This window comes from Gossypium hirsutum, chromosome D05, assembly GCF_007990345.1.
Source record: "Gossypium hirsutum isolate 1008001.06 chromosome D05, Gossypium_hirsutum_v2.1, whole genome shotgun sequence".
NCBI lineage: Eukaryota > Viridiplantae > Streptophyta > Magnoliopsida > Malvales > Malvaceae > Gossypium > Gossypium hirsutum.
Window position 1 is genome coordinate 33,578,575 of NC_053441.1, and position 72,089 is coordinate 33,650,663.

A 72,089-nucleotide genomic window follows, 5' to 3' on the forward strand; every position below is an offset into this window, starting at 1 on the left:
TATCATTCCGACACACGTAGTAGCCTACACATAGTACTACACACGAGACCATCGCTTTCACTTTTACATAGTGGCCTACACACAATCCGTGCCACACATGTGATCATTTTTGTCACTTCATTCGTATCCCTTTTTATTCCAAAGGTTCATTCGAGAATTTTTCATTTTTTCTCACTTTTCTTTTTATCGATCAATTTCAATTTCTCGTCTTTCTTGATTTATAACAATACATTTAACTTATATAACCTTCACACTATTCATTCCAGTCGAAAAATCATATTTTGGAAAAATTATATTTTTTCCCCTAAAGTTTCACAAAATTATGATTTTTCCCATTGGCTCGTAAAATAATATTTATTCAATTTCCTTGCATTTTAGGCCTAGATGAACCATTTTAATAACTATAGCAGTCCACAATACTCACTTATTCATACGCTTGTGACATATTTTATAACTTTTACAAATTAATTCTTTTAGGCATTTTCATCGAAAATTACTTAGTACAAATCATTTATCAAACTCAAAACATTCATATTCTTCCATAAAACATCAAAATACATGCATATCATTCATGGGTAAATTTTTAAACACAAACGAGGATTTCAAAAACGTAAAAATCATTAAAAACGGGGATAGAATGAACTTGCAATCGAGCTTGGCAGCTTGAAAAACCCTAGCCATGGTTTCTCCATGCAATTTTCGACCTAGGGGTTGAAGATGGACAAAAATTGTCTTTTAATTTTGTGTTTAATTCATTTTAATAACTAAATGACCAAAATGCCCTTAATGAAAAGCTTTGGAAACATGCCTAACCATAACCATTTTTGTCAACCAACTTAACCAATGGTCTAAGTAAAATATAAAGACCTCCAATTTAAAATTTCATAACAATTGGACACCTCTAACATATAGAACTCAACTTTTTCACTTTTTACAATTTAGTCCTTTTGACTAAATTGAGTGCCCAAACGTCAAAATTTTCGAACGAATTTTTCACGAAATCATTTTGTGAAATCGTAGACCATAAAAATATAATGAAAATAAATTTTTTTCTCGTCGAATTTGTGGTCTCGAAATCACTATTTCGACTAGCCCCAAATTCGGGTTGTTACTCCCATGATCCAAATCCTATACAAAATAAAGAAAAATAGCTTAGGGACTTAGGGTTTTGAAGCTTTTTTCTCACTTTATAAATGGTGGATGGTAGTTTAAGGTTGAAGATGAAGTGCCTTCATCTTTTTTTCCACTAACTTTATCTTATATAGGTTAGTTAAATTTTCATTAACATGTTTAATCATACTTTATTTAATTAGTTTATCATTAATTTAAACTAATTACTCATCATCATCATTATTCACTAAAACATGTTAAATTTTGGTTTATTTACCAATTTGATCCTTTAGATACTACTATCCAAGTCCCCAGGTCCTTTCCTAATTAAAAATCTATAACGATTAAAATTTTACAATTTATTCCCTAGGTCTCAATTAACTATAATTTTGGCTAAATTACTTATATATATTTCAATTGATCTATACACTAACTCTGTATATATCCCTATTTAATATTTACGAACTCGATTTATAAAAACGAGGTTTTAAATCATATTTTTCAACACCACTGGAAATCGGGTCATTACAATTCTCCCCCTTTAAGAAATTTTGTCCCCGAAATTTCCCTAGAAAGAGGTGGGGATACTGGAATTTCATTGTATCTTTCGGCTCTTAGGTTGCTTCTTCTATGCTATGATTGCACCAGAAGACTTTCACCAATGGCACACACTTATTTCTCAACTCTTTCACTTGTCAAGGTAATATCTCGACCGATTTTTCTTCATACGACAGATCAAATCGAACTTCAATTACCTCAACCAGTATAACATGAGATAGACCAAACATATATTGTTAGAGCATAGATATATGGAATAAATCGTGAATCTTTTGTAATTTTGACAGGAGAGATAGACGATATGCAACCAGTTCAATTCTTTTAATGATCTCATATGGCTCGATATACCTAGGACTCAATTTCTCTTGCAGCCAAAGCGCTGGATCATTTTCCACGGAGGAACCTTCAAGAATGCCTTATCAACCAAAGAATACTCGATATCTTTTCGTTTCATATCCGTATACCACTTTTACCTATCAGAAGTCACTTTTATTCTATCTTGGATCAAATTTAATGTATCTTCTACCTCCTGAATTAATTATGGCTTAATTAACTTCTTTTCACTCAATTCTGACCAGCATAGGGCGCTTTACACCGCCGACCATATAATGCTTCATATGGAGCCATTTGAATACTTGACTGGAAAATGTTGTTATACACAAATTCAACTGACGGTATATAACATTCCCAGCTAGATTCGAGATCAACAACATAGGCTTGCAACATATCTTTCAGCACCTAAATAACTCGATCTGATTGGCTATCAAACTAAGGATGGAAAGCTGTGTTGAAATTTAATCTCGTACCTAAAGATTCATGCAACTACTTCTAGAATCTCGAGGTAAAGTGAGGGTCTCAATTGGAGATAATAGATTGAGGCATGTCGTGAAGTCTAACTATCTCGAGAATATATACTTCAGCTAGCTTCTAGAGTGGCCAATTAGTCCTCACCATAAGAAAATGAGTAGACTTCATCAGTTGATGAACTATCACCCAAATACATTTCTTTTGCTCAGTGATATCAGTAGACCAACTACAAAATCCATTGCGATGTGTTCCCATTTTCATTCTGGGATAGAGATAGGTTGTAACAACCCAGTGTGAACTTGGTATTTGGCCTTTACCCACTAGCAGGTCAAACATTTTTTGATATATTAAATAATATGTATTTTAATTCTACGCCACAAATATGATTCTTGCAAGTCACGATACATTTTCGCACCACCAGGATGCATAACAAAGGAACAATCGTGAGCCACACACAGAATCAATTCTTTCATTTTGACATCATTAGGAAAACAAATTCGATTGTGAAACTGAAGGCAATCATCCTTACCAATAATAAAATTATCAATATCACCTAGCTAAACAAGCTTAAATTTCTCTACCAATTTAGCATCGATGAATTGTGCCTTATTAATCTGATCAAGCAATACAGGTTTAACTTTCAACACAGCTATCAAGCTGGCATCTTCAAAAATATTGAGCTAAGCAAACATTGCTCGCAATTCAATTGTTGTTTTTCTACTCAAAGCATAAACTACAACATTTGCTTTCCTAGTAAGGTAATTTATCATACATTCATAATCTTTCAGAAGCACGATCCAATAATGTTGTCTTAGATTCAAATCCTTTTGGCATACTAGGTATTTGAGAATATTTTTAATCTGTATAGATATGACATTTATTACCATAAAATAATGCCTCTAGATCTTTAAAGCAAACACCATAGCAGCCAACTCTAAATCGTGCGCTGGATAATTGCATTTATGCTTCTTAATTGACGGGACATATATGCAATTACTTAACAATCCTACATTAGGACACAACCTAATCCATTCAATGACACATCATTATATACCACGAATTCTTTCCCCAATTCGGGTAAGGTTAAGATCTGCGCTTCTGTCAGCATTTATTTCAGCTTCTCAAAACTTTCTTGACACAGACTATTCCACTTATATGGCATGTTCTTTTGCAGAAGCTTCGCCATAGGTAATGCTATTTTAGAAAACCCCATTCACGAATCTCCTGTAATAAATGACCAAACCAGGGAAGCATCGACTCTCTGACACATTTTTCAGTGCTTTCTATAGAAGGATAGCTTCAAACTATTTAGGATCAACCCGGACTCCTTTGACCGAAATAACGTGCCTCAAAAATACGACTTCAGATAACCAAAACTCACACTTACTGAGCTTCCTAAATAGTTTCTTCGCATACAACACTTGCAATACGATTCTCAAATGATTATCATGCTCCTCCTCTAATCTCGAGTATATCATGATAATATCAATAAACACAACTAGGAACTGATCTAGATAGGGCTGGAACATGTGATTCATGAGATCCACGAATGTCGCAGATGCATTCATCATCCAGAATGACATCACAAGACGTTTTTAGTGATCGTACTGTGTACAAAATATCTTTTTTGGTACGTCACTATCCTTCACCTTTAGTTGATAATATCCCGATCTCAAATCAATTTTGGAGAAAACTGACACCTTTCAATTGATCAAACAAATCTTTGATACATGGAAAAGGATATGGTTCTTGATTTTTAGTTTGTTCAACCACCAATAATAAATGTAGAGACGTGTTGATCCATCTTTCTTTTTAACGAACAATATCGATGCTCCCTAGGGCGATATAGTAAGGCGTATAAAGCCTTGGTCTATGAGATCTTGAAACTAAATGTTTAGCTCTTTTAACTCCATTGACGCCATATGATACGAATAAATTGACACAAGAGCTGTATCAGGGTAAACTTCAATTGCAAATTCAACCTTAGAATTAGGAGGTAATCTTGGCAATACCTCTAGAAAAACATCTGGGAACTTTTCCACTGTTTGAATCTTTCTTATCTATCTTTCATTAGAGTTCCAGTTAATAATATAGGCTAGATATGTTTCACAGCCTTGATTTAAGAGCTTATTTGCTCAAACCGATGAAATGATACAAGTCAAACCACTCGATTTGTTGCCTTTCATTTCCACAACATCACCTTTCAGACTTTGGACAGAAAACTTCTTTTTAAGATAATCCAAAAACCACATCATGCTCGATTAACCAATCCATTCCCAAAATCACACTAAAATCCCCAAACGGCATGCTAAATGGATCTACAAGGAATGATCTGTTTTGGATTTCTAATGGAAAATGTCTACAAACTTGGTTAATGAGCATGGTTTATACCAAAGGACTCTATACAACCATTGCTACTTTTGAAAATTCAGATTTCAAATTCCCTGATTTCATACGCCTAGAATTTATCTAGGAATGGGAAGAATCAAAGTCAATCAAAGCATATACTAGTGCTAAACATAGAAGGAATATACTTGCTACGACATCGATAGTATCACCCTTTTCTCAGGTAAGTATAACATAAGCTCGCACTAGGGCTCTAGCCTCGAATTGTTGAACTACTAACTCAACCCGTTTTCTCAGGTCAACCCTCTCTATAGAACCACCATGAGGATTTCCTCAACCCCTAACAACAAGAGCGAACCTCTAGGTGGTAGCAAGAGAAACATCATCTTTCTTCGGATAATCCCAAGCAAAATAGTCCAATGACCCACATCGAAAGCACACTTCGATCTTCTTCCAACACTCACTCCTATGCCTTTTTCGCATAGATCTCAAATTGAAATATCAACATCTCTAACATTACCTACTGACACTAACGGTTGTTGGTCCTGACCTCTATCTGATTTGGCAGTCCTCAGAGCTGACCTTTAGGTTTCCTGAGACTCTCTAGCCCACTTAGGCAACAGATGCGAGCTAGAGGTCCCAACTCACTTTCTGAAAGCTCGAGAGATTAAATAGATGAAATATTGTATTTGTCTCTCACAACAAAAATATGAAGGGAATTTAGTAAAGAATTATTATGTCGAAAGTTGTAAGCCTTGTAAGTTATATTGATATTGACTAGGTGAGGAAGATTGATGGTCAAAAGATTACATTAGGTGGACACTTATACTTGGGCTCATATCTAGTACCGTGGTACAACAAGAAGCAGGTCTCGGTTTCACTTTCAACAACAAAGGCAGAGTACATAGTTGCTAGAAGTTTTTTTGCACATTTACTTTGGATGAAGCAAATGATGGAGGATTTTAGAGTGAAAATGCTAGTGGGCACTGCATACTATGATAACACGAGTACTATCAACATCTTAAAGAATCCAATGATGCACTTGTGAACTAAACACAATGAAATTAGGCATAATTTCATTAGAGAATTTGTTGAGAATGGTTCAATAGAATTGAAGTTTGTGGCTACTCACAATCAATTGGTTGGCTTATTTATCAATGCTTTAGACTTAACCAAGTTCAAAAACTTGAAAACTCAATTCGGTTGTGTCAAGCTTAAAGACTCGACAATGGAGTGAAGGGAACCAAACCCCCACACCTAATATTGTTTTGGTTAATTTTGGTAATTAAAAATTTTAACACCAAATCGATTTATTTTTGGCAAGTAAAATTTCAATATTTTCTCTCCATATCTTAAAGGGAAAGTGGTTATGGAGATGGTTACTTTTTTTGGCATAAATACCCATGGTGAATCAAGATTTGATACATCTTTAAAGCATTCTCAAAAGCCCTAAAGTAGGAAATTTTGTAGCAAAAGCTTAGTTTATTTCTTCCAAACCTTTCAATCTTTCAAAAATTTTCTTTCTTAGATTCTTAATGGCCAAAGTCAAGATCACATATCAAGAAGAGCATGAGAACACTCAACAAGAGCAACTATCTCATGGTGCTCTTATACTTCTAGTTATGGTGATCTGGTTAACCCTCTCGCAGAGGCAACAGAGGTATAAGAGAAAAAGCGAGAATCAATTATAGAGCCCTCTATTCAACAAGTTGTGGCAAAAATTGATGACTTGTTGGAGAATCCACCTATGCCAGAACATCAATCAATTTTATCAAATAAGATCAATGCCCTAATCCAAATAGTTACTAATCAAAGTGATGTTGTTCATTCTATCAATGAAAATTTGGTAACCTTGCTACCAATCTTTACCTCTAAAAGTATTGTTGGTAAATCTGAGTTTATAACCAACATTACTGAGACTATTGTTAATGTTCTTAAGTCTAAGATAGTTTCCAGTCAAAAGGCTATAGGAGAATAAGATGCAGAATTGGAATGATCTAAATATGAAATGGAGGGGACCACAGTGGCATCTGTAGTGCCCACTTCTACTGCCACTACGACAATCGAGTATAGGAGAACATGCTCTGTTGTCAATAAAGAACTCAAAGCTTTAGCCATATCCAACAAAGTTGCTAAAAGGAAGGCACCTATTCAATCAATGGCTTCTTAGTAAAGAAGAATTATAAAATAAATTTTGAAGCCTCATCTAATTTATCTAATGAATCAAAGATAGATTACGATCCAAAATTTACAGATAATGTTCCTCCTATAAAGGAGATCATTAATGTCAAAGCTTGTTTCAAAAGTCCAAATGTCCCTATGATTGCTCAACATAAGAGGTTAAAGCCAACATGTATACCCTCAATGTTTGCTAAAGTTGCTACCAAGGCAAGGGAAGAAGAGGCAACTCTACTGGAGAAGTAAGAACAAACATTCCTCTCCTTTACTTGCTCCAAGAGGTACCTTGCCTTGTTGAAAAAAAAAAGCTTCATTAAGGAGCAAAACATTGATTAAGCCAACTTTACAAAAACATGTAATTAACACATTTCTCCATGATAATGGGTCTGATGGGCATAGTTAGCTTTGTTAAGCCCTATGACAGGCAACTAGTACTCAAATTCCATGTTAATCTCTTGAGGAGCATCACTGATGATCAAATCAAGCTGTATAATAAGGTGTTTTTTTGGGAAGCAGGTACGATTTTAACCCTACTATAATCAAGAAGGTGATGAATTGCTATTGCTAAAACATGGTTGATCTGGAGAAGTATAGGAATACATCTATTTCAATCATCACAAAAATGTTCATATTACTTGGCCAAAGAAAGATAATATCCAAGTCCCATCTCTTTCAAAAATATATGCAGCTTTGTTTGGAATTGCAACAAGGAACTGATTGCCGAATAGTGTTCCGATATTCGAATGACCTGCAAGTGTACACAGTCATAAATAAGTAATAAAATAGTAAGTATAGAGTTATCGTTTCCACAAGGACTGCATATGTAAGTCAATAATTGCTAATTTAGTTATCAAAAATTTGGTAAGTAATAAAGAATTAGATGTAAGGGTTTAATTAAGGACTTAAACTAAATTAAACTAAGTATGCAAGTAAACAAAATAGCAATACAAAATAGAATAGCAGTGGAAAAGTTTAATACTAAGAACAATGAGATGAAAGGCTAGAATAATTATTTTTCCTTATCATGCAATCATTAAAAACAATGCTATTAAAAGTTACGACAAATTTGTGGCAATATGATGATTTACTAATCTAACTTTTGCAAGTTGTAAGCTTATCTTGAATTCCTATATCAATCTTTTAGTTACCTAACAAATATCTATGCCAAATTAACACAAAGATCACCTTCTCAGGCATCATTCATAAGGACTATGCATGTAACAATTATCTCCTGATATTGTCTCAACATGCACTATTCAAGTTGTGTCTCCATCAATTATTACCTCTTCTCAGATTAAATAATTAATTTAATTACTTATCAATGTTAGTCGTGCATTTGTAAGTTTAACATGGAAATTACTTGAATGAATAAACAATCATATGCAAACACATTAATAGCAAAGAATCAACAACAGCATATCAAAGATCCATAATCATTCTAGCAAAACAACATTAAGCCATGATCAACAAAATGAAAGCAAGAAGACAATTTTCAATCATGTTCATCAAAATAACAACACAAAAAAAATAAGATAAAGGAAAGATGAGCCAATGGTGGTTCTCCGCGACTAAACATTTAAGAAGTTATGATAGGTGAATGTAGTGGTTCTCTATGACTAACTTTTTCTTTCTCTTTCGCAGTGGCTCTCCTCCTCTCCTAGGTGTCATTCTCACCTTAATGCTGTCAAGTTAATGTTTTTCTTTTCTGCTCTCAAATTCTGAGTTGAATGCTTTCAATTGTGGTGTGTGGTGGTACATTTTCTCTCAACCATTTTCCCCTATTTATACTAGTTTGAGCCCTATTTAATCCCTCTCCATAGTGGACAGTTTCCATGATTTGGGGTATAGGTTGCTTAATTTTCTCCATGGTTGATTTGGGGGTTGCTTGATTTTCTCAAATCTGGTTGGTGGTTGCTTTCAAATTTGGTTGGTTGTTGCATGATTTTCTCAATGTGGTTAAGGTAGGTAAAGACCAAGTCCCTTGGACGATTTTGGGCATGTAAGTGGATGGTTTTGGCTCTCCATGCTTGATGGACGGTTTGGGTTGTCTATGTTAGTTTTTCCACTACGTCATTGGGTTAAAAAGAGGTTTTAAGTTCAACAATGTTGAAATGAGGCATCCAAAGATGTGCATTTCTAAGCTTGACCTCGTCGGTCCAAGGCTGCAACAATGTTGCAACATTCAACACCAGCATGTGAATTTCAATTCCTTCTTTCCTATGAGTCCACCAGTCACATTCATGGATGAAAGCTTCATGTTTTGGCATATAAATTGATCAAAGTGCATTATTCTAATAACAATTTACAATTAACCGAAATTAGAATAATTACAAAAAAATCGTTATCAATCACCCTTGACTTGAATGAAACTGTAAGCTAAAATGTATTAAAATAACTCTATAGTTTAGAGTTATCAAATAGTTAGAGGGATGCACTGAGCAAAAAGATAGTTGTGCTAATCAAGAAAGTGGTGAAGATGGTAGAGTTTGACCCTGGCTGAATGATTTATGAAGAAGTGGTGAAACGTGGAGAAAAGGTTCATGTTAGATACCTACTACCTTCTCCCTCTCTAATTTTTCAAGTACTTATTAATCAAAATCCAAGAGTTTTTAGAGCTACTGAACAACCTAAGAGAGTTGTTCTTGAGCTAAATTCTTTCTCAAGTGGCTTCTGGTAAAGCATATCTCTACTGATCCTGCTGATGAATAAGAACCTACTACTGAAGCAACTGAAAAGCTCCTAAGGTGACCACTGTCATAGACACTTCAAGCGATCCAATAAGGTTCAACAAGAGAATGATTGATCATTTTTTCTGCTTCATTCAATTATCATAGTCGAATCATTGCCAAGTTGTGAACAGATACATGAAGCATCTAGAAATTTTGACAGAAGGAGATTTCCTTGCGCAATGATTTGCTAGATGATTAGTTGGTTGTTGTTGCTTCACTATTTCACATCTACTTGCACCCGTGCACAGAAAATAAGCAATTTATAGAACAATTTAAAAGTGATTTTTAACTGCAAGCATTTAGTGTCGAGTTGTAATGTAGAAAATTTTTCAATGAAGTACAAAATTATATTGAGGATCAAACCCAAGGGAATGTCAAATTGGTAAATGCATTTGTCAAACTAATTATAAGCCAGAAATTACTAATCTAATTGAGTTTGAAATTATTAGTTAAAACCAAATATAAAAATATATTGAGACTAATCCTAAATTATTAATTGAACTATTTAAACTAAACTTTCTTTCTATTGCCTTCAACTATGCAAATGACAAAACATGATGGTCGATTGATTAACCAATTGCTAACTCAGCCAATAACATATCCCGATTGGATTGCTTACGACTCCTAACTAGGAATTTTCTCTCGGTCTCATCCTAATTGGGAATTACCACTTAAGTTCTCCTCTCAACCTCACTACCCTGTCCAATTATATCAAACTATCCAAGATATACTCATCTCTCGATCTCATTTATCTAAATATTCCACTAAAGGCGACAATTCTAGCGTATTCAACAATTAAATATAATTGAAAAAACAAATTAATCAATAATAGATATCAACTTCATCTAACAAATAAGTAATAAATCAACCAACAATTAATTTAGCACACAATCAAATTCAATAACAATAAGAATTTTATCAAACACATGGTATGCAATATACAAAAGTAAAAAGGTTTAAGAAAATGCTCCATTAATTTATAGAAATCCAATAAAGCCCAAGAGTTTGATCATCTTTCTTTTGTAAAGTCTTCAACAAGAAAAGAAGAAATAGAAAAAGAAATCTATTCTAATAATGAGAGGAAAAGAAAAGAAAAATTATCTAATGTCTAATGTCTAACCTAATTTTCTACTCTCCTAAAAAGACCTATAAAGTGATATTTATAGACTTTTCTAATTTAACCTACGCCAGACAAGTATGGTCTCACTTAATACCTAATTTAAGACTTATTTCACTACAAAATGTCGTTAAGCAATTTTCCTTGTTAAGGGTCATTATCGCAACACCCTCAATAGTTGACTCAATTGGGTGCTTTTGGGATTCAGTGTTGCAACCATCATTCTTTGGTGTCGCAACATGCTATTGAGACAATTTGACTTCTTCATCTTTAAAAGTTGTGATTGGTGTTACGAAATCATTAGTCCAATGTTGCGACCAGGAGTACTTGTGTCACGAAATCAGTTCATAGGTGTCATGACCTTGGAAACAGTGTACTCGATCGTCCCATTTAATGAAGTCCAACTCCATAGTCGATGGAAAAGGCATTAGAGTTGCTAGATTGACTATTCAATGTCGCGACCTCGGCTCAAAATTGAAATCTTATTTTCATTTTTGCATAAAAAAGTACTTGAAACAAGTTCAACTCAAATATTAAGTCCTTAATGGCATATGCTTTCCATTTTATTCAAAAAAGCATTAAAATGCGATAAAAACTAAAACTAAACATGAAATCCATAAAGTGTAGAAAAAGTAATAAAATACAGTACAAAATACTCAAGAATAATTTATTTAAGTGTTTAGAGAGCTTAACTTGTTGTATGTAAATATGATAGATCATTTCATCACTTCACTATTATTTTGGTCTTTTTGGTGCATTTACATTTTTGTGAAAATGAACTTTTGAATATTATTAAGTGGTTGTATGATAATACATTGGTGCACATTTTCTTATTCGCATCTTAGTTAGAATTAGAGTATTTTGATTATTGGTGAAAATTCTAGATAAAAATTTGATAGCTAATTTGTTTAATTATGTTCTAAGTTGTATTGAGGGAGCGTTATAAGTAATATGTTGATTAGCCACTTGGCTTGGTTGGTTTTCCTCAAAAAAATTCTAAAGGGAGAGATTGATAAGGCAAATTGTTGAAGTGGCTGGCTAAGTGCCAAGTAAAAGTGGCCACTTCTATTAACACTACAACAAGCAAATACTTTCCAGATTTTGAGTTGGAAATTTATTAAATCAAATTCTTTGAGCTTTTAATGGTTATGATATTCTTAATGTATGCAAGCCCAAAGTTCAAGACTAATCCATTTAAAGCAACTTTCCTTGAAGCTTGGATTGTCTTGATCAAGAAATCAGATACAATACCTAATGGATAATGAATTGGGATAACATTGAAGATACCATTGAAAATTGAATCTCTAGCAGACCCATTTGTATTGGTCTTTATTAATATAGTATATTTATTTTATAGCTTTTATTATTAAGATATTGGATTGTAATTGATCTCTAGTATGTTAGCAAGCCTCAAAAACTTTTTTATACTAAGAGACCTGTAGAGGTTAATGTATAAAGAATTGAGAGCGGTAATATGTTCATTGAAGAACAAACCTTTGAGTGCATATAAGAGTTCACAATTTTTGTTTACAACCTAAGTTCTTAGGGGGAGAACTTAGAGGTGAGTGATCTAGGCTTTTAAGATACAAAAGTGAGGTTGCTATACTAGGAGAGTGATAGAACTTGAACCACTTGTTGTATTAAGGATTAAAGATAATGGATTTACTCTATCGGCTACGCCCCATAGATATAAGGAAATCGAACTTCATAAACAATCTCTTATATAATTTGTTTACTCTATTTTTAGTTTGTTTAACAAAGTGGAACCTAAAGTGGCCACTGCAGTCAAGCACTTCCATTCAAACAATAAGCATTCTAAGTAATTAGTGATTGTTTGATTCAACTTGATATATTCATGAAGGAATATATTAACGAATCTGGTCATGATATAATATCTTAAGTAGAAACAAGAGTTAGTGAACTAAATTTGATTTATTTCCAAACTTGGTTTCCAAAAGTCTCATCGCGTTGAATCGAATGGTTTCTTAAAAAAAATCTGGAGTCACTAGAAAGAAGTGGTGCCAATAAATGTGAAACATAGTCATTCACTTTTATTTCTTGCCAAAATATCCTGCCCCAATCTTCCCTAGTCATTTTCAATGACTTTTTTTTTATGGAAATCCACTTGTTTCAAAATGGAGGACTTTAATACGATCTTGAGTGAATATAAGAAGAAAGGGGGAGTAACAAGATCTAGTAAAGTTGCTAGCTCTTTTAACAATTTATCTTTGACAATAATTTTCAATATGGGTTTCAAAGGCTCATTGACGCATTTTTTAATGTTTAAATATGGTAATTTGTAATATTGAATGCGATTTGTATGCCTCTAGACTTTGGATCTCTTTCATGTATGAAAAAGTTTTTAAATTCTGTAGGAATAATGGACACATTGTTCTCACTTTTCCTTATTGTATTTTGGATATGGATCTACTAAAAATGCCATTAATAATCAAATTATAAAAATTAAACACATGTTGGGTTATGAATATGTTGTGGAATTAGATTATATTCGATTTTCCTATGAAATTAAGACATTATTGAATAAAAACAATAGAAGAACTACTAGTATTATCTACAATGAGATTGGTGACTGTGATATCTTCCTTGAGCCTTTACAATGTTATGTTTGAATATATTCGTGAGGGAGTACCATCTATTTCAAACATGTAGGATTTTGACCAGGTTTTAGTGTGCCCTCTATTAGAGCAAATAGTCATGACTTTTCTTTTGGTCTTCAAAACCAAATCTATGATAAGAATCATCAAGTCATAAAGACTTTGAAGAAAAAATAGGGGCAGATTACCCAATTGATGATGAAGATAACTCTCTTAATGAAGCTCTAGATTAGGGGAGAGGATGATGCACATTATGTTGGATCTGGTATCTTAAGTGTAGTATATTCATTTGTAAACTTGTAATTTTTTCGAACAAATTGGTTAATAAAATAATTCAAGGATTACATTAATATACTTTATATAATGTCCTCATATGGTTTTTGTGCGCAAAGCAAAATAGAACCAAATATTGGCTCACTGGTTATGTAATGTTTAAATTAATACTAAGCATATTACATGGCCGGATCGTAATACGGAAAGATAGCTTATATTAGTAGACAAACCTAAGCATGTCTTTAGTCTAATTGAAATTGAGCAAACCAATTGAAAGACTAATATCGTCTATCAAGTCCAACTAGGGAGACGCCTTGTCTTGGGCATCGAAGTGGATGAATCCCAAAAGATAGAGGCATAGATGTGACTGACTTGACTAACAGTAGATTAGACTGAACCCAAAAAGAATAGATCCTAAATCCGTTTATCGATTAATTCACTTGTGACATTTAAAGTGCATCATACCTTAATCCTGAATGGATTATGGACTCAAAAGCTTGTCCAAGGACTTTGTAGGCTTTTGGGTTGCAAATAACCTTAGGAGCAAGAATCTAACGCTTACACAACTCATGAAAGAATTACAATCCTATGAGTTAATGTTGAATGACAGTCAATCGGTCCAAAAAGCAAAAGCAAACTTAGTTGTTACTTCATCCTCTAAAGGGAAGGGAAAACACACTAAAAGAAACAAGGCTAAGTTCTCTAGGCCACCTAAAACGGAAAGGAAGAGAACCAATAAGCTTAAAGACATATCGAAGTCTAAATGTTTCTTTTACATCAAGAAAGGGCACTTCAAGAAAACTACAAAGATTACCTAGCCATTTAGGGAAAATTTCTAGAACTCTTTATGGTAGAAGCTTTCTTAGCGGAAGATTCAATAGACCACTAGGTCATTGATTCTAGAGCCAGTAATCATGTGTATGTTTCTCTACAGGGGTTTGAGGAAACGAAAGATCTTCGAGATAAAAGTCTATTGTTACAGATCAAAAACAGTACAACTGTAGCGGCTGAAGCAATGTAAGATGTACATCTTTATTTTGATAATTTTAGGAAAATTATTTTAAAAGAGGTATTCTATGTACCAAGTTTCAAATGGAAATTTATTTTTGTTGCATGTATACTTAATGATGTCTTGATCGTGACTTTTAATGATAGTATTACAATATTTAGAAATTACAAACTTATCTATAATGGATAGATGTCAAATAATATTTATTTTATCAAACCAAAGATGTGCACACTATTGAAACTGAAATTTTGAATAAAAGACTTAAAATTTCTCACTCTAATGAGGCATACCTTTGGCATCTGAAACTTGATCATATTAACCAAGAAAGAAACACTAGACTTGTGAAAGATGACACCTTAAGTTAAATTAATGAATTTGATCTTCCTCAATTTGAATCTTTCTTGAAAGATAAGATGACTAAGTGATCTTTTAATACAAAAAGAACGTGGGGCATAAAACCCTTAGAACTTGTGTTCACTAACGTATGTGGCCCTATAAACGTTAGTGCAAGATGTGGTTATGAGTATTATGTAACCTGTATAGATGATTATTCTAGATATGAGTATTTGTACTTAATACACCGCAAGAGTGAAATATTTGATAAATTCAAAGAGTTTTGTATGGAAGTGGAGAAACAACTAGATTTACCCATAAAGGCACTTCAGTTTGATCGAGGTGGGGAACATTTATTGGATAAGTTCTTAGGGTATCTCACAGAGAATGGGAAACAATCCCAGTTAATTATATCGGGCACTCCACAATAGAATGGTGTGGCAAAGAGAAGGAATCAAACTTTGTTAAACATGGTTCGATTGATGTTAAGTTATTTGAAGCTGCCAATTTCTTTTTGGGGATATGCATTACAAAGAACTTGTTATATTCTGAATGATATGCTAACTAAAGTAGTATCTAAAACTCTATACGAATTGTGGCACAACAGGAAGCCAAATATATTATTTAAGAATTCGAGGATACCCAGCCTATGTATTAAAAAAGGATGTGATGAAGTTGGATTCACAGACAAAAATGTACGTGTATGTGGGATACCCCAAGGGAACAAAGGGTTGTTTGTTTTATAACCCGAAAGAGCAAAAAATGATAGCGTTAACTCATGCCACTTTCCTTGAGGAAAGTTACATAATGACTTTAAACCCCCAAAATAAAGAAGTACTCGAGAAACTTTCGAGGAATGCAGAAAGACCTACAATAATGGTTCCAGAAATAACTCCTAATAGTATACCTACAAATAATCAACAGCATAGGGTGATTTGTCACAGTGAGAAATAACTATGCAGAAAGTGTTTTAAAAACTAAGTCTGTCAAATAGGAAGATGATGACCCACTCATATTTGATGAAGCGATGCTGAGTGTTGGTTTCAAACTCAGGGAAATAGCTATGAAAGTTAAAATGGATTCTATGAATTCCAACTCAATGTGGGAACTTATAGACTTACCGAAAGGGATAAAACCCATAGGGTGTAAGTGGATCTACAATAAGAAAAGAAATAAGAATGGAAAATTGGAAACTTACAAAGCCAAACTTGTAGCAAATAGTTATACTCAGAAAGAAGGTAACGATTACGAAAAATCCTTCTTTTTGGTTTCCATGCACAAGTCAATCTGTATATTGTTATCCATTGTGGTGGCTCTTGATTACAAGATCTGGCAAATTGATGTCAATACAACGTTCTTGAAATGCTATCTTGAAGAAAGCATCTATATAATGTGACTCATCAGATATATAGCTAAAGGAAATGAGTATAAAGCTTGCAAAATGCTTAGATTCATATATAGACTTATGCAAGCATCCCACTTATGGAATCAAATATTTGATCAAGCGATCAGAACTTTTAGATTTGAGCAAAATGTAGATGAACCTTATCTTTATAAATGTAGTGGGGATGGAAAGGTGGTCTTTCTCATTTTGTATGTTGATGACATTCTACTTATTGGAAATGATATAAGGACATTGTCATCGGTTAAATTATGGTTAACTCAATAGTTTAGCATGAAGGAATTGGGAGAAGTTAACTTTGTTCTAGGTATTTGAATCCTAAGGGATCGAAAGAACAAAGTGACAACATTATCACAAACTTTATACATAGATGAGATATTGGAACGTTATGCAATAACCAATTTTAAGAAGAGAACTCAACCTTTTGTGTCGGTATTTCATCTTCTTTAGAGGACTATCCTAAGACAGCGAAAGAAAGAGAAAACATAAGAAAGGTTCCTTATGCTTCTACAGTAGAAAGTCTCATGTACACTATGTTGTTTACATGTCTAAAAATATGTTTCGCAATGGGGTTAGTGGGTCAATATCAGGTGAATCGTGGCCCAATGCACTGGTAAGCAGTTAAGCATATACTCAAGTATTTGCGGAGAACAAAATATTATATGCTTTTGTATTCCAGAGGAGATCTTACTTATGTCAGATATACTAATTCTGACTTCAAAATGTGTCAGGATTCGTTGAAACCGACATGTGGCTTGTGTTTTTCCTAGGCGACGAGACCATAATGTGAATAAGTGTCAAGCAAGGTTACACTACTAACTTCACTATGGAGGGTCAAATATATAGAGTAGAAAAAGCTATGACACTATAATAGTGTGAATATAGTTAAACCCTAAAGAAACCAGATGAGGACAAAACACATTAATAAAAAGTATCATAAGAGATATGGTAGTGATTTACGAAATAGTGGATGTAGTCAAAGATCACATTCAAAGACAAACCTTATGGATCTTTTACCAAGACTCTGCTAGCTAGAGAGTGTTTTGGGAAACATATGAAGGGCATGGGAATGCAAAATATTACTCATCTACTTCACTAGGTCAAGTAGGAGACTGTTGGATATGGTACCCTAAGTGTAATATTTTCGTTTATGTACACTTTTAATTTTTTTTAGGAACAGATTAGTTTAATAAAATTATTCATTAATTACATTAATATCATTTGTATATCGTCTTCATGTGCTTTTTGCATGTAAAGCAAGATAAAAGCAAACATTAGCTCATTAGTTTCTAATGTTTAACTAATACTAATTGGTATTACGTGACCTGATCATAATACGGAAATACAACTTATATTAGTAGACGAACATAAACATGTTCTTATTCTAATAAAAAAATGAGCAAATCGATTGAAAGACTAATATGTCATCTATCAAGTCCAATTGTAGAGATGTTTTGTCTTGGGTATCAAAGCGAATGACTTCTAAAAGATTGAGCGGATTAGGCTTTCCTTTTTATTCAAACAAAATTTTTTGAATGATCATTAACCACTAAGAGGAAAATAATATATAATCTTAAAACATGATTTTCTCCTTTATCTATAAGATTAAAATATGTGAAACATATTTTCATATTATTTTGATTGACTCCTCTAATATATATGTGCATCAAGTATGTACATATATTATAATTAATTTTAAAATTTTCAAATTAAATTAATTATTAGAACATTTCTATAATTAATTTAACTTTTATGATATGTTAAACACAATCCCAACTTTCATTACATTATGATCTCCTCAGCCAAAGGGTGTAACCCTATAGGATCCTATAATGTTGGCAATAACATTAAAACAATTCTAATGTTACAAACCGTGAGTGGCGTCTAGCAATACATCACTGCTACCCAAGTTGCAGGAAGTCGTGGTTCGACATGGTCTTCTATTATAATATCATTATGTATTATATCTTTTTGTCCTTTATATCTAGATTGAGCACAAGTCATGGAATAATCACACTTGTATAGTCTAATCTCTTGTTTCTTGATTCCTAAGTAACTAAAATAAACAAATAAGTGTGATATCTCATATAAACTAACTTGAGCATGATCATGCACTTCTAGTCTCACTCAATCAAGAGACTTGGATATTTCTCCCATTATGTAGGAGGGACAAATCTTATCTTAGTCACTCACATCCTACTACACAAATTGTGGCACACCCAACATCATTCTTTATTGTACAATCATTTACCAAAGATGTTTGACTATGTCAAAGCATATGACTCGCGATGTTGGAACAATGATGGTATCAAGTCTAAGGCTCATACATACAATTATAACTATGAAAAATGTTGTGAGTATTACATAATAGTCCAAGAAACATTTTCATGGCGGGTTAGTCCAATATATTGTTCTCTAAAATATACTTATGCGTTGATGTGACATCACATCTCTATAGCAACACTTGTAATCACTTAAGCACATATTAGTCTCAATGTGTTCTTTTTCCAAACCCAAAATAAGACTTGACTAATGATATTTTAGAATGATTATATCATTCTTTTGATATTATCATTATACAATTTATTTAAACATAGAAATAAGTATTGAAAACAATAATAGCAATGCCTTTATTAATAAACTAGGTAAAATCATGTTATTACAATCATCATATGATTAGTCTTTACGCAAACTCTAACAATATTTTCGTTGAATTATTGCAAATGTGTGGACTATATGGATGTGTAGGAATGATATTGTGTTTACTGGTAAAACTCTAGACTGTCTTCGACTGATAGTTTTTGCTAAGTAAAAGGCATTAGGTATAGGCTAAGTGGACTAATTGTAGTAAACAGTGTGTTGAGGTTTTTAGATTTCTAAATATGTTTAAGCCTTTTTTCAAAGTTGAATGAAGAAAAGAAAAACTTCGGTTGGACAGCTCCCCCACTAGTTCACTAAAAGTTAACATAGACAGCTCCTTCACAAGAAATCTCGGCATAGGTGTATGTATAGGTGATTTTCTATGAGACGATATAAGTTCTATTCCAATCTTCTTTTTCAAATCTGTTGGGATCATCAACGTGATACTTGGTTAAATTTTAGCCATCAATGAAGCAATGTCCATCTTTGCTGCTTTGAGGTGGAATTTTCTCAAAAGTTGATAATCGAGAATGATTATTGTAATGCTATAAGATGGATTAAGGACCCCTTGCAACTGTCACAAGGCTAGAACTTTAGTCTTGCAATCATGCGGCCTTAGGTGATTCCTTGGTTTCAAATCTGCCTAAGTCAACATAACTCTTGCAAAGTGAGAATTCTCAATAGAAATTCTCCAAGGCACTGTAAATAAAGCAGAAGCAACTAAAAATGAAAGAGTAACGGAAGAACAAAAAATGTCCCAAGAAAGTAAAGCACGCCAAGTGTTGACTAAATGTTCTCAAAGTATTCTATTACTTCAGAAAGAATACAAAGAATGGGATGATTACAAATGAGGAGAAAAGTCTCTATTTATAGTTGAGTTCCCCCAAAACCAACGGTATAGATTGAGTTACATTGACGGTCGAGCCTATCTACAATTGAGATTTTTAAGTGAGTGACTCAATCCTTTAAGATTACAAAATCAAATATTATCAGGTTACATGTCTTTTATGATTAATTCCCCTATTTACCATGGTAGCTCTAAATTTTGTTAAGTGTTTCACTTGGTCACCAAGGCTTCAAATAGATGGGTTTCTCCACATGTTTCACAAATCGGGTCAGTTTAAGTGGTCAAATGAGTCTCATTTAATCGACTAACCTCCATGAGACGCTCTTTCTCGCAATTGTTACGAGCTTTAATTCGCGACCAGTAACACATGATTCCTACATTTGTTAGGACTATGATCAAAATTATTAATCATTCTGAAACTGATTGGTTGAAACTCTATCATGTTTCTAGGGAGATTAACAAAGAAGCACATCCACTTGCTAAGGTCAGGATTAACGGAGATGATGATTTGGAATCTACGTTAGTTTGAAATTGTCTCTTTCGATGTTCTATCATGTCTTTCACTGGTTTTTAGGCTTTGTAAATTTCCTTTGAATGCACTTGAATATTTATGCATTTTTATTAGTTTCAATTTTATATTCAAAATAAATTATTAGCTTCATTTTAGTACTCATTTATGACTAATGTTGACCCACCACTTTATGAGTAAAAAATATATTTTCTATAAAAATTTGGGAGTATAAAAATATTTTATTAAAAAATAAGTATATTTTAGTGAGTATTAATAATGTTTAAATTTTTAGTGGTTATTTTTAAATTAAATGACTTAAATGGCCTAAATTTGTTTCTCTCACGTTCCTTTTCTTTGTCTTTTTTTTTTCTTTTTCAGTCTCATTTTCAATCGCTTTGGCGGTGATTTCTAAGGCAGTTTAGATTTGATTAGTTACCACCATGTGAAAGTTTGTAGATAAATAAAAGTTAGATTCTGTTTTTTTTCAAGTAGTAGCAATTTTAGTTTTGGTTTTAGTTTTTAGTTTACTCTGTTTTTTTTTTAAAGTTGTGTTGATTTTTATTTTCTTTTAGGTTTAAGATTTTTCATTTTTAGTTATAATCATGCATATATAGGATTTGTCTAAGTAAAGATGTCACTAGATCTATTAGGAACTGTTATCGAAATATTTTGTCATAAGATAGAACACTATGATGGTGATTGTAAGAATGGACTTTAAGACGATGAGGAGAAAAGATCATTTGAGGCTTAGTTTTTCATGCATTACTAATGCGGTGAAGTCTCTTGAGAGCGTTTGGCAAAGGTTAGTTGGTTTGCCAGAGTTCATCACTGGATTATCTAATGATGGCAATGTGATGATACAAGTATCTGTGGTTGATCAAGATAATGTATCTACAATTTGTTTCAAAACCTTCCAAGGTTGTAATTACTTTCAATCTACCTTTCTCTTCAGTTGGATTCTTTTTACAGATGATGGTATTTGTTTAGCAATTTATAGTGTTTTATTGTGGTCTATACTATATCTCAGGTCTATGTGTAACTATTTTTTAGGAGTCTTAGAAATTATTTTTGCTAAAAAAACCTAAAAGGCCTAATTTTATTTCAATATTTTAAATCTAATTTAGTGTTTTTCTTTTTTCATTTTTGTCTTTTTCCTCCGGTAGTTTGGCGGCATTGATTTATGACACTGAACTATTATATTGGGGCTATAAGTTAAATGTAAATCAATTCAGTTCATGTGATATAAAATTTAAGTATAATTATGAATAAGGGAGGCTAATGAGGCATTGGGTTAATGGCAAAATAGAGGGTATGAGAATATTTGAAGTTTCAGGTTGGAGTCCACCTTTATATAAATGTATGGATTTTTTTTTCCTAAATTTATTCTAGTAAGTTAAGTGATTTAAATTAAGTTAATTATTCAATTGAGTGTTTATAATGATCAATTCGAATTAAAACTGTTGATATCACGGTAGTTGGTCCTGTTCAGGTACCAATTATACCAACCTATACATTTCGTCTTGGACATAAACCGGAACCATGGAGCATAAGTTTCATTCTGGTTTAGATTCTAGCCTATTACACTTGTATCGGCATATTTGGAGATATTTCACTTGTACCGGCCGAAAATGAAGTTGTAGTCAAAACCTGGATAACTTTGTTTTTCCCTCGACACTATGGTCTCTGTCTCTTCCTGTCTCTTTTCCCTCCATTTTGGGCCCCTGCAATTAAACGTAAGAAGAAATAGAGGTTATCTAAATCTCTATTTTGGTGTTTCGCTAGTACTATCGATGATGAAACAGACAATAATGAGAGAAAGAGCAGCAATGAAAACAAAAAATTGAAATAAAATAATTAGGGTAATCGTTTTATCCTTACAAGCTATAGGGTTTTTAATGATTTGTTGGGTTTAAAAATTATAGGCCGACAATAAATTTTGCATAATAAGTTCAGCCCAAAGAAAAAAAAACTCAAATTGGTATAATATTTTATAAAAATATTAAATTGTTGAAATGTTATTAATTAATTGGAAAGAGACATAAATAATGTGAGAAAAATGCTCTATAAAGTAATTTCTCCATGGACGAGTGTATAATAATTTAATGTCTTTAAATTTTGATAAAGTGGTAAAATTTTATTAGTGCATAAAAATCTTTAGATTATTCTTATTTAAGTTATTCCCTAAAAACAAATCAATCTTCTTTTATTCATTAATTAGATAGAAAGGAAATAAAAAGCTAAAAATATTGAGGTTGCATAATGAATCATCAGTACCTAAATGAGGGCTCAAACTGTACATACCAGCACTAACCTGCAAGGCATAGAAGGGACGAATTAACTTTTTTCCTTCTAAACAAAAAACACAGAAACATCATAGAAAAAAAAAAGAAGAGAGAGCCGTTCATCTTCAACTCTCTGCAAATCCTAAAAACACATTATGAGCTTACCATCCAAATCATCTTCAACCCTCATCCCTCACCATCACCATAGTCATTCACCCATTACCTTACGATAATCAACACAACCTCATTACCATCATTTTCCAAAGCTCCTCCTATTTCTAAACCCATCACCATTTCCCTCAACCTTCACTAACTCCAACCTTCATCACCAAATTCCAGCATTACCATTATGCTCATTCCTTCCCGTCACTTAAACCTTGAACCCTCACCAACCTAATTAATAATAGCCCACTGCCTCTGCCATTTACAACATCGACCAGCCCTCTCCATCACCATCTCAACCCACGACTCTTACCACCTAAAGCTCCCACAAACAACACCCTCAAAATCGCATCGAAACCCACTGCCTCTTGCATCAACGTGACTGAACCATAGTCACCATATCGTTTGTAGCGGCGCTCAGTTTCTCTTTTTTTTTTTTTTTTTGTAGGGCAAAGGAAAAAGAAAAAAAAAATCCTTCTTTTCGAATTGTTGTTTTAATACTAGAAATTCCTCCTTAACTTTTCAGTTAAGCCCAACAGCATGAAAGCAGTCCAGTCCAGCACATCAGTTCACTCATTCCAACAGCAACAGTACCTTTGGGCTTTGATATAATCTCCCTCTTATTTACTTTTACAGCCCAATTATTTATTATGATGCAAATATTTGCTTTGTTTGGAAAATTTGAATTAAATACGGTTCATTGATTTGCCCCATTATTATATTATCGTGCATGTTTTTCCTTAATGGAATAGCTGTTGATGTTCCCATTTCTTTAAAATAATTTTTGGTATTTCCATTTGGTCATTTTAGGATGCATTTGTTGATGTGCATGCTGATCAATTTACATTATAAATTTTCTACCTTATTAATCAAGACTTAGTTTTATTTTGATCCAGATGGTTGTTGTCTCGTTACTACTTGTAATGCTCTAGGAACATTGATAATAAACTACTTGGTGAGAGCCTAATTGAACGTGGTGTTTCGTCACTTGTTTCGTTTCCGTAAGACCTCAGCAATTAACGGTAAAATTTGATCAAAGAACAAGCTCAAGTGAAAAATGTGGTTGAAGCGGCTAAAAGGCATACCCAAACTCAAGTAATTGATAACTATGTAACGGACTGACTAACTAACTAATGCAACAAATGCCTTGAAAAATGTGCAGATTCTGGAACATAGAGTAGAAGAAAATAAGAAATGTTTGTGTTGCTTTCCTAATTTGTGTTAGAGGTATTGACTATGTAAGATTATAGAGGATCAAGTACTATCCATCAAGACACTCATCAATAACTCTAAATTTGAAAAAATCTAGCATCATTTCCAAATTCCTATCTTAGAGTCCTTAGCATCTAAGGATATAGTACATTCCAAATCTTCAAGTGTTGCTTTTAGTGAGATAATGGAGGCATTGAAGGATTATAAAGTGAAAAAGATTGTAGTGTGGGGAATGGATGGGGTAGGCAAAACCACTTTAGTCAAAGAAGTTGACAAATTATGTGGAAGGATTTGATCGAGTTGTAATGGTCATCGTGTCCGAAACTCCAAACATTGCAAGAATTCAAATGAAGATTGTAGAAGACTTAACAATTGAATTTTGAGAATACTTCCAAACAAGGGAAAACAACAAAGTTATAGAGTAGCTTGATTGTCGGGAAGTTTCTCATAATTCTCGATAATCTATGGAATCAATGGGGTGACGAAGACTTGAAAAATATAGGTATTCCATTAGTTGAAAATGGTAAAGGTTCTAAAGCTATTTTGACAACAAGGGAACAAAAAGTATGCAAATTTATTAGATCTGAACATATGGTTCAACTGAATGTTATGGATGACGATAAAGCATGGAATTTGTTTAACATGAATGCAAACCTTATAGTGTTTCTCCGAAAATAATTGAAGTAGCTATGGGAGTTGGAAAAGAATGTGGAGGATTGCCTTTAGCTATTGTTCCATTAGCAAGGGCTTTAAGAGGCAAAACCCTTAATGGATGGAAATTAGCCTACCATAAAATCAGTAGTTCCAGATTAATGGATATCGAGGATGTCCCAAAGCAGAGAAAAGAAATGCATACATGAGCCTTGAGATGAGCTATAACAATTTGGGGAACAAGTCGAAGAAATTATTTTTGTTGTGTAGTTTATTTCCTGAAGATTCCTTAATTAATGTGGAGTTATTAGTTCGATGTGCTTTGGGTTTGAGGTTGTATCCCAAAATAGTCTTAATTAAACAAGTCCAGTTCGAACTGCCACGTCATTAAATTTTAAAGATAACAAAGATTGTTCTACACTCATCTATATCTAATATCTCCAACATAATTTAAATTTTGTTAAATTACTTAAAATAATTAATTTTTTAAATTATCAGCAAACCACTTTTCTTCTTTTACAAGTTTTAATCATTTTCTATTTTTTTCGTAAGTTATTTTTTTTATTTTTGTGCATTTTTTATAAAAAAAATTGCAATTTTTACTATGTTATTGGTACATAATTTTGATAATAATTTTACCCTAACATAAAACATTGAATCTTGAACTTTGAACCTCGAACCTCGAGATTCTGGGTTTGGGTTCAAGATTTAAGGTTTAGGGTTCAAGGTTTAAGGTTTAAAGGTTAAGGATTTAGGGTTTGGGTTTAAGATTTAAGGGTTTAGGATTCGTGATTACCAAATCAAGGTTTGGGTTCGAGTTTCAAGTTTTACTATTTGACATTATAGGTTTGGGGTTTGAGTTTAGGGTTTATGGTTTTATAATTTGGGTTTTGGATTTAAGATTCTAGATTTAGGGTTTAGAGTTTGGGGTTTAAGATAAAAATTTATCAAAATCATGTGTCAATAACAAGAAAAAGTTGTTGAAATGTCATCAAATTATAGGAAATGGACCATGCATAATGTGGTGGGAATGATCCATAAAATAATTTCGCTATTGTTAACTGGATAATAATATTTTAATTTCTTTAAAATTTGATGACGTGGCAAAAAAAATTCATGCTTAAAAACCTTTGGATTGTCCTTATGTCCCTAAAAAGAAATAATTCATTTTTATTTTATTCATTAATTAGATAGAAATGAAATAAAACACTAAAAATATTTAGGTTGTATAATGAATCATCAATATCTTAATGAGGGCTCAAACTGTACAGACCAGCACACATCTTCAATGCAGAAAAGGGACAAATTAACATTTTCCTTTTCAACAAAAAACACAGAAAGTCATAGAAAAAGAAGAAGTAGAGAAAGTAATTCATCTTCAACTCTCTGTACATCCTAAAAACTTGTCATGACCTTACCATCCAAATCATCCTCAACCCTCAACCCTAATCCCTCACCATCACCATTGCCATTCACCCATTACCTTACGGAAACCAACACACCTTCATTACTATCATTTTCCAAAGCTCCACCCATTACTAAACCCAACACCATATCCCTCAACCTTCACTAACTCCAAACTTCATCACCAAATTCTAATACTACCACTATTTTTCCTCCTTCTCGACTTTTAAACATTGAACCCTCAACAACCTAATCAATAGTCCACTGCCTTTGCCATTTAAAACATCAATAGGCCCTTTCCATCACCATCTCACCCCATGACTCTCACCACCTAAAGCTCCTACAAACAACATCGTAAAAACCGCATCAAAACCCACTACCTCTCACATTAACATGATTAAACTATAGGCACCATATCGTTTGCGGTTGCACTCACTTTTTGTTTTGTTAGTAGGGCGAAGGAGAAAAAAAAGCCTTTTTTTTTTCTAAATTGTTGCTTTAAGATTTGAAATTCCTCCCTATCTTTTCATTTATGCCCAGTAGTAAGGAAGCTATTCAGTCTAGTAAATCAACTCACTCAGTGCAGCAGCAGCATTACCTTTGGGCATTGGAATAATCTCTCCCTTATTTCTTTTTGCAACCTAATTATTTAATATGATGCAAACATTTGTTTTGTTTTGAATATTTGAATTAAATATGGTTCATTGATTTTCCCTATTCATATATTATCATGCTTGTTTTTCTTTAAAAGAATTATTGCTGATGTTAGAGTTGTGTGACCCAAATTCTAAGAGATTGCTTGCAAGTCAAGTTAAACAAAATATATTTTCTTTCTAGAATATTTAGTATTTATTAGTGCAATATATTTAGCATTTATTAGCATAGTTTATTTGACCTTCTAATTTAGCCTATAAATAGGTTCTTTTACAACCTTAGAAAAAAACACCCATTAGAGATTAGAACTCATAACACATTTAGAGAATTTTGTGTTTACATTTTGAAGGTTCTTTGTTTTTAAGTTTTTGGGGTATAGTTTTTATCTCCATCTTTTGTACTCTTCGTTCTTTTGCCATTATAGTAAAATTATCTTTGCTTGTATTTTTTTATCCACTTTGGAGGAGTTTTTCCACGTTAAATTTGTGTGTTCAATTTCTCAATTTATTCCGCTATTTTTTTTACTTGTTGCTTAATCGGGTCGGTTCTAGCAAGTGGTATCAGAGCTAGTTCAATTTTCATAGATTAGCCCGTTCAGAGATGGCAGCAACAAGGTTTGAAATTGAGAAGTTCTATTGTGAGATAAATTTCAATTTGTGTCAAGTTCAGATGATGGCAACTGTAGTTCAAACCAACTTGAAAAAGGTTGTTATTGGGAAAAAGCATGAGAATCTAAATCAAACAGAATGGGAAAAGCTTGATGAAAAGGCATTGTCTGTAATCCAGTTGTGCCTCGCGAATACAGTATTGCAGAAGGTATTGATGGAGAAAACCTCATCTGCCTTGTGGAAAATGTTAGAAACTCCTTATGCGACTAAGTCTCTAGTTAACTGTTTAGTGTTAAAACAATATCTATTTACGTTTCGCATGAACGAATGTGAGCTTCTTAGAGATCACATCAGTCAATTCATTACTCATTTAAATGATTTAAAGAACATTGAGGTTCATATTGACGATGAAGATCAGGCTATGCTATTATTGTGTTCTTTACCCCCTTCACACAAGTCTTTTAGGGAGACCTTGATTTATGGTAGAGACAAACTCTTGTTCGAAGATGTGAAGGGTCATATGTTGAGTAGAAACAAACTTGATAATGAGTTTGGCTTGGACAACAAGGCAGATAATCAAGCTTCCATTTTGGTAGCATCAAAGAAACGAGACAAAAGTTGTCACTATTGTAAAAAGTTAGGTCACATCAACGAAGATTGTTATTAACTGCGAAATAAAAGAGCTGCTAAAAGTAACGAGGAAGATTTAGCTGGTGCTAATTTGGCTGATGAAAGCAGTGATGATTTCTTGTTAGTGTCAACGAGCTATAAATCCAAGCTCACGTCTGAATGGATCCTAGATTTGGGCTGTTCTTTCCACATGTGCCCCAATAGAGGACGGTTCTCCACATACAGTTTGGTTGAAGGTGTTGTTGTGCGCATAGGAAACGATTCATCTAGTAAGGTAATTGGTGTTGGTACTATTAAAATTAGGATACACAATGGGACGACGATGTCAGGTATGTACCTGATTTACGAAAGAATCTAATCTCCTTGAGTATTTTAGACTTTAAAGGATGCAGAATCAACATTGAGTCGAGCGACATTAAAGTGTCTCGTGGAGCTCTTGTTTTGTTAAAAGATAAAAGAACCGAGAGTGTTTATATTCTGAAAGGTTCTACAGTGACCGGTGAAATTGGACGTCCCCCGTCCGTTACAGAGTCAGAGTCAACTCGTTTAGAGCGGAGGAAACTTGGTCATAGGAGAGAAAAATATGTGATTGTTTCATTGAAGAGGGGTTCTCTTTTGGATGAAGGTTTTGACAAGTTAGCGAACAGTGTTCGTGAAAATCAGACCCGGGTTAGTTTTAATTTGGCAATGCACAAGTCGAAGGCTAGAAGTCTTCCAGCTTCTAAGCATAGATTCGACTCAGTTAATTTCTTACATAATTCAAGATAGGCCCGTGGCGGGCTTTGGCAAAAATGGCGTTGTAAGAATTCGTGTCAATGTGGAGATTGTTAGAGTTATGTGACCCAAATTCTAAGAGATTGCTTGCAAGTCAAGTTAAACAAAATATATTTTCTTTTTAGAAGATTTAGTATTTATTAGCATAATATATTTAGCATTTATTAGCATAGTTTATTTAACCTACTAATTTAGCCTATAAATAGGTTCTTTTACAACCTTAGAAAAAACACCCATTAAAGATTAAAACTCATAACACATTTAGAGAATTTTGTGTTTAAGTTTTGAAGGTTCTTTGTTTTCGAGTTTTCAGGGTTTAGTTTTTATCTCCATCTTTTGTACTTTTCATTCTTTTGCCATTATAGTAAAATTCTCTTTACCCATGGTTTTTTTATCCTCTTTGAAGGGTTTTTCCACGTTAAATTTGTGTGTTTAGTTTCTCAATTTATTTCGCTATTTTTTTACTTGTTGCTTAATTGGGTCGACCCTAGCAAGTGGTATCAAAGCTAGTTCAGTTTTTATAGATTAGCTCGTTCAGAAATGACAGCAACAAGGTTTGAAATTAAGAAGTTCGATTGTGAGACAAATTTCAATCTGTGGCAAGTTCGGATGATGGCAATTCTAGTTCAAACCGGCATGAAAAAGGTTGTTACTGGAAAAAAAGCATGAAAATCTAAATCAAACAGAATGGGAAAAACTTGATGAAAAGGCCTTGTCTGCAATGCAATTGTGCCTCGCATATACGGTACTGCAGGGTATTGATGGAGAAGACCTCATTGCCTTGTGAAAAAGGTTAGAAACTCCTTATACGACTAAGTCTCTGGCTAACCATTTAGTGTTAAAACAACTTCTATTTACGTTTCGCATGAACGAAGGTGAGCTTCTTAGAGATCACATCAGTAAATTCATTACTCTTTTAAATGATTTAAAGAGCATTGAGGTTCATATTGACAATGAAGATCGACATTAAAGTATCTCGTGGAGCTCTTGTTTTATTAAAAGGTAAAAGAATCGAGAGTCTTTATATTCTGGAAGGTTCTATAGTGCCGGTGAAATCAGACATTTCTCATCCATTACGGAGTCGAAGTCAACTCGTTTGGAGTGGAGGAAACTTAGTCATAGGAGGGAAAAAGGTATGATCGTTCCATTGAAGAGAGGTTCTCTTTTGGATGAAGGTTTTGAAAAGTTAGGGCATTGTGTTCGTGAAAATCAGACCCGGGTTAGCTTTGATTTGGTAGTGCACAAGTTGAAGGCTAGAAGTCTTCCAGCTTTTAAGCATAGATTTGACTCAGTTAATTTCCTGCATAGTTCAAGATAGGCCGTGGCGGGCTTTGGCAAAGATGGCATTGTAAGAATTCATGTCAAGATGGAGATTGTTAGAGCTGTGTGACCCAAATTCTAAGAGATTGCTTGCAAGTCAAGTTAAACAAAATATATTTTCTTTCTAGAAGATTTAGTATTTATTAGTATAATATATTTAGCATTTATTAGCATAGTTTATTTGACCTACTAATTTAGCCTATAAATAGGTTCTTTTACTACCTTAGAAAAACCACCCATTAGAGATTAGAACTTATATCACATTTAGAGAATTTTGTGTTTATGTTTTGAAGTTTCTTTGTTTTCAGGTTTTCGAGGTTTAGTTTTTATTTCCATCTTCTGTACTCTTCGTTCTTTTTCCATTATAGTAAAATTATCTTTACCCGTAGTTTTTTATCCTCTTTGGAGGAGTTTTTTCACGTTTAATTTGTGTGTTCAATTTCTTAATTTATTCAACTATTTTTTTACTTGTTGTTTAATCGAGTCGATCCTAGCAGTAGAAAAATAATTTTAAGTATATTATTTCATAAAAAAGTTAAAAATTATTGGGCGAAATGTAAATTAGATTTTTGAAAATAATTTAAAAAGAAAAGAATAAATTATATTAGTATCATCCCAAAAAGTATAGTTTTTAGGCACCAATAAAATAGTGTTACATCATTAAATTTTAAAGATAACAAAGTATTACTATACATTAATTTATATCTAATATCTTCTCCAACTTAATTTAAATTTAGTTAAATTACTTAAAATAATTAATTTTTAAATTATAAACAGACGTCTTTTCTTCTTTTACAAATTTTAATCATTTTGTTTTTTTCATAAGTTAATATTTTTTTATTTTTGTACAATTTTTATACAATTTTTGGGAAATTTATAACACAGAATTTTGGTAATTATTTTACCCTAATCCAGAACCTTGAACCGCGAACCTCGTGGCTTAGGATTTAAGGTTTAGAGGTTAAGGGTTTGGGTTTTGGGGTTTAAGGTTTAGGTTTTTGGATTTAGGGTTACGAGTTTGAGGTTTAAGATTTCGAGGTTTAAGTGTTTGAGGTTATAGTTTTGAGTTTAGGGTTTAATATTTTTTTAAGATTCGAGATTCTAAATTCAAGGTTTAAGGTTTGTGGTTTAAGATAAAAATTTATCCAAATCATGTGCCAATGTCAAGAAAAAATTTATTGTTAAGAAGTTTCTCATAATTCTCGATGATCTATGGAATCGATGGGGCGCCGAGGGCATGAAAAATATAGGTATTCCATTAGTTGAAAATGATAAGGGTTCTAAAGTAATTTTGACAACAAGGGAACAAAAAGTATGCAAATATATTAGATGTGAACATATGGTTCAACTGAATGTTATGGATGACGATGAAGCGTGAAATTTGTTCAACATGAATGAAATCATCGACGGTGCTTCTCCGAAAATTATTGAAGTAGCTATGGAAGTTTCAAAAGAATGTGAAGGTTTTCCTTTAGCTATTGTTCCATTAGCAAGTGCTTTAAGAGGCAAAACCCTTAACGAATGGAAATTAGCCTACCATAAAATCAGTAGTTCCAGATTAATGGATATCGAGGATGCCCCAAGACAAAAAAATATGCATACATGAGCCTTGAGATGAGCTACAACAATTTGGGGAGCAAGTCGAATAAATTATTTTTGTTGTGTGTTTTATTTCCTAAAGATTCCTTAATTAATGTGGAGTTATTAGTTCGATGTGCTTGGGGCTTGAGGTTGTATCCTGAAGTAGTCTCAATTAAACATGTCTAGTTCGAAGTGCCATGTCATTAAATTTTAAAGATAACAAAGTATTATTATACACTCATCTATTTCTAATATATTCTCCAACTTAAGTTAAATTTAGTTAAATTACTTAAAATATTTTTTTTTTAAATTATAAACAAACATCTGTTCTTCTTTTACAAATTTTAATACGTTTGTTGTTCTTTTATAAAATTGAATTATTTTCTATTTTTTCATAATTTAATTTTTATTTTTATGAAATGTTTTTACAGTTTTATTAACAAACGTATATGTTATTAACACATAATTTTAGTAATTATATTACCCTAACATAATTTTGGTAATTAATTTTATGCAATTTTTGTGTAATTCTGGATTCATGATTTAAGGTTTAGGGTTTGAGGTTTAAGGTTTAAATGTCAAGGATTCGGGGTTTAAGATTCGAGTTTAAGGTTTAAGGGTTTAGGATTACGGGTTACTAGGTCGGGGTTCAGTTATCAAGTTACAGGTTCAAGTGTCTAAGGTTATAGGTTTGGGGTTTGAGTTTAGGGTTTAGGGTTCTACAATTTGGGTTTAGGATTCAAGATTCCAGATTCAGAGTTGAGGGTCCATAAAATTTTTGATAAAATTTTCTCAAAATCATGTGTCAATAACAAGAAGTTGAAATGTCATTAAATAATTGAAAATATACCATGAATAATGTGGTGGGAAGGGTCCATAAAATAATTTCTCTATGGATGACTGTATAATAATAATAATTTAATTTCTTTAAAATTTGATGACGTGGTAAAATTTTATTGGTGCCTAAAAACATCTAAATCGTCCTTATGTAAGTTATTCCCTAAAAAGAAACGATTCGTTTTTAGTTTATTCATTAATTAGATAAAAAGGAAATAAAACACTAAAAATATTGAGGTTGTATAATGAACCATCAATACCTTAATAAGGGCTCAAACTGTACAGACCAACACACACCTGCAATACAGAGAAAGGATGAATTAACTTTTTCCTTCTAAAAAAAAGCACAGAAAAATCATAGAAAAAATAAGAAGAAGAGTGAGTCATTCATCTTCAACTCGCTGCAAATCCTAAAACCCGTCACGACCTTACCATCCAAACCATCTTTAACTCTCATCCCTCACCATCACCATAGCCATTCACCGATTACCTTACGGAGAAATCAACACATCCTCATTACCATCATTTTCCAAAGCTCCACCCATTACTAAACCCATCACCATTTCCCTCAACCTTCACTAACTCCAACCTTCATCTCCAAATTCTAGCACCACCACTATTCTCACACCTTCAAGTCGTTTAAACCTTGAACCCTCACCGACCTAATCAATAGCCCACTACCTTTGCCATTTACAACATCAATCGGCGCTCTTCACCAGCATTTCAACCTATGACTCTCACCACCTAAAGGTCCTACAAACAACACCCTCAAAATTGCATTGAAACCCATTACCTCTCGCATCAAAGTGATGAACCATGGTCACCATATCGTTTGCGGGGGCGCTCAATTTCTACTTTGTTAGTAGGGAGAAGGAAAAAGAAAAAGAAAAGTCTTTTTTTTGAATTGTTGTTTTAAGATTAGAAATTCCTCCCTATCTTTTCAGTTAGCCCAGCAGCATGAGAACAGTCTGGTCCAGCATATAAGCTTACTCATTCCAGCAGTAGCATTACTTTTGGGCTTTGATATAATCTCTCTCTTATTTCTTTTTGCAGCCCAAGTATTTATTATGATGCAAATATTTGCTTTTTTTGGAATATTTGAATTAAATATGGTTCATTGATTTGCCCCATTATTTTATTATAATGCATGTTTTTCCTTAATAGAGTTGATGTTGACATTCCCATTTCTTTAAAATAATTTTTCGTATTTCCATTTTGTCATTTTAGGATGCATTTGTTGATGCGCATGTTGATCAATTTACATTATAAATTGTCTACCTTATTAATCAAGACTTAGTTTTAATTTGATTCAAATGATTGTTGTCTCGTTAATACTTCTAATGCTCTTGGAACATTGATAATAAACTACTTGGTGAAGACAATTGAACATGGTGTTTAGTCACTTGTTTCGTTTTCGTAAGACCTCAGCGATTAACCGTAAAATTTTATCAGAGAACAAGATCGAGTGCAAAATGCTGTTGAAGTGGATAAAAGGCATACCTAAACTCAAGTAATCGAAGAAATATGTAGAGGTCTGACTGACTAATGCAACAAATGCCTTAAAAATGTGCAGATTTTGGAACATAGAGTAGAAGAAAATAAGAAATTTTTACGTTGGTTTCCTAATTTGTGTTGCAGGGATCGACTAGGTAAGACTATAGAGGATGAGGTACTATCCATCAAGACGTTCATCAATAGCTCTAAATTTGAAAAAATTAGGCATCATTTCCAAATTCCTGTCTTAGAGTTCTTAGCATCTAAGGATAAAGTACCTTCCAAATCTTCAAGTGTTCTTTTAATGAGAAAATGGAGGCATGGAAGGATTATAAAGTGAAAAAGATCAGAGTCTTGGGAATGGGTAGGGTAGGCAAAATCACTTAATCGGAGAAGTCGACCATGATTTCGAAGGACTGGATCGAGTTATAATGGTCATGGTGTCCAGAACTCCAAACACTCTAAGAATTCAAATGAATATTTCAGAAGACTTAACATTGAATTTTGAGAATACTTCCAAATAAGGGAAAGCAACAGAGCTGTGGAGTAGTTTGATTGTCGGGAAGTTTCTCATAATTCTTGATAATCTATGGAATCAATAGGGAGACGAGGACTTGAAATATATATATGTATTCCATTAGTTTAAAATGATAAGGGTTCTTAAGCGATTTTGAGAACAAGGGAAAAAAAGCATAGAAATATATTAGATGTGACCATATGGTTCAACTGAATGTTATGGATGAGGATGAAGCGTGGAATTTGTTCAACATGAATGAAAACCTTAATGGTGCTTCTCCAGAAATTATCGAAGTAGCTATGGAAGTTGCAAAAGAATGTGGAGGTTTGCCTTTAGCTATTGTTCCATTAGCTAGGGCTTTAAGAGGAAAAATCATTAACGGATGAAAATTAGCCTGCCATAAAATCAGTAGTTCCAGATTAATGAATATCAAGGATGTCCCAAAACAGATAGAAAAAAGTACATACATAAGCCTTGAGATGAGCTACAACAATTTGGGAAGAAAGTCTAAGAAATTATTTTTTGTATGGTTTGTTTGCTAAAGATTCCTTAATTAATGTGGAGTTAGGTTTGATGTGTTTGGAGTTTAAGGTTGTATCCCAAAGCAGTCTCAATTAAACAAGTCCAGTTCGAAGTGCATGAATCAATTATGAATCTCAAAAATTCTAGTTTGTTATTAGAAGGAAGATAGTCGGCTGAAGTTGAACGCGTGAGGTTCTTATCAGAACAAAAAAATTATTCACTATTAAGGGATGAAAGAGGATACGTTCTATGTTTGACATTATTCAATTTTTGGATTGCAAAAATAAATACGAAAATTCGATTCATTTCTATTTTCGTTTTCAAAATGTTTTAGACTTCAAACCTTCTTTTTTATTAGGTGATCATCCAATGCATCGAAGCAACTTAAATCTATATGTTGGTCTTACTAGTTATGTATCATTACATGATGTGAATCTTGATGTGGCTCGATGGATTGCATCAAAAGAAGACAGTGGTCTTGAGATTCTGTTTCTTGATAACTATTAGAGCAAGACACCGATTGGTATAAAGTTTAAAAAATCGAGCATCATAGAGTTCTTAGCATCTAAGGATAGAATACCTTCCAAATCTTCAAGTGCTATTTTAATGAGATAATTGAGGTATTGAAGGATTATAAAGTGAAAAAGACTAGAGTGTGGGGAATGGGTGGGATAGGCAAAACCACTTTAGTCAAAGAAGTCGAACATGAAGTGGAACGATTTGACCGAGTTATAATGGTCATGGTGTGTAGAACTCCAAACACTGCAAGAATTCTTATAAAAATGGTAGAAGACTTAACATTGAATTTTTTAGAATACTTCCAAAACAAGGGAAAGCAGTATAGTTATGGAGTAGATTGATTGTCGACAAGTTTCTCATAATTCTCGATTATCTATGGAAACAGTGAGGGAATGAGGTCCTAAAAATATAGGCATTCCATTAGATGAAAATGACAAGGATTGTAAAGTGGTTTTGACAACAACAGAACAAAATGTATGCAAATATATTAGAATGTGTAAGTTGCTACAATTTTGCAAAACTTTAAAAGTGTGTTAATTGAGAATTGCAAGAATTTGAAAGTGATATTTCAAACGAACAATGTAGAAAATCATGCAACACTTCTCTCGAGATTCGAATTGTTATCTCCATGCTCTTTGCCTAATTTGGAGCCTATATGGAAATGTCTGCGCAAGATATAAGCCATCAATGTTTACGAGAAGTATGCATAAATTGTTGTCAAAACGCTAAATGTCTCTTCCCATCTTGTCTCGCTCAAAGTTTAGTACACTCAGAAGCATTGGTATTATGCCACTGTAAGGAATTGGAGGAAATAATCGGAGATATGGATGTTCATGAAGAAATATCATCAAACATAGCAACGAAAAGTTCATTGTGCTTGCCAAACTTGAAGACTATGAAGGTAGAAGTATGCCCGATTCTAGAATATATTTTTCCAATTATTTTAAATTTCGTCTACAAATTATTTTAATCCCTATCTATTGGGTGTCGTTTTCTCAAGTAAATTGAATTTAATTAAATCAAAATTAAATAATTAAATTAATTAGCAACTAACAAAAAAATTTCTCATTAACAAAATTAATAATCGAACTCTATTATCTAAGTAATTGAGTAAGTAACCATAACTCAATTATTCACAAATCGAAGTAATTGAGTAAGCAAATACTTATCCTCATCCAGAAGACATTTAGTGTTCTTTAATTTGGAACTCTTAAGTTTAGAGAGTACTATTTCCCATCCACTAAGCGATTTAAAGTTCAAAGATTCTGCTAATGTTAGGATAGCTAAGGGCATACCTTTTCATTTTTTGGCAACTTTCATAACCACTTCAACAATGTCGAGAGAAGCATTATCAAGCCCTGCATACAATTTGAACAGATTCCACACTTCTTCTTCATCCATAAGATCAAGTGAAATCATAGCTTAACATTCCATGGTCTTACATACTTACTTATTCTATTTCGTGAAAATAATTTTACATCCTTCATGATATTCACCAAATGAAATTCCTATATCGATTAGTTTGAGTTCATAGCAAACGTCGTCAACAATAATAAGGAATCTTTTTCTCGTTTTCAATTCAACCCGTAATTCCTTACCTTTTTCCTTCTCGAGTCCTCCTCTCGAATGTTATACCCAAAGAGTCTGCAATGGTATGTTGAATTTCGCCAACATCCAGAGTCTCGGACACAATAGCCATTGTAACATCATCGAAAAGTTGTGATTCTTTGATTTTATTACCCGCTGCACGAACAAAGGTTGCCTTGCCCACTCCTCTTATCTCCCATACCCCTATCATGTTTATTTCATCATCTTCCAATGCTTCCATGATCTCATTCAAAGCAAAAGTTGAAGATTTTGAAGCAACGACATACATAGGTAGGAAGAGTTCGAGACGAGGAAGAGCAACATGATGACCAACTCGATCAAATTTCAAAGTCTCAATAAGCTGAGTGATAGCCAGAGTTTTCTCATACATCTCCTTACATAACCAATATCACTAACACAACTTAGGAAAACAATTGCAACACTTCAGATTTGCTTGCATTTGAATTTCAAGACTCCATTCATCTTGCAAGGTCTTTTTAGTCTTCGACAGCACATCCTCGACAACTTCCTCGATTTTTTGGTTTTTCGTTTTAGCCTTTTCAACATCTCCTTGCAATCAAATTTGTGAGTTGATCAATTTCCTTTCTTTCTCTAAGAAATTTTCAACATTCTTATTGAATGGAAACATGTAATGAGTATGGCGATCTATAGGCCTCTCTGCAATCCCCATCCTAAGGTTGTTGATTAAAGAGATTCACTGCCCTTTTGATTTTTTTTTGGTATAGAAGAACACAATCGAAATTAATACCAATATCAGAAATATCATTCTGCAGGCAGTGGATCAATAAAGTAATCCTAATGAAGCAAAACTATCTGCAGTGTGGTTAAATAGAAAGTTTTTTAGTTTCAAATATGAATTCTAAATAGACCAAAATACATAGTTTGATTAGAATTACATTTAACAAATTGTGGTAACCTTTTCAAGACATTTTTCTATATTATAAAATTTAACCATATTTCAATTTGTTACAATTTAATTCAATCTATTTAATAATAGATTAATTAATTTGACCGAGAGACCTTTCGGCACTTTAACCTATTTAAATTTAAGCCCAAATAAATAAAACTCAAACCGAATAAAAAGGGAAATAACCCAAAATTTATCCCGTTAGTTAGAATCTAGAAACTCTAAAACTTAAAGCAAAGCAGGGACGTTGGATCTGGTAAGTCACCCAGTTCTCCTAGATTCTTCCCGATCTCGGATTTTGGTGCACTACTATTGCACTAATCCTCTTTACCCTTATTACGATGATGGTAAATCATGGTTTGGCCTCTATCCAAATTTGTTTGCTGGTCTCCTGCGCGACTGTAACACCCTTAACCTGTATACATCGCCGAAATAGGGTTACGGAGCATTACCAAAAAATCGTAACATAAAAACATACATTTCCAAACATTGATAAAAACATAGCACAATCCATTCATATACATGCATATCGTCCCTTAATCGATCCCTCGAGGCCTTAGAAACACTTTAGAAATTATTCGAGACTTAATTAGAAACATTAGGAACATTGAGGAAAAAGTTATAAATTTTAAACTGTAAGGGTCACACGACCATGTGGCCAGGCCATGTGACTCACACGACTGAGACACATACCCATGTCTCAGGCCATGTGGCTGACACGACTAAGATAGACGCCCGTGTCTTAGGCCATGTAACAATCGAAATAGGGACACACGACCGTGTCTGTGGCCGTATAACTCTCTGACTTGGGTCACACGGCCAAGCCACACGTCCGTGTGCCAGGAAATGTAACACACAAAATGGCCTCACACGCCCATGTATCAGGCTGTGTCTTAGGTCGTGTAACAGCCTCACTTGGAACCTTTGAAACCAATAGTGGACACACGGTCGTGTTGCATAGTCGTGTGTCATACATGGCTGAGTCACACTCCCGAGTCTTAGGCCGTGTGGACAAGAAATTGGCCAAAATCAACTCATTTCCTTCACCCACTTCAAGCATGTACCTAAATAAAATTTTCCATATGACCAAGGCATTAAAACATAGCCAAAAAAAAGCATAAAATGACCAATTTACTAAACCATTAATCCATACAACCAATATGCCAATAAGGCACCTCATTCACAAATCATTTAACACATCAAAACTTATGCATATTTGGCCATTCATCAACCATACACAACTAACTTATTTCCATCTCAAAACATGTCATTCTTGACCTATACCATCTCAAAACATGTCATTCTTAACCTATAGCATGCATCAAAATAATATAAGTGACACAAATCAACCATTTTCAAATGGTACCAAGCAACCAACATATATATACATACCAAAATAAACACTTCGCATTCAACTCAAACTTTAAACATAAGTCCACCTATACATGCCATTATAACCTTAACCAAAACATCAAAATATACCGATATATTTGCTGGATAGTGTGATAGGTCTCCGACGAGCTTCCGATAATCTATAAAACATAGGAAAGGAAACTACGTAAGCATATAATGCTTAGTAAGTTCGTTAAACATGAACACAATTTACGATTTCATGGTATAACATTAAAATTAAACATGATACAATCCAACCAATACTTTGGCACAAGCCTAAGCATTATCAACAACAATTGGTACTGCATTACTTCACTTGAATTATCACATGGTAAGGTACATTCAAATGAACATAATGCCATTGAATTCATACTTTCCATAAACATAAATATATATTCATAGATCATTATCATTTCATACCTTTCCATAGGTCCATAACATCGCCATTGGTACATTTATCATTCCTTCCCTTTTCATGCCCGTTGAACCACTTAGAATAATATCCGATACGCAGGAAACCTCAGACCAAGTGTGCTAAACATATGGTCGAAACCATTCCTTTTCCTTCTCCTTTACATTGTTACTCACTTGAGCCATAAAATGGGTCTATTCACACAACCTGATGGTCAGAATGTAAGCTACACGATGCCACTCACACAAGCTGATGAGTATCCGCAACAAATGTTAGAACTCAGCCATCAATAGGACATTCAGGACTAGCACTCGAAATATGGTAACCTTAATGACATGTCATTTGTATCCTATTTATTCCTAAGGTTCAAACGGGGCTCGATAATCGTCGTAACGTCATTGGATTTCCATCATCCATTTACATGATAAATCACACAATAACATATATATATATCAAAATAGCATTACAACATTATTTAAACATACAAACTTACCTCGATTACAAAGATGTCAAAATAAGATAAACTAATATGAGGCTTTAGCTTTTCCTCGATCTAGATCCTTACGAGGTTTATCTTGATTTAAATAAGCAAATTCAATCTATTTAATACTCATACCATTCAATTTAGTCCAAAATTCACACTCTTGCAAAATTACATTTTGCCCCTAATATTTTAACTTCTTTACAATTTAGTCCTTAAGCTCGTAAATTGACATTTATGCAAATTCATCCATATTTCATGCTAGTCAAAATATCTAGGGACTTATATCAACCCATACAAGCCATTATTTCACAATTTTACCATGATATTTTACTACTTTTATAAATAAGTCACTAAATGATAATTTCATCAAAAATCACTTTACAAAACTTGTTTATTTAACAAGGACTCATAATCCTTCATTAAACTTCAAGAATCATGTAAACATGTTCATGGAAAAACCCTAATCCTTTAAAAAATTTTCAAATTAGTCCCTATGCTAGATAGATTAAGCTAAAATGACTTAAAAAACCTAGAAATCAATAAAAACGAGATCAAAAATCGTACCATGCAAGCAATGAGATGTAGTCGAATGAAAAAGCCCTAAAAATGGTGTTCTTCCCTTAAAGAAATCGATAGAGAAGATGAATGAATAAAGAAATTTGGTTTGTTTAATTTCTAACCTTAATTTACCTATTTACCAAAATAACCTTTAAAAACTTTAATAATTTCAATAAAACCAATCCATGAATGTCCACTAGCTATATAAATGGTCTATTTACCATCTAAGTCCTATTATTTTAATGTTTCATAGCTATTTGATACCTTTAGCTACTAGAACTCCACTTTTGCACCTTTAACGATTTAGTCCTTTTTACTTAGTTAAGCATGCAAACGTCAAAATTTCTTAATGAAATTTTTATACGACGCTACTAACATACCATAGAAATTACAATAATAATAAAATAAATATTTACATGTCAAATTTTTGGTCTCGAAACAACTATTCTAATTTCACTGAAAATAAGATGTTACAACTCTCTCTCCTAAAAACTTTTTGTCCTCGTAAATCTTACCAGAAAAGAGGTTTGGGTATTGCGCTTTCATTGCTTCATTCGATTCTCAGGTTGCTACTTCTAAACCGTCACATTGCCAAAGAACTTTCACTAAAACTATGTTTTTATTTCTCAATTCTTTAACCTCTCGGGTTAGAATTATGATCGGTTCTTCACAGTACGTCATATTAGGCTGAACGCAACATCAACAAGTGAGATCACATGTGAAGGATCTGATCGATACCGTCGCAACATACATACGTGGAATACATTGTGAATCTTTTCTAACTCTGACAGTAAAGCTAATCTGTAAGCTACCAGCCCGATTCTCTCAATAATCTCATACGACCTGATAAACCTCGGACATAGCTTTCCTTTATGACCAAATCGAAGACTTTTCTTCCAAGTCGATACTTTCAAAAACACTTTGTCATTGACTTGAAATTCTATGCCTTTTCTTTTCAAATCCGCTTAAGATTTCTATCGATCTGAAGCTCCTTTCAAATTGTCTTGTATCACTTTAACCTTTTCTTCGATTTCTCAAATCAAATCAACCCCGTGAAGCTTTTTCTCACTAGGCTCAGTCCAATACAATGGAGTTCAACACTTTTGACCATACAAAGCTTCATACGATGCCATCTATATGTTCGATTGATAACTGCTATTATACGTAAATTCAACCAATGGTAGACATCTCTCCCAATTATATTTGAATTCCAAAACACAGCATCGAAGCATATCTTCGAGTATCTAAATTACTCGCTCAAATTGACTATCAGCCTGACGGTGAAATGCGGTAATAAAATGCAAATGAGTACTTAGAGCCTCATGTAACTTGCTCCAGAATTGAGACATAAATTGCGGATGTCTATCCAAAATAATGGAAGTTGGCACACCATGCAACCTAATGATCTTAGCCACATACAACTCTGTTAATGTCTCGAGTGAAAAATTCGTACGCACTAGAATGAAATGCGTGGATTTCGTCAAACGATCAACAATGACCCAAACATCATCTTTCTTTCTCGGAGATAGAGGAAATTATTTTATAAAATCCATCGTAACACGCTCTCATTTCCACTCTGGAATCATCATTGGTTGTAACAAACAAGAAGGTACATGATGCTCGGCTTTAACTTGCTGACAAACTAAACATATCGATACGAACTCTGAAATTTCTCGTTTCATATCTGGCCACCAGTACATCTGTTTCAAATCACCATTCAATTTATTGCCACCAGGGTGAATAGACAAGCTGCTACTATGAGCTTCCTGTCAAATCTTCTGAACGAGATAAGAAGTTCTCGGAACGCAAATGAAACAAATCTTATTAAATTCAGGAGATTTCACACTATCACAGGTTATATAATGGCATGTGTTTCTAAACTTCATATACGCTACGCTCAGTCCGAGAACCGACTAAATCGTAGTTCTGATATCATTAAATGTAACACTCCTAACCCGTATCCATCGCCAAAATAGGGTTATAGAGCATTACCAAAAACTTTTAACTTAAAAGATTCGATTACAATCATTTATAAAACATATCATATTTCATTCAAACACATGCATAACGTCCCTTTTTTTGAACCCTCGAGGCCTTATAAACACTTTAGAAACAATTCGGGACTAAATCAAAAACATTTAGAACTTCATGGAAAAAGATAGAGAAAATCATACTACAGGGGTCACACGGTCGTGTGGCCAAGACGTGTGACTCATACAGTTGAGACACACGCTCATGTCTCAGACCGTGTGGTCATTAGAAGTAAGGACACACGACAAAATCCCAGCCTGTGTTCGTGCCCGTGTAACTCTCTAACCTGGTTCACACAGCCAAGCCACACGCCTATGTGCCAGGCCATGTAATCCTCGAAATGTAACCTTTAAAAACCTACAGGGGGCACATGGCCATGTCACGTGACCGTGTGTCAAAGATGGCTGAGACACACACCCGTGTCTTAGGTCGCATGGATAAGAAATTGGCCAAAATCAACTCATTTCCTTCACCCACATCAAACATGTACCTAAACACAACTTGCACATATGACCAAGGCATCAAAACATAGCCAAAACATGCATAAAATGATCAATTCACTAAACCATTAATCCTCACAACCAATATGCCAATAAGGCACATCATTCACAAATCATTTAACACATCAAAACTTATGCATATTTGGTCATACATCTACCATACACAACTAACTTATTTCCATATCAAAACATGCCATTCTTGACCTATACCATGTCAATATAAATTAACCATTTGGATCATTACTCACATCCATCAAAATCATATAAGTGACACAAATCAACCATTTCCAAATGGTACCAAGCAACCAATATATATATACATGCCAAAATCAACACTTAGCATTCAACTCAAACTTTAAACATAAGCCCACCTATACGTCTCATTATAACATTGGCCAAAACATTAAAATCTATCGATATATTCACTGGATAGTGTGATAGGTGTTCGGCGAGCTTCTGATAATCTATAAAACATAGGAAAAGAAACCAAGTAAGCACATAATGCTTAGTAAGTTCGTTAAACATGAACATAACTTATCATTTCATGGTATAACATTAAAATTAAACAAGATACAATCCAACCAATAGTTTGGCACAAGCCTAAGCATCATAAACAACAATTGTTAGTGCATTAACACATAGTTCACTTGAATTATCACGTGGTAAGGTAAATCACATGAACGTAATGCCATTGAATTCATTCTTTCCATAAACATAAACATAAATATACATTCATAGATCACTATCATTTCATATCTTTCCATAGGTTCATAACATAGCCATTGGCACATTTACCGTTCGTTCCCTGTTCATGCCCGTTGAACCACTTAGAATAATATCCGATACGCAGGAAAGCTCACACAAAGTGTGCTAAATATATGGTCAAAACCATTCCTTTTACTTTAAATCGTTGCTCACTCGAGCCATAAAATGGGTCTGTTCACACAACCTGAAGGTTAGAATGTAAGCTACACAATGTCGCTCACACAAGTTGACGAGTACCCGCAACAAATGTCAGAACTCAACCTTCGATAGGACATTAAGGACCAGCACCTGAAACTTGGATTTCCATCATTCATTTACATGATAAATAACACAATAACATATATATCAAAATAACATTACAATGTTATTTAAATATACAAACTTACCTCGATTACAAAGATGTCAAAATAAGATCAACTAATCTGAGGCTTTAGCTTTTCCTCAATCTAGAACCTTACGAGGTTTGTCTTGATCTAAATAAGCAAATACAATCTATTTAATACTCATACTATTTAGTTTGGTCCAAAATTCACACTTCCTAATATTTTGACTTCTATATAATTTAGTCCTTAAGCTCGTAAATTGACATTTATGTAAATTCAACCACATTTCATGTTAGCCATAATATATAGGGACTTATATCAACCTATACAAGACATTATTTCACAATTTTACCATGATATTTTACTACTTCTATAATTAAGTCCCTAAATGATAATTTTATCAAAAATTACTTTACAAAACTTGTTTATTTAACAACAAGGACTTATAATCTTTCATTAAACTTCAAAACTCATACAACATTTTCATGGAAAAACCCTAATCCTTTAACAGTTTTGCAAATTAGTTCCTATGCTAGATAGATTAAGCTACAACGACTTCAAAAACATAGATTTCAATAAAAATAGGATAAAAAATCGTACCATGCAAGCAATGAGATGTAGTCAAATGAAAATGCCCTAAAAATGGTGTTATTCCCTTAGAAAAATAGGTGGAGAAGATGAACAAATAAAGAAATTTGATTTTGTTTAATTTTTAACCTTAATTTACCTCTTTACCAAAATAACCTTTAAAAATTTTAATAATTTCAATAAAACCAATCCGTGAATGTCCACTAAATATATAAATGGTCTATTTACCATCTAAGTCCTCTTATTTTAAAGTTTCATAGCTATTAGATACCTTTAGCTACTAGAACTTCACTTTTGCAACTTTTACGATTTAATATCTTTTACTTAATTAAGCATGCAAACGTCAAAATTTCTTAACAAAATTTTTCTATGACACTACTAACATACCATAGATATTAAAATAATAATAAAAATAAATATTCACTCATTGGATTTGTTGTAACACCCCTTACCCGTATTCCCTAAAGGAATAGAGTATGAGGTATTACTATTTTTTTTATAAAAAAATTTTGACAGCATTTCTACTTATTTTTACATAAAACCCCCTACAAGTTTTCAAAACACAATTTCAAACGATTTCAGCATTTCAACCAATTGCAGATATATATGTGTATACACAATTTATCCATTAATATACACCAACCTATTAAACCGAACAATACTATATATACATATTTATACCACATTACATAAAGTCATCTATACATGCCATGTTTCAAAAGTGTTGATTGCCAAAATAATCAAAAAATTGATGATAGTATGGATGATTTCCTGACTTCGTCCAAGTTCCGAACTGGCTGATGTCACTATAATCAGGGGAAAATACAAACGAGTAAGCATATAGCTTAGTAAGTAAACATATGACAAGTAAATAACTTTTTCACAAGATTACATACTGACATAATTTTTATCACACATAAATTTCATTATTTGCTCAATTTCCAGCAAGCTATTTTTCTGCATCACAGTCGTAAATTTATTTTTATCTGGAGCTACAGGGATCCAAATTAAGTTCTGTAAATTTTCCCCAAAACTAGACTCATATACCTTTCCACAATAAAATTTTCAGAATTTTTAGTTTAGCAAATAATACAGTTTATTCTTTAAACCTTCCCCTGTTTCACTACCTGATAGTTCTAACCTCTCCTTACTAAAATTTACTTATCTCCCTGTAACAAATTCAAAAAATGTTCTCGTTTCTTTCTCTTAAAAATAGACTCATTAAGGAATCTAAGAATGTAAATTCCAAGCCATATTTATTTTTTTACAATTTTTGGTGATTTTCCAAAGTTGGAACAGGGGATTTCGAAATCAGTTCAACCCTATCTCAATAAAATTCAAATATCCCCAAATATACAACTCTTTTGCTTCCCCTTTTTCTTTAACATGAAAATAGACTCATTAATATTCAATTTCATATATTACTCAATTTTTAATTCATTTTCCACAATTTATAGTGATTTTTCAAAGTTTCCCAACTGTTGTTGTTCACAACAGTTTTTGTATTTAAATTTGCTCTTTTGTAGGTTTGATGTTTCCTTCCACCTCACACATGGGTTGATTAACTATCAAACCCAATATCCCTCACATATTCTCGTCCACCTTATATATATATTCACCTTTTTTATTTTCCCCTGTTGAACACTCGGAATGCTCCCGTTATCGGTGGATTCATCACTTAGCAACCACCAGTGATTTGGGGAATCAGCACTTAGCAACCCCTTTCACATTTAAGATACGATGGAATTAGCACTTAGCAACCACCAATGAGTCAGGGAATCAACACTTAGCAACCCCTTAGGGGAATCAGCACATAGCAACCCCTTTCACATTTAAAATACGGTGGAATCAGCACTTAGCAACCACCAATGATTCGGGGAATCAGCACTTAGCAACCCCCTTTATATTCAATGTACTCCGGCCTATTCCGAGTTTTCAACTGAAAACCGTGTTTTTCAACACTTTACCACCTTTCCCAACTTAACCACATTTTTTAGTATCTATACCAAGTATTTATCCTATGTTCAATTAAATCTCAACATATATTGAATAATATCAAAATAATGCATTAATTCACATGTTTACTTACCTCAGTGCAAAATATCGTAATTTTGCAATTTACTCCACGACCTTCTCTTTTCCACGTTTGAGATTATCTTCTCGTCTTTCTTGATCTATAATAGCAAATTTAACTCATTAAATGTTCAAATTTATTAAAATAGTCCTCCCCCAACTTTTTGAAAAATTTCAGTTTTGCCCCCAAACTTTTGCATATTTGCACTTTTGTCCTCAAGCTCAGAAATTAAATTTCATCTCTTATTCTTATGTTTTATGACATGCTGAACATTTTTCCCTTCTATGACAACATCAAATTCTCACTCTAACACACACTTTTGAACATTAATTATTTTTACCGATTATGTCAATTTACCCGTTTTCGCTTAAAATCGTTTAGCAAAAGTTGTTTAACATACTTTATAGCTTCATATTCTACCATAAAACAGCAAAATATACACATTTCACCTATGGATATTTTTCCAAATATGAACCCTAACATGAATTATTGCTAGAATAAGCTAAATTAAGCTACCGGGACTCCAAAAACGTAAAGAACATGTAGAACTCAACTTTTGAACTTTTTACAATTTAGTCCTTTTGACTAAATTGAGTGCCCAAACGTCAAAATTTTCGAACGAAATTTTTACGAAATTTTTCCGTGAAATTGTAGACCATAAAAATATAATGACAATAACATTTTTCCTCGTCAGATTTGTGGTCCCAAAACCACTGTTCCGACTAGCGCAGAATCGGGCTGTTACATTTGTAGTCCTGAAACCACTGTTTCGATTTAACTAAAAACAGGTTGTTACAACGACAATCGTGGACAATTTGATGTATCATTTCTTTGAGTATGATGGGATCTATCATTTACATGACAAGTTCTATTCTTTGAAGGCGTATGGTGTGCATAATAAGAAACGATTGCCCATCAAGTGGTTAAAAGAATTTTCATTGTATATAGCAGCTGGTGCCCTTGTGTTTCATTTCGGCAATGATAAGTGGCGTTCCTCACTTGTTTCATTTCTGTAAGATTGTTCAAGACCTTAATGATCAATGAAAAAATTTTATCACAGAACAAGCTCGAGTGCAAAATGTTGTTGAAGTTACTATAAGGCATACTCAAACTCAAGTAATCGAGAAGTGTGTAGAGGATTGACTGACTGATGCAACAAATGCCTTTAAAATGTGTAGAATTTAGAACATAGAGTAGAAGAAAATAAAAAAATGTTTATGTTGGTTTCCTAATTTGTGTTGGCGGTATCAACTAGGTAAGACTATAGAGGATGAGGTACTATCCATTAAGAGGCTGATCAATAGCTCTAACTTTAAAAAAATCGGGCATCATGTCTAGACTCCTATCCTAGAGTTCTTAGCATTTAAGGATATAGTACCTGCCAAATCTTTAAGGGTTGCTTGTAATGAGATAATGGAGTCATTGAAGGATGATAAAGTCAAAAAGTCAGTCATGAAGTGGAAGGATTTGACCAAGCTATAATGGTCGTGGTTTTCAGAACTCCAAACACAGAAATAATTCAAATAAAGATTGCAGAAGCCTTAACATTGAATTTTGAGAATACTTTCAAACAAGGGAAAGTATCAGAGTTATGGAGTAGATTGATTGCTGAGAAATTTTTCATAATTCTCGATGATCTATGGAAATAGTGGGGGATAAGGACTTGAAAAATATTGGTATTCCATTAGTTTAAAATGGCAAAGGTTGTAAAGTGATTTTGACAACAAGGGAACAAAAGGTATGCAAATATATTAGATGTGAACATACGATTCAAGTGAATGTTATGGATTACGCAGAAGCATGGGCTTTAAGAGGCAAAATCCTTAACATATGGAAATTAGCCTACAATAAAATTAGTACTTCCAAATTAATGGATATTGAGGATGTCCCAAAATAGATAGAAAAGAAATGCATACATGAGCCTTGAGATGAGCTATAACAATTTGGGGAGCAAGTCGAAGAAATTGTTTTTGTTGTGTGGTTTATTCCCTAAATATTTCTTAATTAATATGGAGTTATTGCTTCGATGTGATTGGGGTTTGAGGTTGTATCCCAAAGCATTCTTAATTAAAAAGGTTTGGTTCGAAGTGCATGAGTCAATTATTAATCTCAAAGATTTCGATTTGTTATTAGAAGGAAGATTATCTGCTGAAGCTGAAGGCATGAGGTTCTTATCAGAATACAAACATCATTTATTATATCCTTCTACTTTTGAGACAAGCATCGATTTTATCTCGGAGCTAAATTCCTTGATCAGACTGAATGTATTTTCAATAGAGACACCTTGTCTAGATTTTCTTGAAGGCTTTGTGTTTCCAAGATTACTAGGATATGATATAGCCATAAACACAATGCTTGCCCGATATATCAAAACAAGGTGCTCAAGATTATTGACATTCACGGCAGGGTTTCTATTAAAGGTAATATCAGAGTTACTTTGGAATGTTGAGTTTCTCCAAGTAGTCAAAGTCATGGACAAGGAAAATCATATGCTTGACTGATGCATTAGGATAGAATGTGCAAGTTGCTATGATTTTGCAAAACCTTAGAAGTGTGTTAATTGAGGATTGCAAGAGTTTGAAAGTGATATTTCAAACAAACAATGTAGAAAATCATGCAACACTTGTCTCGAAATTGGAATTGTTATCTCTATGCTCTTTGCCTAATTTAAAGCATATATGAGAATGCCTACCCAACCTATAAGCCTTCAAATTTTATGAGAAGTACGTTTAAAAAGTTGTGATAAGTTGAAATGTTGTACATTTAGAAGCACTGGCTCCAAGTTTAGTACATTTAGAAGCACTGGTAATACGCCACTATGAGGAATTGGAGCAAATAATCAGAGATATGGAAGTTCATAAAGAAATATTTTCAAATATAACAACAGAAAGTTCACTGTGCTTGCCAAGCTTAAAGACTCTGAAGATAGAAGGATGCTCGGTTCTAGAATATGTTTCTCCAATTGCTTTGGCTCAGGGTCTTTCTGAATTATAAAGGATTGAGATAAGAGGTTGTCTTCAACTTGCACAAGTCTTTAATAGAGACGATGGAGTTGTACACCGTATTTCGCAAAGTGGCTTGAGAGTTGTCGACTATCCTCGATTGACAATAAAGAGAAGCGAGTTCAATTAAAGGTACAACTTCTTTCACAACTCCAAAAAAAATTTCTTTTTTATTCTATTTTAGATGTTTGTTCAAGTGATCCTTGCCTAAAAGTAAAAGGATTTGAAAAGTTTTCTGTTTTATTTTTTTCTCTGAACTTGTTATTTTTTGTGCCCAAAGCTTAGTTATTTGAAGCTACTAACTGCAATTATTTAAAATTCTATACAGAAGCGAATAAGCCTAATTTATTCCAGTAGAAATCCTATTCAAAATGGTAAGCATGTTCTTTTGTTAAGATGTTATAATGGTAAAGTTGCCTTCTTAGTTCCCTTGTGCCTTGTTCGTGTCGTGATAAGGCTTGATACACTGTTTTCCTTATACCATGATGAAAAGAAGTATCGAAACCTTTAGCAATTTCATAAATAAGAGTTTTGTTGTAGTGTGAATGGAACAATGTTTTACTTCTATCAAACATATGGCACTTTGGTTACAATTATTATACCCAATTGGTTTGATAGATTTCAACTGACTTAATTAATTATATTCTACATATATTTTGAACTTGGTTGCAATTATGTTGGAATAGAGTTTCAACATTTAAATTTAAAAAAAAACTTGCATTGATATTGTATAAAAAAAGTAGAGTACAACCAGATCTAGTTAGTGTATCCCTACTCAAAACATGATAGAAAGAAGACTATGATACAAATTATTTAAATCCCAATCTATTGGGTGTTGTCTTTTCAAGTGAATTAAATTGAATCACAAGTAAATAATTAAATTAATAATCCAACTCTATTGTCTAAGTAATTGATTGTAACTCAACTATTATCAAATCCAAGTAATTGAGTAAGCAATTTCTTACCCTCTTCCGGAAGACATTCAATGTCCTTTCATTTGGAACTCTTAAGTTTAGAGAGCACTAATTCCCATCCACTAAGAGATTTAAAGCTCAAAGCTTTTGCTAATGTTACGATAGCAAAGGGCATACTTTTGCATTATTCGACAACTTCATAGCCACTTCAACAATGTCGGGAGAAGCATTATCAAGCCCTACATGCAATTTGAATAGATTCCATGCTTCTTCTTCATCCATAAGATCGAGAAAAATCATAACTTGACATTTCATGGTCTCACGTACTTGTTTATTCTATGTCGTTAAAATAATTTTACATCCTTTGTGATTTTCACCAAACAAAATTCCTATATCGATTAGGTTGAGTTCGTAGCAAACATCGTCAAGAATAATAAGGATTTTTTTTTCGTTTTCAATTCAACCCATAATTCCTTAGCTTTTCCTCGTCAATTTCTCCTCTCAAATTTTATATCCAAAGAGTCTGCAATTGTATCTTGAATTTCGCCAACATCTGGAGTCTCGGACATGATAGCCAATGAAACATCAATGAAAAGTTGTGATTCTTTGATTTTATTACCCGCTGCATGGACTAAGGTTGTCTTGCCCACTCTTTTTATAAAATCTTTCAATGTTTCCATGATCTCATTCAAAGCAAAAGTTGAAGATTTTGAAACAGTGACATAAATAGGTGGGAAGAATTCGAGACAAGGAAGAGCAACATGATGACCAACTTGATCAAATTTTGAAGTCTCAATAAGTTGAGTGATAAAGAAAGTTTTCTCATACATCTCCTTACATAACTGATATACCCAATACAAATTATGAAAGAAATTACAACACTTTCGATTTGCTTGCTTTTTAATTTCAAGGCTTTGTGCATCTTGCAAGCCTTTTCAGCCTTCAATAGCCAATCCTCGACAACTTCCTCGATTTTTTGGTATTTCCTTTTAGCCTTTTTAACATCTTCTTGCAATCGAATTCATGAGTTGATTAATGTCTTTTCTTTCTCTAAGAAATCTTAACATTCTTATTGAATGGAAATAGGTAATGAGTATGGTGATCTATAGACTTCTCTTCATGACAAGTGTCGCTAATAAATAGTAGACTCTTCAGCTATAAATTAAATTACTTTTGCTTTACCCTTTGATATCAATATGTATAATTCCAGTAAGACTCCCTTTAAATTTATTGAATTTTGCAATTTAATCCTCAATGCAGATATTGGAAATTTTATTATTGAACCATACAATTCACAATTATTGACTACATATAATACAATCTACACTAAATACACAACAATAGAATTTCAAGGATGAACATTGCTGCTATTGTTTATTTGGCTACACTTCTTTCTTTTACCAAGAATAAGATCTCAATTAAGCCACCTAATTTTTTTTTTATTTCACTCATTTGAGCCCTTGAACATTAGAATTACAATCAATTAAGTCCTTTGACCGTTAAAGTTAACGATCAAGGTTACAAAGCCAAGTATGCTGATTTTTTCCAGGCTATTTTTACCTCGTGGCACACCAAGATGGTGCCATGTGGAAAAAAACAAACATTTTATATATAAAACCATTAACAAATCAATGAAAAATCATTAAAAATATGTACATTTTATGATTTTCTATGATTTTTTATAAAATTATATTGATTTTTTAGTGTTTTATTTATAAAATACTATTTCCCTAAATTTCAGGAAAGAATCGCCTAAAATCCTAATTTCCTTCTAAAATCGACATATTTGCTTAATTAAGCCATGAATAAAATATTGCATAGTTGAAAAAACAAATTTCATTCTTGAATAATATATTATGGGAATAATTTAGATTAGGATGATACTAAAAAATAGGTTTTTAGACACCAATAAAATTTTGTCAAACCATTAAATTTTAAAGATATGAAATTATTATTATACACCCATCCATATTCAACTAACTCTCCAACTCTAATTTATTTTTACACAATTTTGTTACTGAAGATTCAATGCAATATAATTTTTACTTTTAAAAAATATATAATATAAAATAAAAAAAAAATTAAAATGGAAAAAAGAAAAAAATCCACGGCCTAGAAACTAATTTTTTTTAAATTTGTTTGTATAAAAATAAAAGGGAAAAATAAAATTGTAAAAAAAAAAAGAAAAGACGTTTATTTATAATTTAAAAAATTTATTTTTTTAAGTAAATTAAATTGGAGAATATAGTATATAGATGAGTGTCTAATAATATATTACTATCTTTAAATTTGATGATCTAGCACTATTTTATTGGTGCCTAAAAATTATAATTTTTAGAAATTCTAATATAATTTATTCCTCGTAAAATAATAATTTTAAAATTTGAAGTGGGCAAAGCTTTTTAACAAGCTGTTGGTCCATACATTTTTCATTGAAAAAAATAAATGCAAAATCTATTCAAAAAATAATTAGAAGGTTGGTCTTTTAATCGCCTTTTCTTTTCTTTTCTTTTTCTTTTTTTTTTTTTTTGCTCAGTTTCTAATTGCCTTATGATGATAATGGTTTCCAAAAACAATCGTAGTTTAAGAATAGAATTGAGATGCAAATGCAAGGATATAGGTAAAAATATTAAATATTTTTTCGTAATTCAGAATTCAATCACATTATCCTCTCTTACTTAGCATTTAACTCTTTATAAGAGCAATTTACAAATTAGTTTCATATTAAGTATCAAAATTATTGATGAAAGGGGCTTCAATAATTAGTCAGCTAAATAAGAAGAGGGCCATGCATTAATTGGTAAATGGTGGGCCAAATCAGACTGGCCTCACCTTATAATTTTAATGACAGACAAAGAATCATGATCAAATGTAACAACTTTAAAGGCAATAATTTATTATTATTATTATTATTATTATTATACATACTAATCTGCTAGAATATAATGTTAAAATCCCTCGCAATAAGATATTTATTTACACATTGTGGGCATAATAAAACATTTCCTCCCTTTAAGCCAGCATATGGGGATATGCTATTACTTGGATAAACATAAAACTGTTTTTTCCTATACAAAAGTGATCAAAACTTAGGAAGATTGAAACAGAAAAATTTTTATATTACAATTCGTATTTCATTTTTTTTATCGATGGAACTGTTTCCTTACTTTAAGCTCTATAATTTTGTAAGTGCCACTTCTGATCATAATCCAGGCTTCGTTGTCTCATCCTGAACGTTGGTATTAAAAATACCTACCTAGTAAATTTTACAAATAAACTAGATATAGAGATGGCGACTAAGGTTGTTATTTCCATTATTATATAATTTCAAATTTACAATGGGTCTATAATAAAATTGTTTATTTACAGCGAAATGATATACAAAGTCAACAGATCTCACTGAATACAAAATAAAATTTATGGCTACACAAACCATTGACGGTAGTTCTAGATCTGGTCCAAGACGAACTATTGTAGGTGATTGTTTGAAACCATTGAATCCGGAACATGGTAAGGTAGCCCCTGGATAGGGAACTATTCCTTTAATGGGTGTCGCAATCGCTTTATTTGCGATATTCTTATCTAATATTTTGGAGATCATTTATAATTCTTCCATTTTACTGGATGGAATTTCAATGAATTAAATTCACAAGAATCACGAAGCCTCGCTTTTCAATACAAAAAAATGAAACTTTTAGTTCTCAAATTTTTTAGCCCCATTCTATTTTGGTATTTCGTCCGCAAAATTTATTTGTTTTTGTATTTTTGGAATATGAGTGTGTGACTTGATATAATTGATCCTATTGATAGTACAAAAAATGGGTCTGTCATCTTGATCGAGATAGTTTTATCCCATCGATTAGTCATTCTAGTATCTGGAGCATGGAATATATGAAATGGATCACAAAGTATTTGAACTATGATTCATACTTAATATTCAAACCTCGCAGCCGAACTCAAAAAAAGAATTAAAATAAATGGTTATATTATTTATAAATCAAAAGATTTTTTATTCTTTCAAACTCTCATTCAGTTTATGCTTATTTTGATCAAAGGACAGCTTGCTAAGGAGGATTTTGCTATTGTTGTTTCCTTTAGTTGGGCAATTTGCTCATCAGCTTTGGTTTTTGATAAGTTGAAATATTTTAGTGTTCGGTTATCTGAATGGCAAGCTTCACAGGTTGGTAACTTCAACCACAAATTCGGCAGATCAAGAGGCAAATTTCTTCGGTACAATATTTTCGTGGAGGTGGACATTCATTGGACGAGCTTTAGGGGGAGCTTAACCAGTTACTTGTACAACAGGCAGTCTATTGGAAGAAGTGTTCTAAGTTGTTTTGGATTAAGCATGGGGAGGTGAACACTAAGTTTTTTCATGCGCAAGCTTCCCAGAGATAACGTACTACTCATATTTCAATACTCTATGACACCTAGAGTCGCCCTTGCTCTGATAATGTTGGTAAGTGCTAGATTGTTTTGGATTATTTTACTTATCCTTATTCAAACTCTATAGGGCTGATTTCTATAGTTTCTCGAGCTTCCCTCTCTATGTGTCCAATTCCCAAAATGCAACTTTGGTTGCTCTGTTTACTGAGGGGGAGTTCAAAGCAGCGGTGACGAAAATGCACCTAAATAAGGCTCCTGGTCTAGATGGGATGAATCCAACTTTCTTCTAGCAATGTTAGTTCATTGTTGGCACTCATATTTTTAGTCAATTTAGTAGTTAGCTCACTCAAGGTCAGTTTCCACCTGGTTTTAATGATACTCTTCTACTTCTTATTCCAAAGAAAGACAGGCATAACCGGATGTAGGATTTGCAACCAATTGTGTTGTGTAACATCATTTATAAAATTGTTACTAAGGTACTTACCAATAAGCTAAAACATGTTTTGCAAGATATTATATCCCTTATGCAGTCAACCTCTATGTCAGGCAGGTTTGTTACAAACAACATTTTGATTGCTTTCGAGGTTATCCATCACATGCAGGATAATAAGAGACAGAAAGTGGGGGAAATAGCACTAAATATAGATTTAAGTAAAGCTTATGATCGGGTTGACTGAAACTTTTTATAATTAATCATGCGCAAGATGGGTTTTTATGTTGTTTGGATAAACTAGGTGATGCTTTGTGTGACTACTGTGTATTATTTAGTTTCTTTGAATTGGGGGAGATAAGGCCAATCATTTCCAAACAAGGTTTGATGCAGGGTGATTTATTTTCTTCCCATCTTTTTATACTTTATACTGAGGGACTTAGCTTTCTACTTCATTAAGCAAATTTAAGTGGGGCAATTCATGGGAATTATGTTTTTCAATGAGGGCCTAGAGTCTCCCATTTCCTGTTTGTAGCTAGCAGCTATTTGTTTTTTCGTGCCACTGATGTTCAATGCAATGTTGTTAAGGCTGTGCTTGTGGTTTAAGAGTCTACCTCAGGACAAGCGATTAACTTTCAAAAATTAGGTATTGCATTTAGTTATAACACACCTTCATCTATTCAAAAATCTATTATGGTTAGTTTAGGTGTGACTAATTCGATTGATCATAGGCAATATTCGGGGCTCCCTTCACTTGTTGGTCGTAATAAGTGAAAAAAATTTGTTTTGTCAAAAAGCGATCATGTAAGAGATTATTGAATTCGAAAAATAAGTTACTTTCTAAGTCGGGTAAAGAGGTGGTGCTCAAGACTATACGCAAGCTATTTTGGATTACTATATGAGTGTTTTCTTGCTAGCTCATAATTTTTGTGATTAGCTCTAAAAATTGATGATTTCATTTTGATGGTGTTTTGTTGGTATTGGCGCAAAAGAGATTAAGTAGGCCTCTTGGGAAAGGTTTTGTGTACCTAAGAAGTCAGTGGAATGGGCTTTTGTGATTTGCATTGTTTTACTCTTGCCATGCTCAATAAGCAATGTAACAGCCCACCCGGCGAAGTTTTTGTATCTGATTACTGTTTGGCTTATAGTTGGTTAAATATGATATATAAGAATAAGTAAGTGTTTCTTTCAGCTAAGTATATAATTGTGTGTATTGTGCCAGTTGGCAAACTTTTTGCTTTGGTGGGATCTATGGTTTGGCAGATCCTTATTTTAAGAATATGCCACCCTGGATGCTCTGGTGAACTCATCAACTTCGCAGTTGTTTAGATTTGTTTATTATTTTAGTAAGGTAATCTAGTTAGTTATGTTGAGATCTAATTATAATGGGACTAAGCTACTATAGATGAAAATACTTAAATTTTGATAAGCGCGCTTAATCACGGGAATCAAAAGTGTTAGTGGATCTGATTCTTCCATTAATCTTTGTCTCTGTGCTTAAGTATATAAGGCTAGCAGTGGGCTCTCGGAAAGTCTTTCTGTCTTATTTGTTTTCTTCTTTCTTCTTTAATTTCTTTAAACTCTTTGAAAACCTAAGTCCAGTAAAGTACTTTGAAGTTAGGTTCGTTGTATTTAGCTAACTTATATGTTTGTACTAGTTCACTGGTAATTATTGATGAACCCTAGTTTAACCTTAAAGTTATTTACATGTTTTTAGTTCTGCATGCATATATGTTAGAATGGGGTGTAACGAAGGAAACTTCCTGTTTATGTATGAAGTGCTGTTGATTATTGCATGCATGTTCAGATTTGATAGATCAGTAATCTGATATGTTTAATTATCCTTTTTTTTAAATCAAGAAGCTATTGAATGTCCTAGCGATAAAGGCAAAGGACTTGCCTTGTAGATTTTGCTAAATTTTCTGGTGAGTTCCTTCTTACTTTCATGTTTTGTGGTTTTCTTTAGTTTATTTTTTTATGAAAGGTAAGTATTCTTTCTCAGTAAAGGATGCAAAATGTATGTGTGGATAGTGGTTTTCTAGAATTGTTAGTTGAGTTCAGTATGTGGACGATATGAAGTATGAGTGATTTTTCATGTTTAAGCCACTACCACCTGCTTCTAATATGAACTGATATGTGGAAATGGAGATGAGGAGATATGTTTGTGTAGCCTCCGGTAGAGAAGATATATTGCAAACAGGATTGGCAGATCACGATAAAACAAGCTTTACTAAAGAAATGATATAAGGAGTTAAGGGGGAGAATGTATATGAATTAGACCATATGTTATGTATCTGACACTGAAATCTAGGTACGTGGCTGGCATGAAATTGGATTTTCTGAGTTATAAGTAAGTTGGTGTACAGTATACACCCATGTTATAAGTAAGTTGGCGTACTGGCTCTGTCTAAGTTTTATATACGCCATTGAGCATACTCCGTGAAAATATGCAAACCCTTTGAAAGATTCAATTTTACTAATAGCATCTTTATTTATCATCTCATTGGAAGTCAATAAGTTATTAAGAGCTTACTCTGTGACCTTTTTCCTTCTCAAGCTTACTGACTGAAGGAAGACTTATTTGAAGGACTACGTCAGAGTGTTGTTGCTATTGTGAGATGACTACTTTATTTTGTATTATACATCACTCATGGGGGTGACACCTTGATAGCAAGCTAATTTTGTGTGTTTAATGTATTCATTTTTGGTCAAATCTTGAATAGAATGCTACTAAGCTTGTGATTTCTTATTTAAATTTTATCAGCAAGCAATTGGAATATCGAAGTTCACAACATCAAACAAATTAAGCTAAATTGGAACAAAAAGCAAGAAAATGGGTCAAATTGAAAGGTTGCAAAATTGGTGACTGATGAAAAAAAATTCAGATTTTGATTTTTTTTCAAATCCTATAATTAGAAATATATTTTTTTTGTTGGTTATTAAACATAATTTTCTAAGGAAGTCATGCTAAAATTAGCTTTTGAAAGGTGTATAAAAGCCTTGTAATTTTAGCTTGGAGACACAGAGTGTTAAGCCTTGAATACAAAATAATTCTTTCCTTTCTTACGTCTGTAGCTTGTCTAATATTCTTCCAATTCCTTTATTTTTCTTTTTTTTTACAATTGCTCTTTAAGTCCCCTCTCTTTTTCACCTATCAACATTACATTAAAATTCATTCTTATAATCCTACAAAGCATGATTAATCTCATGCTCAACTAATGCCCATTTAGCTTTAGACAAGTCATTGTTACGATCGAAGATCACGATAAATGAATCTACACTAAAACCTTACAACACGGTATTCATTATTTCTCCAGAATATGGGATAGCCACATTCGTCCCTCAAAGTTAATCCAATTTCAGCTCAAAGTGCACGTTAGGAGGAAATTGTTTTGGCATACAATTGGGAGAGTGAGTTGGTCATCTGTCGTATTTGAGTTCTTACGAACAAATTGGTGCCTCCAGTTGAAAAAAGCTAGTTTGATTCCGTCAAGAGAGTTAGCTATCAAATTTTAACAACTCACGCGGTTGAGGTCGTTAATTTAAGTTAGGTTCTTCTCTGTCACAAGGTTATCGAGATCTTAAATTGCGGACGCATGTTTGTGGATAGATAACCGGTAAGGGTTGGTTTGTAGGTCTTACTGGAACCAACTACAGAAAGAAGAGTTGCCAGTTGAGGAGTCCTTGATTGCTATAACCAACTTATCATTTGGAAGGAAAAATCCACTTTCAATAATTGATTCGAGTTCGAAGTGTACTGAGGCTTTTTCCAACTCGAATATGTGAATTATAATTGCAACATAAAATTAAGTAAATTGAATTAAATTGGTAAATCAAATATGTGAATGCTTAACCTTAGCCTCGGTACACTCCAAACTCAAATGGATCGTTGAAAATGGATTTTTCCTTCCAAACGATAAGCTGGTTATAGCGATCAAGGACGCCTCAACGGCAAACTCTTCCTTATGTAGTTGGTTCCGGTACGACCTATAAACCAGCCCTTACTAATTATCTAACCATATAACATGCGTCCGCAATTTAAGATCTCGACATCCTTGCGACCTAGAAGAGACCAACTCAAATTAACAGCCTCAACCATGTGGATCATTTACATTCAATCACTAACTGCCTTGACAGAATCCAACTAGCTTTTTCCAACTAGACACACCAATTTGTTTGCGAGAACTCGAAAATGATAAACGACCAACTCGCTTTCCCAACTATATGCCAAAACAATTTCCTTCAAACGTGCACTTTGAGCTAAAATTGGATTAATTTTGAGGGATAAATGTGACTATCCCATATTCCAAAAAGATAATGAATACTATGTTGTAAGGTTTTAGTGCAGATTCATTTCTCATGATTTTCAACCAGAACGATGACCGATCTAAAGCTAAATGGGCATTAGTTGAGCATGAGATTAATCATGCTTTATAGGATCTAAAGCTAAATGTAATGTTGATAGGTGAAAAAGAGATGGAAATTAAAGAGAAATTGTACAAAAATAAGAAAAATAAAGGAATTGGAAAAATACTTGACTACCTACAGATATAAGAAACAAAAGAACTATTTTGTATTCACGACTTAAGACTCTATGTCTCCAAGCTAAAATTACAAGGCTTTTATACACCTCTCAAAAGCTAATTTTAGCATGACTTCCTCCTAAAATTATGTTTAACAACCAATAAAAAATCAAATATTTTTCTAATTATAGGATTTGACGAAATCAAAGTCTGACTTTTTCCATCAGCCACCAATTTTGCAACTTTTCAATTTGGCCCCTTTTTCTTAATTTTTGTTCCAAGTTAACCCAATTTGCTTGATTTTTTGAACTTCTGCATTAGAATTGCGTCCTGATAAAATTTAAACAATAAATTACAAGCTTAGTATCATTTTATTCAAAATTTGACCAAAAATAAGTACATTGAACACACAAAATTAGCTAGTTATCAAATCCCCCTACTTAGCCGATGCTTGTCCTCAAGCATGTTGTGTATTCCCATACTAGAATCATTCAAAAAAAATTCCAAAATCAAGTCTCCTTCCACAACCAAGCATAATGAAAACATTTTAAATGAAGCATGAATAAGCAGTTGCTAGGTTTAACCAACAAGCATTTTATAAAATTCTAACATTATGCAAAAATCAACTACTTCACTAAATTAAAGGTTAATCAAACTTGCAAGGTAATAGTTCTCAATCAATTTTTCAACAAGTTTAGGATTTGGTTGAATCTTTTTACATAAAATGAGATGACAACCAAAGCACATCACCCCGGTTACTCAATTTGACACGTCTCTCAAACAGATTATTTTTCCTTACTCATGGCAGCTCGGTTAGCGGAGTGTTGTAAGTTTCACTTCATCACTCAAATATTTTTATGCGAAATAAGATGATAACCCAAGCAGCTCATCCCGATTACTCAATTTGGTCACATTTCTGAAATCTTCACTCATAACTAAGCCATTGGCGGAGTGTGTATATATATTTTACTATTTCAATTGTTTTTTATAGAAGATAAAATTACTTATATGAAACTTTAGTACTTTTATTAAGTAAGTTTAAAGAGCTAACAATTTTCATGAAATATTGACTTAGCCACAATATTTTCAATTCTACAAAACACTTAGCAGTCAAATTAAGCAATAAGCAGTTATTCATGAATTACCCAATTATTTGAATTAAATAAGAATAAGATTTGAATATTCAATTTCAAAAAAAATCAAAGAATAATCTCATTAAAAGAATTAACATATGTAATGAAGAACAAGTAATAACATGGCATGTACTACGAATCCCCCTACTTAGCCCACACTTCCCTCAATGTGCACTTTTAAAAGAATAATGTCTTAATTTGGCGGAGGGTGGTGGATGTGGTCATTTTGTAATATAGTGAGGATATTTGAGATTTGAGACCCTATTGTGTTTAGGTGAGCCTCAATACAGCTTAGTCATTCCTCCATAGCAGAAGGGGGCTGCTCCTCTTACTCCCTAAGAGTTTGATTGTGTCGTCGACGAAAAATTCTGTTGTTGTGAATTGTTCATGTACTTGGGGGAACAAAATAAAATGTAGTAGGGATGCCAGTAAGTAATCCCATTGGATCTAAACAATATTCATCTAAACAATCTATAACATATGTACATGAAAGAGATAGGAAATCAATTCTGGATGGAAAAATTTGTATGGCTAAATGCGTGATATATGGGTTGAAAATGAGTGGTATGTAAGCTCGTAAAACAACATGGAAATCACACGCAAACAAATATCCTAAATTGACCCTATAATCAGAGTGCATACACCATAAGAATAATAATTTCGTCTTTGTTAGGGTAGACAAAGTTTTGATATGACTCGAATAACTAAAAGCAAGAAATCTATGAATGGATCTTAGCGGCGGTTCATGCACTAGTGAGGTTTTAGAGGTCTTAGAATTGTACGGGTAGAATATAGAGTTAGTCAAAGCTGAATAACCAACATCAGCAACAAATGCGCTAGGAATGTCAAGTAAAGCAGTATGGTATGAATCGGATTGAGCATCGTCAAGGTTAGCGAACCCATGGCTATGTTGAAATCTGAAACTAACATTTTAAATGTATTACCAAGCAATCGAAAGCTGACAATGTCCTGGGTTTCAATAGCCCTCATGACATTTAGATCGAAACTAAATGTTGCATAAAAATTCATATACGAGTTCATAGAATGCAATACATTTAATATTCGCTTAAGATGTCCAACCAATAACATTGAAATAATTAAATACATCATCATGCAAATTAATTATATCGAGGGTCAAAAGAGATATACTCTCACAGACTAGGATTGGACGATGTCGAATTTCGTTATATCTAGTGCGATGTTCTGGGAATGTACAATTCAGAAATCCTCGATGGTCGCACCTATTATATCTAGGTGGCTGATACTCTTCTTCGAACAAACTATTTGGCGGACTCAACATACTAGCAGCTTCAGTACTGCTACCTAGAGTTCATACTGGCTCTTCACTTGGTTGGTATGATGGTTGCTGTCGAGCACATACAATGGCTAATTTTGTTCGATGCATAGGGGATTGTTCGTGTTGATTCAAAGGTTTTGTGCATCAGAGGTGTTGGTTCCATTTGAACGTCCTGTTTGATATGTTAGCAATGAAAAAATCAGTTGGAAATTCAGGGCGTCAAACCTTACTCCGTCAGAAGCGTCTGAACTAATTCGTGGATTTTTTACCTCGTCTGATGTTGAGCTCCTTCGACAACGATGTTGACTCAGTCCAATAGCTTGTATCGATAACGGTGGAGACGGTTCTAAATCTTCGTCATCAATGTCGATGATGGGCGATGTTGAAAATCAGTTGTGACCTCGATTAAGAGAAGCCAGAAAATTGTCGATCGCTTTATTTCTAGTTCGAACCATGGCTATAGTGGCTGTGGCCGGTGGTTGCGCTAGGCACAACGATGGCTAAAGGCTTAGGGGAGCGGCGATTTGCGGTATTTTTAGGCAGTGTCGGTGTTGGTTTTTTGAAGCGACAAAACAACATTTGAAGCATTGTGGTGTAGGTTGAAGGGCGGCATGTTGGTGTGGTTGTATGTGGGGTTGAAGGGCAACGTCGTTTATGGTTGTAAGTGCGGTGGTTTAGTGTTTTGAGGATGATGGATGGTGATATTTGGGCATGAAGAAGCGACGATGGTTAGGGAGGTGAAGGGGGAGGAGAACGACAGCCAAATGTGGTGGCGACGGCAGTGTGAAGAAAATGAGGTTTTTAATGAAATTTTAGGGTTTATTTTAGGTATGATGAAGGAAAAGAAGAAGACATAAAGGAGAAATAGGGGGCTTGTGTTTCGTGAATCTTTTTTTTAACCAATTTGGGTTTTTTTTTAATTTGGGTCGTTTTGGGCTCTTTTTCCTTTTCTCTCTTTGGGCCAGATTTGGCTGTTTGGGCTCCTTTTTTATTTATTTGGGTTGGTTTTAGGTATGGTATGTGGCAAAGAATACTAGCACTAAACATTGCATGTCTATGCCACAATAAAAATCCTATTTTTGGATGAAAAATGACAGCCTCCACCAACGTTTCTAGAAAACAACACATTAAAATGGATTAACCGAAAATCTTATTATTATTTTCAACCTAAATTAAATTGAATTCTTAATTAAATAAATTAAAATAAATATGGGTTGCCTCCCAAAAAGTGCTTTAGTTTAACATCGTTAACTTACCGACCTAAAAATTTATTTGTTTGGCTCCTCGAGAATTAATTCTTCCACCACATGCACTTGGAAGTTCTTGTAAAAAGGTTTCAACCTTTGCTCATTGACCTTAAAGCATTTTTTGGACTCTTTACTCTTAATTTCTACTGCACCGTGAGGAAACAACTGAGTAATAATGGACTTAGCCATTTGGTTCAAAGTTTACTTGCAAAAATACTTAGTGTGGGATCATAAAGCAACACCTTCTGTCCAACTAAAAATTGTTTACGAGATATCTTCTATTCATGAGACGTTTTGGTTTTATCTTTATAAACTTGAGCATTTTCATATGTATCACGCCAGATTTCTTCGAGCTCTTGAATGTGTAATTTTTAATATTCACATGTGGCATCGATCCATGTTGTATTGTTTGACAGCCCAATATGCCTTATGTTCTAGCTCCATTGGAAGATGATATGGTTTACTAAATATGAGCCGGTAAGGTGACATGCCTATGAGTCCTTTGTAAGTAATGTGGTATGCCCACAATGCATAATTTAGTCGTAAGCTCCAATCCTTCCCATTCGGTTTCACGGTCTTTTCCAAAATCAACTTAATTTTATGGTTTGAAACTTCCACTTAACCATTTGTTTGTAGGTGATAAGTCGTGGCCACTTGTTGTTTTACCTCATACTTCTTCAATAGTGCATCGATTATCTTGTTACAAAAATGTCTTCCTTGATCGTTGATCAACGCTCTTGGTGTGGCAAACTTAGAAAAAATAGAGTTTTTCAGAAATTTCACTACAGTTTTAGAATCATCATGACGGGTAGCTTTAACTTTTACCCACTTAGATACGTAATCAATAACAAGCACTATATAAATATTACCAAATGATGAAATGAGTTGACTCATGAAATCAATTCCCCATACATAAAAAAATTCGCACACATGTATAGGCGTAAGGGGATTTCATTCCTTCAGTTTAAATTACCCACCTTTTGACATCTCTCGTAAGTCTTACAAAATAAGTAAGCATCATGAAAAATATGTGGCCAAAATAATCCATACTCAAGTACCTTATATGCAGTACGTTTAGGACCAACTAAGCGTTCAAGCATTTTGTCAATAAAAGGACGTGGAAAGTGATATTTTCGAATTAAAGCATTCAACTTCTTGTAAACTATGCAGACTCTCTATCCATTTTGGACCCGAGTGAAAATTAGTTCACCTGCTGAATTTTTAATTACAGTCTCGCTGATTTTCTTAGACTACATGAACCGGGCTAACCCATTTACTGTTAGAAATTGGGTATATCATTTTAGCATCTAGCAATTTCTGAATTTCCTTTTTCACTACCTTTACACCTAAATTTATTTTGAGAAGGGCATGTTGTAACGCGTGGTATGTGGAAATGTACACAGACATTATCAAGTAACAAGTAAGTATAAGAGTTATCATCTCCACAGGGATTGTATATGTTAATTAATATTTTGAAAAATTAATATTAACAATTTGGTAAGAAAAACACAATAATTTTGAGTGTTGGAAAAAATAAATGACTAGATGCAAAGTGATCCCTAATGTAAGTTAACCTAAATGCAAATGAAATGAATGGTTAAAATGGATGAGATGGATTTAGCAGCAGAATTCAAAAGATTTTAACAATGATAACATGCATAGGCTAGAATAATTACATTATTTAACTTAGTTCATTTTCATCATGCTTACAATATTTTAGAAAAATAATCCTGGGCAACTCGGTCTTTCATGAGTTTAAAACTAAGATTAAGTCCTTTCGAAATATTTTACTTAGAAAAACATGAATTTTACTGATCATATTCAACTAAGGGTTTCTTAGAATTCATGTGAAGTAATAGGGACAAGTTAGGTTTGAAACAATTTAATCACATAAACCTAAAAACTATGCAAGATAATAGAGCTCTTTCGAGTTATTATGAACCTTCAATTTAATCGAGTTAGGATCTAAATTAACCATGCACTTTTCAATTATTTCATCCATTAGTCGTCATCTGGTTAGGATCGCTCAACTAATTCTAATGCAATCAATCACATATAAATGAAATGCATAATTGAGTTTAATTGAAAATGTGAATGGTTGAGGCACAAAACATCATAAACACAATTTAAATGAACTTTATTGAATTAATGTAATTATTCTAGCTAAACAAAATTAAGCTATCATCATTAATGAAAAAAGAACAAAGCAATTTGCAAATATAGTGAATAATTAAGGAAGAGCAAAAAGGAAGAAAAAACTATTTGATAGTGTGATCGCTAATCATGGAGGCTTCCTCCAATTCTCACAATTGCTTCTCCACAAACTGCTCCTTAAGATTGCCAACCAAGAGAAATTTTTTCTCTAGGAATTACTTAGCTAAATAGGGAAATGGGCTGGGCTTAGCTAAATAGGGAAATGGGCTGGGTGGAAAAGAATGAAAGTTAGAGAGAAATGAGAGGATGGATGAATGTGTGTTAAAGGATGAAACGAAGAATGATTGAGGGATATTTGAATAGTGGAATGAGAGGATCTATTTATACTAGAGGGATGGCTAGTAGGTTTGCTAAAAATAGCATTTTGAATCCCATGATATGCTCTCATGCTTGGCCGGCCATATATTGTGGAAGGGAGTGGTTGTTGGTTGCTTGATTCAAGCATGATTTCATACTTGAATCAAGCAAGGTGGTGGATGGTTTCAAGGATAATTTTTGAGGTTTGATTTCTGAATGTTTTGCAAGTGTGAGGATCTTTGAATAAATATCCCAAAAGTGAATTTTGAGTTGCCCAAATGCCCTTGCCAAATTGGGCTTCATTCTCCCTTATTTGGACGGGTTGATGACCCAAATGCTTGCCATACTTATTCATCAAATGCACCAATTTTAATTGGATCAAATTAATTTTATCATGACCCAAATTTGCTTGATGTTACCGTCCATGTAGAGTGAAAAATAGGCTCATGTCCATATGGATTTAACAAATAAACCATTCATAATTCTTTGGTCCAACTGGAAGAAATTAAATCAAAATTAATGTCACATAAAGTAATAAATAATTAAATTATGCACATATTTAATGCAAAATAACATAGAATTACATTCTTTATTAAATCATGCCCCTTATCTTAATATGAACAAAATTCACCCTTTTAACTATCAAATACCTGATATTAATATTATTTTTAAATAAAAAGGTGTCATAAACTACTAAAAAAACCATATAATTTACAGTTTACACATGTAAAAAGAATATCTGATGATAAAACAATGTTTTTAATGAAATCTCTATAAAGTTTCATGGATTGGATTTAAAGTATTATGCTTTGTTTGATGAAAATATCATACCTAAACTTATATGCCACATGGCTTATATATTATTACTTTTAATTTGTTAATTGTTTAATTCAAACACTAAAGTTTTACAAGCTAGTTGTCTACTTTTCTTATGGATCCATCTGCATTAGTTTGTCAATTCTCTAAAGCAAAATATTTACGAATAGGTCTTTTCTTGATGCATGTGAAGGTAGTAATCAGTCATTTGTTTGGCATAGTATTTTTATGGCAAAAAATTTACTTTGTAGAAGGACTAGATGGCGAGTTGGAAATGGACGAGATATAATGTTTTTTAATGATCCATGGATTGTTGATGATAGGGACTTTTTTGTTCAGTCACTTCTGTTGACAGGTTTTGAGGACTTGAGAGTTGTTGACTTGTTCAATATGGATGGTCACTTTTGGAATAGGGATTTGGTTGTAAGGATCTTATAGCCCTATGATGCTTTGTGTATTCTTAGTGTTCCTGTCAGTTACACTCCAATAATGAATCAGCTTGTTTGGTATTTTAGCATGAATGGAAGGTATAGTGTAAACTCAACATATCAGCTTGCTATTAACATGCATTAGAAACATGGTAATTTTGGTATGAATAGTGTATGGGCGAGTTAGTAGCGATGTAAACTCTCACTAAAGATTAAGGATTATGTTTGGCGATGTGTCTGCCAATTTTTGCCAACACGTACTCGGTTGGTCGAGAAAATACTTTCATTGGCTCCTTTGTGTGCATGGTGTGGGGATCTTGAGGGATTGGATCATGTAATTTTGCTTTGCCCTTATGTTCAATTTGTTTGGAGTGTGGCTAGATACTCTCTCAGCCATGGGACTATTTCAGATTTGATTGTTGTGCTCATTAATTCGGCAAAGCTTAAGGTTTTGCATAGAAGTCTTGTGTTGTTATAGATGATATGGGTACACAAAAATTTATTGATTTGGAAAGGGCATGACACCAAAGCGGTGTCTGTTGTAATAGTTGCGGATTCATTTTTGTTTAGTCGGTTGTAAGAGCCAGGAGTGTTTACTACTACAAAGGCTAATATTGGTGGAATGATTATGTGTTGCAAACTGTTGATGGGATGGTTGGTGGGTCACAAGACGTTAGGGTGGTGGGATGGGAACCTTTAACTATAGGTGTACTGAAATGCAAAGATACCAAATGATAAGGACACGTGCAGAACAGGATCGTAAGTTTATCCAAGTCCCAAATTTGGCTAAGGGATCTAGGCGAATGAAGGAGAACTTGGAGTTTAACACAACTTGAAATGCAAGAAAATCCATGTTAGATTTAAGAATTAAAAAGGACAACAACTAAAACAAATAATAAACGATAGAAAAAGAGTAAGGAATCCAAATTAAAGATTAGAAACAAATAAACAAAAACATAACAAAATAACAAAGAAATGAAACAAGATAGATGGAAAGTAGCGTGTAGAAGTCCTAAGAAGCCTTTGGAAACTAGATGAATCCACAACCCCCTTCAAATAGCTCTAATTTCCTCTCCAAGAAAGAAAACTTGGCAAGAAAAAGCTTGAAGATGATCCCCAGAATCTGAAAGATTGTTAAAACTCTTCTCAAAGAAAACTCAAGAGAATTTCTTGAAAACAAAACTCAAAGAGAGAAGTTGTTGAATGAAATATGAATTGTGTACAATAAAGAGGCCTTCATATAGGCTTGCTAAGTACATCCAAATAAAACTCTCAAGTATATTGAAACTCTAATTAACTTAAATAAGAAATAGTTTTAAACTAAACTTTCTTGTTGACATAAAACTCCTAAATAACTTTAAATGCTATAAAATATCCAAAATTAAGAAAAAATAAATAATGAAATAGTAAGACCTAATAAATATAATATTGGGCTCATATATAATAAAAATTAAGCCTAAAAATTGGATCCAATATGATTTAAACTTGAATTAAAATCCGAAAACTCGTAATTTCCATAATAATCCCATCCAGAATTCTGCTCTCCCAATCTTCTCTAAAACGATCATAACTTGAGCTCCCAAATTTGAAATCGAGTGATTCAAGAAGTATTTCGAAGCTAAGAGATAGATCTTCGAACGCTATGTTAACTCAAAAATGTCTGAATCCCATCCAAAAATTCATCGCAAGTTGACCGATTGTCCAAACTTGAAATTTGGCTATTTCGATGAATGGAATTTAATAAATTTCACCCCATCCGTGCATGTATCATGCAATGTCGACACTGCTTGGTTTGAGTAGGATGGAGCGAAGAGTTATGCGGTTGTAGTTCAGGATTCTATAGGTTATGTACTGAAATGTTTTTCAGGGTTTGAGTACTCTCACTTTAGTCCTTGCATTGTTGAAGCTTATGCTATCTAGGAGGCGCTATCATGGTTAAAAACGTTGTTCCTTGACAATGTACTTATTAAGTCCGATTGTTTGGCTGTTATATTGTCAAAGCTCATTATCTGATGCATCTAAATTAGGTGTATTGCTACATGATTGTTTGTTGATAAAAGACCGTTTCTAGCACCTGACCTCCTAGTGAACTCATCAAAGTGCCAACAAGGCAGCCCATTCAGTAGTGAAAGCGGCCTTGTTATATACAAACTACAGAGAAAGGAATGTTTCTCCCATTACTTCTTTTAATGAGAATGTTATGTCCATGCCTAATTTTTTTGGGTGTATGGGGTGGACCTGTTGATTCAGGTTTTAGTTATTTTGTATCCTCTTTTTACTTTTTGATTAGTGACTTTCTCGTTAATGAATTTTCTTTTTCTTCTAAAAAATTATTTTTTTATCATATTTATATAGTATATCTTATTGTATTAATTTTATAATATATTTCAGGTGGGGGAGGAAATAAAAATCAAAGATAACCATAGCTATTGAAAGAAAAAAAGGGTTAGGACCACAACTATCCTTGGCAATGGAAGATCGGGACAAGGTCATGGGATATATGTTTCTTCTTTTTCAGCTTTTTTTTTTTTAATTATATGACATACGCTTCTAACAATTTATCCATAAAAACATTACCCATTTCTTCTTTTTTTTTGGGGGGGGGGGGGGGCTGTTGTACATCCATGTTTCTATCACTTTAAAGTTGAATTAGACCTTTCCAATGCCATGATGTTCCCTTTTTCTCTGTTGCTTGAACCGGTGGGGTGAAATCCAGCTGAACCAATATAATAGTTTACTATTTGTCTTGAATTTAAATTCAAACCTAATTCAATTTTATTTTTAAACATCAATTTTAATTTAAAAATAAAAGTAACTTGTTAGATTAAACTCATTTACTCCTGCTTAAATTAAAATTGGTTTATTTGTAGACAATTACTAGTTAAAAATAACAAATATATATATATGCACCAAAAACTTGCATATATATATATATATATATATGTGTGTATGTATATTATAAAATGTTGAAAGGATGGCCCCAAGAGAGAAGAACCCTGCAAGAATGTGTTGGGGAACCCAATTGGATGTGAGGTGGGAGATGGGGAAAATGTGAAAATGAACCCCACCCTTCCCATATGATGAAGACTAATCTCTTCCTCCCACACACGGCGGCAGCCCAACGGCCACCTCCACCATTTGGGAAATTAAACCAACCCTAATTTCCCTCTTCTTTTACTCAAAATCTGAAAATCTGAAGAAGATTACCTACTATTACTCTTTAAAAATATGATTCTTTGGATTATACATATAGCCTCTTCTTAACCTTTAGTAGAAAAATAAATCTGTTTCAATGTGGTTGAACTACATTCTTCTACACTGATAACAAATACCAATATCAACCAAATTAAAATCCAGTCGATTATAACCATCTTTTCAAATAAATGAATAAGGGTAATATATATATTATTCATAAAAATCAGCCAATCTGTAAATACTTTTACATTTTTTCCATCAACTAACTCTTTTTTTCTAAATCAAGCAGAACTTTAGTCTACCTCATATGTTCAAATTGCAATACTGATGAAATATTAGATCAAGTTTCTTTGATGATAATAAATTGAGGGTTAATTTATTTATATACTTTTAATAAGTGAATTTTTTTTTAATTTCACAAATAGGATTTAAATATTACTATATATCTCCTCTTTAAAAAATTTAATTTTTTTTACTACACCTTAAGAGATATGACATGTATCATCCATTTAACCATCTTTGTAATGTTTTAAACTCCACAACATTTAAAAAAGAAAATCTAAAAACGAAATCTTGAGAAAAAGAAATTTTAATAAATGAAAAAATGAGACGCTTACCATCATTTTAACATTACAATATAATAATAATCGTTAATTAAAATTATTTTTTATATTGGTAATTTTCCGTATTTTTCCTAATTCCTTTTTTACTTATTTCTAAAATAAACTTTCTATTGACTTAAAATTCAGTCATAATAATAATAAACAATTAATGTGTGATTAAGAAAACAAGAATAGATTGAAGGTATCACTATAGAGTTTTGCTTAATCCTTCCACATATAGTATTCAGTTTCTTTGTCTATCAAATCCCCTTTTATCTTTTCAATCTAAGAAAAGATTGTATAACTCAATTTGTCTTTATA

At 33.1% G+C, this 72,089-nt stretch overlaps 2 long non-coding RNA genes across 2 annotated transcripts; both read right to left on the bottom strand.

The window, feature by feature from the left end:
- Positions 1–21,907: 21,907 nt before the first annotated feature.
- Positions 21,908–23,395, bottom strand: LOC121217970 (uncharacterized). The gene is made up of 3 exons (XR_005914239.1): positions 22,923–23,395; positions 22,750–22,786; positions 21,908–22,196 (listed from the first exon to the last, which is right to left on the bottom strand). It is a non-coding gene; the product is annotated as an uncharacterized lncRNA (long non-coding RNA).
- Positions 23,396–62,666: 39,271 nt separating this feature from the next.
- On the bottom strand, positions 62,667–63,928 carry LOC107904122 (uncharacterized). The gene is made up of 2 exons (XR_001686127.2): positions 63,239–63,928; positions 62,667–63,141 (listed from the first exon to the last, which is right to left on the bottom strand). It is a non-coding gene; the product is annotated as an uncharacterized lncRNA (long non-coding RNA).
- Positions 63,929–72,089: the final 8,161 nt, after the last annotated feature.